General features: G+C 33.3%; 2 protein-coding genes across 9 annotated transcripts in view; both read right to left on the bottom strand.

The window, feature by feature from the left end:
* Positions 1–4484, bottom strand: part of LOC147386814 (uncharacterized) — a 7345-nt gene extending 2861 nt beyond the window's left edge. Inside the window, exons 1-2 of one of the 3 annotated variants that reach the window (XM_086422356.1) lie at positions 4302–4484; positions 2868–3653 (exon numbers count right to left, since the gene is read on the bottom strand). The gene's annotated coding sequence lies outside the window, so the exon portion shown is untranslated. Of the gene's footprint in view, positions 1–2867; positions 3654–4219 lie in introns of all 3 variants that reach the window. The other 2 variants (XM_086422357.1, XM_086422355.1) reach the window with 2 other exon arrangements.
* Positions 4485–30177: 25693 nt separating this feature from the next.
* LOC147386813 (mediator of RNA polymerase II transcription subunit 15a-like) lies at positions 30178–60745 on the bottom strand. Of its 6 annotated transcripts, none has more exons than XM_086423726.1 (12): positions 60564–60745; positions 50811–50913; positions 49548–49671; positions 47139–48080; positions 46036–46100; positions 36669–36743; positions 35604–36095; positions 34009–34656; positions 33186–33530; positions 31597–31797; positions 31414–31502; positions 30178–30794 (listed from the first exon to the last, which is right to left on the bottom strand). In XM_086423726.1, exons 1-12 carry the CDS (start codon positions 60626–60628, stop codon positions 30587–30589), a joined length of 3357 nt encoding a protein of 1118 aa, XP_086279852.1. In that variant the 5' UTR covers positions 60629–60745; the 3' UTR covers positions 30178–30586. The 6 variants fall into 6 exon arrangements, with proteins under 6 accessions (XP_086279852.1, XP_086279854.1, XP_086279855.1 ...); XM_086423728.1 differs by having other exon boundaries at positions 34009–34647; XM_086423729.1 differs by having other exon boundaries at positions 34009–34638.
* Between the last annotated feature and the right edge of the window lie 11344 nt (positions 60746–72089).

The following is a 72089-nucleotide window of genomic DNA, read 5'->3' as shown; positions in this document are numbered from 1 at the left end:
CTTAGCACAGAACACCAAGGAAAAAACATGCATGGTTGCTTATTGACTCTAGCTACTCAGATTCCATGACAAGCAATCGAAGTGAGCATTATTGCAGACATGATTTAAGGCAGCTAGTACATTTTTAATCCATTTAATATGTGCACTAGAGTGATAAATTGACGCTTTCTGTTAGTCAATTGAAAACTTTACCTGGGAATTGTATCATTAATTTTATTTTATTTTTTTATACCCAAAATTTTATCGCCACTTTTGACATAATTAACAATTATTGACAATAAAAAAATCAAATTACCCATGCGACATTTGCAGAAGTTGTAAGGAAGATGCTTGCTTCAAAAGTCAACATCAAAATCTACTTACACAAGAAATATTAAAAACCAACATGGACATTGTAAAACAGACATTATTTCATCCCTCTATAAAGATCTAGTTTCACTAAATAGAGAAGTATCAAAAGATAGAACAGTCTCACCCAGATCTCAAGTAGACCTACAAAGTGACACTACCAGATAAGCACAATAATGCACAACAGCTCACAGAAGTGGGAATCAAAAACCTCTAAGTTCACTAAATAGAGAAGTATCAAAAGATAAAACAGTCTAACCCAGATCTCAAGTAGACCTACAAAGTGACACTACCAGATAAGTACAATCATGCACATCAGCTCACAGAAGTGGGAATCAAAAACCAACAACTAACCCCTTGCAACAAGTCAACAACAAATTCTCATATCTAACATCAAACTCCTCAAAAAGCATGCATTTGAACTCCAACAACATTTTTAACCAAAAAAAAGGTTCCTTTATGGTCCATAATCGCCTCGTTCTCCTCCATAACCTTCAAAGACTCGAGCATTTCTCTCTTTCAGTAAGAAACTCCCTCTATATATAAAAGTATAACAAGACTAACTCACAATAACATCCACCAATGAGGATGGTAAAACCTAAGACATCGAATAATGAATAAATGAGACCAAATTTTTGAAGCATTGGGACAATGAAGAAGTAGGTGATCAATGCTTTTGGCATTACTTTGGCACAGTGTAGTCAAGGTGAGGGCCTTGATGCCCTCAGGAACGCCACAAAGTGGCGCACCAAAGGCATCTTAATACATGGTGAAGCTGTGTAAATAAGGTGCACGCCTTGAGTGCACTTTGGTCAAGGCACAAGGCACACACCTCACAAACAAAAAAAAAGGCACCCGCCTCACTGAAATAAATGTATTTTTTTATAAGAGAATTTTATTAGAAAAATGTATTTTGTTTAAATAAGACAACAATTTCATATTTGAGTGCATAATCTATACATACAAAAAAGTTTTATTTGAAAAGTACAATTTTGTACTATTAAAAATGTTGAACTCTACATTTTGTCATTTTTAATTGGTCCAAGCCGGTTAGGGCTTAATTGATTTACTCCGGTCTAAGGTAGAGGCCACCTCTATAGGACCGAGTTAGGGCTCAACCATGTTGTTGCTGGTCTACTTCTACTTCTTTTACTTCCCTTCTTCTTGTTCTTCTTCCTTAATTTTTTTGCTACTGTTAATTCTTCTTCTTCTTCTTGAAGTGTTGAATACTTCAGCTTATTTACAAAACTCATATTTATATATGTTTCAATCATAAAATATCTAGAATTTGTCCTTCACTATTTTCTTTTATATTTAAAATTTTATTGTGCTTGCTTCACTTGGGCACATGCTACGCCTTGCACAATTGTGCCTCAGACACCAAGAGGCCTTTGCGCTTTTCACCCTTACTACACTGCTTTTGCACATAACATAATTATTCACTACGATTTTCCTAAAAGTGATTAACTGTTCAAAGGTCAAAATTATGTCCAAAGAGACGACCCCAACAACAAAAATCCACTTTTGAAAAAAATTTAGAACCCCAAACCAAATTTCCAGACAATGTCCATAATTTTTGTGATTTAGATAGTTTTAGATAAGTAAAGGGGTTTTAGTGGTTAGCTTGGGTTTTTGTAATTTAGATAGTAATAACTATAAAGAATCTAAGTTAGGTCAGATGAGGCCTATAATTTTCATTATTTTAAACATTGCCAACCCCCAAATTTTTGGGATAAGGCTTTGATGATGATGACCTCCAAAATTTATTTATAACCAGTTAGGTCAATTTGAACTAGAGCTAAACAGAAAATTACATCTAAAGTAGCATTATCCTTGATAGCTATTTTCAAAGTTTGTTACATAAAAGATAATATCTTTTTTCACTATATTTCCATTTTAAATACGACAACCAATAAAAAAGGAAAGAAATATCATTCAACATGAGATTTGTAAACAAAATATCCAAATTTTACAAAAATATAAAGAAAGCAATTCCAATTCACAAATCTTGTAAAGAATATTACTCACCACCACAATTTCCAACAAATAAGAATGGTTGTTTATAACTCACAACCGAGGCCCTTTTGGCTGGCAAAAATTTCCTATTTACAATGGTTAACATTTTAGAGGAACAATCTTGTTTGTTTAACTGACATAAGTAGCATGCTAAGAAGGAACCTTGTTTTTTGCTTACTCGTGAATTCTTTCCTCGTTAGGAAGGAATCACATGGTAAGTGTTTGGTCATGAACAATGAAGTTGATAACCACCTTGATTAGAAAGAACGCACAAGTTGAATGTTCTAAAAGAGTGTGAAGAAGATCACAATTACATGGATTGAAGTAATGGTAGGATAATTATTGATAAATGGCTTATAAGCAACATCGATGTCATTTGTATTATTGCGGATTGTCATCGTTTTATAGAACTTGACTAGGGATATGACTCAAAATAGACATCAAAATAATATAATATGACTCAAAATAGAGTTGATTAGGGAAATAGGATTCATGTTTCTGACCTCCATTTTTGGATAAGATTATGGTGATGATGTTAGAACCTTTGGCTTCCCTTGTATTTTCTACAGAAGTATGTAGGGGAGATTTTATTTGCCAAGAAGTCTGATCAGCATTATCAAAGGCGCAAGAGACACTCTCCTAGGCATAAGGCTTTACAATGCGAGGCAAAATCTCCTTGCCTTCTCTAGGCACTGACATACAACAGCACCAAAAGGCGAGGGCCTAGGCGATGCAAGGCAATGCTTTGATTGCCCCTGCATAGCATGATTGTTTTTCTTCACTTCATTCATTCCTTTCTTCATAGTGTAAGCCATATAAGGCCTAAAAACAAGAAATAAACCCTCATACAACTCCTTTTGAAAATCAAAATACCCTCAAATCATTGATTTTATAAAATAAAATAAAAATTTAAAGAAAAACCAAAACTTCATTCAATGGGGTTAAATAAGGAGGCCAGCCAGTTTTTTTTCCGAACATACGACCAGACGAAGCAAACGTGTGACTAGTTTTACTACTGAGCCAGCCCCCTGGGGGTATATAGCCTCCCATATTAGGCAACAAACAACAAAACACAAAACAATAGAGAAACAACAGACTTCTCAAATTCCACGGTAAATAATTGAGAAACAACTTCGCTCCAACTATCACCATAAGACAGCACTTTCAGGCCAAAATGTGCTGATGAGCCCCACAAGTTGCATTAACCCATTGAACCTACTCAACCAATTTCAAGGACTTGGTACTGAACAAGCATGGCCTGGACAAGGGAATTCCCACGTGGCCAAATCCTACAGAATGAAGAGGTCTAAATTGACGCCAAAAAATCATTTCCCATAAAACAGCATATTTCGTTTTCCGTCAAAGCAAACGATTACCAGTAAACTCTTAAACCAGTCAAATCGTGTCAAGAATTAAGATTTAAGACTGATTCGAAATATATCAAAAATAAACTACAAATCCTAACAAAAATCGAATTTCAGCCACCGACATTTTAATAATTCCAAAACTAACTTTCTATCAAAATTTGATTCTAGACTATACAAGAAAAAAATCGAACTATAAAGAAAAAAAACTAAATTCCAGAAGAAAAAATGACGCTCATATCAACACACAATCAACAGAATCGTCAAACAATCATTAAAAAAACAACAACGCTATCTGAGTCATCAGACATCTGATAGCCGAGATCTCTTAAAATCCAAACAAATGGAGAGATCAAAACATAGAAACCAAAAAATCGGATCCAAATCTCGACTTGTAAACCTCTATTTTCAAAATTTCGATATATATATCAAATCTATAACCGATCTACAGCAGAAACACAAAATCAAGAACAAAATCATGAATTTCTCACCGATTTACGCTAAATCTAACAAATCGAAAAGGGGTAAAACAGGTCGCGAGAGAGACAGTAAATTGAGGATCTAGAAACAGACCTGTATACAGAATAACCTAATCGATTGGCCGAGCTTTTGCTCCAATGGAAATAGCGAGGGTTACAATCAAAACTACAGAATTAGGGTTTTGGGGATTCAATTTCTCTGTCTCTCTCTCTCGCTTTCTTTCTCTCTCTGGTTTCTATTTTTTTCAATTTTTAATGACTCTCTCTCTCTCTCTCTCTCTCTCTACGTGCGCGAGGCTAAAATTATGTCCGAATTAAATGGATTTTGAGGTCCGTCTTTTACCTAAAACAAGAATCAGCCCTTTGGATTCCGCACCGAATGGAAAAGTCACCCGGTAAAAACGTTCAAGTTTCAGTTACGTTGCGGTATAGAACGAATCCCGAGGAATACCAGCGGTTCAGATATAAACAGAACGGTCACCCATCTAACCTAGGGATACGGAGAACATGATACACGTGTTATAACTACAAAACAATTAGTTTGACCAAAAAGTTATCGATTAAGTAAATGCAAAGTAATGAATCTCGAGGAATACCAATGGTATGGATTTAAAGTGAGCAGTCTCCTCATCTAACCTAAGGATACGGAGATGATAGTACACTACAAAATAAGTGGTTGTTGGACCAAAAAGTTGTCAAATTGGTAGGATCTCGGTCGGACCTGATTCAATTTGGTTGGACCAGTTTACATTTATTACAAATATAAATATCTTTTTTTTTCTTAAATTATTTACATTTATTTTTCGTAAAAATGTGACACACAAAAATCGATGGTTCATTGATTGCATCGAAATTGGATTTGGTCAGATCGAAACCCCTGATTCGGTTCAATCTTCAAAAGATTGCTATAAAACTTCTTTGGCCTTAGTGAGACATTCACTCTAGAGCCATTTAATAATATGTTTGATTTCATGAGGGAAATCAAACTTTATAATAAGATTGATGAGATTATAGATGTGTGATTGTAAAGAAAAATCATTTTCTTAAGAAAATCAATTACTAGAAAATGGATTTTCCAAAAAAAAAATGTTTTGACGGTATATAATGAAGAAATTCTCATCTTTCTTTACATTTTGAACCTATAAACTGATGGTACTTATGGGATAATAGAAGAAACTTAGGTCGAAAATAAGAATGGATTTGGATCGATTCAAACTTCAATCAATAGAAAGTATATTTAATCAAAATTTAATATTGTAATATATTCAATTAAGTCCTTATTGATTTTGATCATTATCAATAATGAAATTGAATTAGATTTCAGGTTTTCTATGATCGATTAACATCCCTCGAAACCCCCTTATCACGTACAACATCTATAGATGAACTAAGCTATTCTCTCTCTCTCTCTCTCTCTCTCTCTCTCTCTCTCTCTCTCTCTCTTTCTCTTCTCGTCATAATCTTTATATATGGATTCGATTAACTTAAGATAAAAACACATTATCTCGATCTTATACGTACAAAATCCAATGGTCAAGACTTATCGCTAGGATAATTATCAACGGGTTATGTTTTATCAAGATATGCATAAAATCTTGATTATTGGATTTTGAGCTTTTATGATCAGATGATGTGTTTGTTATTGAGTCAACAAAACCTAACCCATTCGCGGTCAATTTACCAACTTTTCTTGTTTGTTTTTTAACAAAATTAAACAAACTAAAAACTAAAAGTTAAATAAAAAGTAACATATTTCCATCCAAAAAAGCAAAGAAAAATCTAAACTACTAAAATAATTTACTTATAAAAAATAAAAAATAAATATAATAGATGTAAAAAGTGAAGTTTTAAAGAGATTAAGATAAAATATAAAACTAGATCTGTCACCTATTTTTTCAAAGAATGAAAATTGTCGAGCTAGTAATCGCCACATGATGTTGCAAATTAGTAATCAAGCTTTAAAATTATATCGAATATCAAGTTGATTTATTTATGAAATTAGGAAGAATTAATAACAAAAAAAAGAGATAATAAGAGAAAGAGATGTTACTATTTGTAGACTAAAGAGATCTAGAAAGGCGTAATGTAACAAGCGTGAAATCCCCTAGAAGATGAAATTAGGGAGAAAAATGGGGTATTTAAGTATCCATCCAGAGGACACTCCCAGATATCAAAAGATTGGATAAAAATCTATAAAGATTTTCTAGTTGGTTATTTTCCGCTATTTCGAATTAAGTAATAAATGGTTAATAAAGAACAAAAACGTACTTTAGATATTAACAAGCTTACGATAAGATAAAGGAGAGCACGATAATTTTTAAGTGCGCACGCAGTATAATTGTAATCTTGTAGGCGAAGAATCTTACATCATCCTCCTTGTTAAAAAAATTCTTAAAAAAATAATGATACTTTATACCTTAAAAACAACAATTATAATGGAATATTAGTAATTTTTGTAATTTTTTTTTTTTAATACAGGATAAATTATTTGCAAATTTTTTATGAAATCCACTTTACAAATGTTTGATGATGTTTTGAAAAAAAAAATTGCATTACAAATGATTTGCACGAATACAAAAGTTTAATGTCTTTTACAAAATAGTGAATTCGGCAAGATGTTTTTATATAGAATAACAAATGACAAGTCAAGTTTTATTTTTCAAACTCATTCATTGTGTTTTATACTAAAGAGTAAAGAGATTATTTATACTAAAAAAACTTATGTTATGTCAATGTATTTCTTCTCTTTAAAGATACATTCAATCCTCCCATAAACTTCAACTTTTCTTTAGATCAAGTCTACTCTAATGAAGTGGCTACTTGAAAATAATTACTTGGACCAAAAAGTTAAAGAGTTTCAGTTAAGTAGATGCAAAGTAATGAATCCCAAGGAATACCAATGGTATGGATTTAAAGTGAGCGGTCTCCTCATCTAATCTAAGGATACAGAGGTGATGGTACACTACAAAACAAGTGGTTGTTGGACCAAAAAGTTGTTAAATTGGTAGGATCATGGTCGGACTTAGTTCAATTTGGTTGGACCGATTTACATTTATTACAAATATAAATATCTTTTTTTTCTTAAATTATTTACATGTATTTTTCATAAAAAGGTGACACACATGAAAATCGATTGTTCATTGATTGCATCAAAATTGGATTTGGTCAGACCGAAGCTCCTAGTTCAGTTCAATCTTTAAAAGATTGCTATAAAACTTCTTTGGCCTTAGTGAGACATTCACTCTGGGGCCATTTAATAATATGTCTGATTGCATAAGGGGAAATCAAATTTTATAATAAAATTGATGAGAGATTATAGATGTGTGATTGCAAAGAAAAATCATTATCTTAGGAAAATCAATTACTAGGAAATGGGTTTTCTTAAAAAAAAAATATTTTGACGGTAAATTATCATCTTTCTTTACATTTTGAACCTATAAACTGATGGTGCTTACAGGACAAATAGAAGGAACTTAGGTCGAAAATAAGAATGGATTTGGATCGATTCAAACTTCAATCAATAGACAGTATATTTAATCAAAATTTAATATTGTAATATATTCAATCAAGTTCTTATTGATTTCGATCATTATTAATAATGAAAACCTTTTCTCCAATTGGATAAGTTGAATTAGATTTTAGGTTTTCTATGATCGATTGACATCCCTCGAAACCCCCTTATCATGTATAACATCTATAGATGAACTAAGCTACTCTCTCTCTCTCTCTCTCTCTCTCTCTCTCTCTTCTCGTCGTAATCTTTATATATGAATTCGATTAACGTAAGATAAAAACACATTATCTCGATCTTATATGCACAAAATCCAATAGTCGAGACTTATTGCCAAGATAATTATCAACGGGATATTTTTTATCAAAATATGCATAAAATCTTGATTATTGGATTTTGAGATTTTATGATCGGGATGATATGTTTATTATTGAGTCAACAAAATCTAACCCATATATACATATATACTCACTCATTCGTGGTCAGCTTACCAACTTTTCTTATTTGTTTTTTTTTTACAAAATTAAACAAATTAAAAACTAAAAGTGAAATAAAAAATAACATCTTTCCATCTAAAAAAGTAAAGAAAAATCTAAACTACTAAAATAATTTACTTATAAAATATAAAAAATAAAAAATAAATATAATAGATGTAAAAAGTGAAATTTTAAAGAGATTAAGATAAAATACAAGACTAAATCTATCACCTGTTTTTTAAAAAGAAGAATATTGTCGAGTTAGTAATCGCCACATGATGTTAAATCTGCAAATTAGTAGTCAAACTTTAAAATTATATTGAATATCAAGTTGATATATTTATGAAATTAGGAATAATTAAAAATAAAAAAGAGCTAATAAGAGAGAATGTCAAAGAAAGAGATGTTACTGTTTGTAGACTAAAAAAATCTAAAAGAGCATAGATGTAACAAGCATGAACTCCCTAGAAGATGAAATTAGGGAAAAAGATGGTATTTAAGTGCCCACCCAGAGGACACTCCCATATATCAAAAGATCGGATAAAGATCTATAAAGATTTTCTAGTTAGTTATTTTTCGCTATTTCGACTTAGGTAAGAAATGATTAATAAAGAAAGAGAGCATACTTTAGATATTAACAAGCTTACGATAAGATAAAGGAGAGCACGATAATTTCTAAGTGCGCACGTAGTATAGTTATAATCTTGTGGGCGAAGAATCTTACGACATCCTCCTTGTTAAAAAAAATTCTTAAAAAAAATAATGATACTTTATACTTTAAAAACAACAATTGTAATGGAATATTAGTGATTATTATATATATTTTTTTTTGATACATGATAAATTATTTGCAAATGCAAATTTTTTATGAAATCCACTTTACGAATGTTTGGTGATGTTTTGAAAAAAAAATTGCATTGTAAATGATTTGCATGAATACAGAAGTTTAGTGTCTTTTACAAAATAGTGAATTAGGCAAGATGTTTTTGTATAGAATAACAAATGACAAATCAAGTTTTATTTTTCAAACTCATTCATTGTGTTTTATACTAAAGAGTAAAGAGATTATTTATACTAAAAAATTTATGTTATGTCAATATATATATTTTAAATACATTCAATCCCCCATAAACTTTAACTTTTCTTTATATCAAGTCTACTGTAATGAAGTGGCTACTTGAAACTTCATTTTGTTATATTCTAATTTTCATCAAGTGAACATTTTTTTATACGATGTGTGAATATGATATTTGATGATTATAATTTGATTAATAAATGACTTAAATTTTATAAGTCAATAGTTTTAAAATATAATATTTTTAGATATATGTATTTTTAATTTCATTTTTGTTATTCCAATTTATAATATGTTATATTATTATTAAAATTTTATAAATTTTATATTAATAATATGAATCATCTTATTTATGTCTTATTTAAATTTTGTAATATTGTGATTGTACATTTAACTTGCTTTCATTCTTGAATTATGTATTTAAACAAATCAAATTAATGAACTAAAATAATTCGAACTAGTAAATATATGAATTATCTTTTTCTACACCTACTAGCATGATATGTTACATATGATTGAATTATAAATTCGAATTTAAATCGATAAACTATGTAACATAGTTATTCTTAATTTTAGTATTATTAGATTTTCTCAAATTTTCTAAAACTCATAAGAATTCTAAAAATCAAAGTTATATGATTACTTAAAGCCTAAGAAAATTAAAAAAAGTACCACTTGATGTTTACAAAAATCTTATGAATTTTTTTTATGTTTTATAAATTATAAAATGTTCTTATCATTATGTAAGAGAAATTTTTAGAACTATTTATGAATAAAACACAAATTCCTTAATTTGTACAAGAATCGATTAAAACTATCAATTACTTAAAAAAAAATTGTGACCTTTCACAGTTTATAAATTATTTCACAATTTATTAATTTTTTAAATCAAGCAAGTTTAAAATAATTTTATGCATAAAAAAATGTTTAAAAAGTGCACTTTTCTTAACTTTAATATAATTTCCTTCCTTTCACATTTTTGCAAGGCAATGCGTTTAATATTCTGTCATAAGCCTATGATTTTATTGGTAAGTAATCGCCAATCATCATCCATTGTCTTTACCTAATGATATAAACTAATAAATTAATTTATCTTATATATCTCGTATTTACCTCTCATTTTCTATCTTCTTTGTCCATCGCAATCTTTATGGGTTTCATTTTAGAATGGAGTTTCACTTAAAAAATTTACTTAACAAAGAGTCTTTATTATGCTTTTATAAAATTTGTATCAATAGTATGATTAGCTCTTAAAAAACTTTATATTATATTATTCTTAGTTTTACATTTGTTATATATATATATTAAAATGCCTAAACCTTACCAACTAGCTTTTAAAGGTTTAATTTTGCAATCTTAAGTATTGTATTTAGAATTACTAGTTGAAAAGATGATATAATGAATTAATTTATGAAATTAACACAAACATATATTGAAATGTTAGATTGTTAACAATTTGTAGGAAAATTTTATGGAACTTCAATTATTCACTTGAAATCTTATCAGAAGTTTATTATTTATATTTCAAGTCAATTATATGGTCCATCAATATGTAGAAAAAATTGTATGTCATTAAAACTAATCAAACAAATAAGATAAATGGATTAACACTGAATAAGTTAAAAGCTTTAATTTACATAATGTTTATGGATGCCACTTTTTTCCATTTCAATAGACACGTGTCTCCTCGGGATAATAAAAACTATATGAAAAGATCACCTAGGTATAATTTAAGATTGGTATAATCCTAAATATGTAGACATCTGCAATCTATAAAAATACTAGTATGTGTACTCGATCAAAATTAAGAAATAAAGAGCTCAACAAATAATGACCTTGGTATTTCCAGACGATTGAGAATCATAAAAACCTTAAGTTTTGATGCTCATAAAATATCGAAGAAACTAAATTACACATGACTATCTATCGAAAAATACCAATCATATCCCTTAATTTTGAAAATAGTCTTTCAACCCTTCCACCAACTATATCACCTTGGTAGTTTTATAGGTTGAAGAGATTGCTTTAATATGCCTCCTGTATTGTTATAATCTACTCACTTTAATAGAAAATATTGTATACTAACAATTATAAGCTTGATAATATATTAAAAAATTGAATGAGATAAAACATTAAAGATAACATGCCTCCTCATGATCAAATCTATTTACCTTCAAATCAAATCATTAAATAAGATAAAGATGACAATTTATCAAAAGAACAAAGAATGTAACATTTTTATAAAATAATCCACATTTTAAATATATTTAATAATATGTGACCATCGTATCTCAAACTCAAGTGTTTATATTAAAAATGTGTTTGGAAACATTAAGTTACTCAGAGTCAAAATTGGAATTTGAGGGAGTGAAGTTGTTAGAGTTAGCTCTAACTTTAAAAAAAATATACTCTAGTATTTGGTTGAGTGTAAGATTTTGTAAAGAATCATCTACTATTCAAATTTTTGTATAATTTCTTGAAAAAATTATACAAAGCACTTGACCATATATAATTCGTCATCATACAACACATGAATTGATTCTTGTGAAAACATGAGGGTGTAGTTGAATCCTTATACTTTTCTTTGAAGAAGTAATGAGTCCAGTACCACAATATTCTCTTGAAACTTAGATTGTGAAAGACATAGATAGGCATTGATTCAGATTTGCTATTTTTTTCTAGTTACATCTCTTAATATGTTGAGTGTCAGTGACCGATTTATGGATGAGTGCTCTTAAAGTAGTTTTTTTAGTGCTAACTTTATACCCAACAAACGAGGATTGAAAAACTTACGCTTCCAATTAGCGTATTACAACTTTTCAACTCACTCTTTTATAATGAAGTTTCATCCTGTTCTGCCTTAGTGCGTAGGAGCGCACTTATATTTCTAGAATTGTCTCAATGGAATGACTTCTTCTTTACACAACCATATGATTAAGCAACCCTAAAAATTACAAAATACAAACTCATTCATTCTATTAAATAAGAAATTCCATAACATATAATATGAATAGTCCACTACAACAACTCATGAAACTATCAAAACTACCCCATTACCATATCAAAAAAAATATTGTGATGTTCGAAACTCAAATCTTAATTATCAAATCCACCATTAGATCTTCCACAAATGCATTACTAAAATCACTTCAAATCTTTGCCATACAAAATCCCACTTTATTTTGTAAGTAAATATTCATATCCAACTATTCTTTTTTACAACGCTCTATCAAAACCCCTTTGCTATGATTGTCTGTAATTTTTGCTTATGGGATTTGTAATTCTTCTATAATATTTGATAAAGAAATATAGTAAGGTAAAGTTCTCTCATTGAAACACGACCTACAAAATCCTAGAAATACTAAAATTTAAATGGAACCATTTTTTTTTTTTTCACACCTCATGACACAACATTAAGTACCGGTTTAATACAAGTTACAGTCTAAGGTGAAATTTCAAAATAAAGTCATTTTGATATTTAATACTTATATAATAAAACATAACTGTAAGGCCCACTTTTATGGGGAACAAACTTCCATCAAACTACAATTTTTGTGGGGTCCACTTTATTTTTTTCTTCTTCACCCCCTCTAACTTTACTATATTTCCTGTTTTACTCCTTTAACCCATTATATTATTTTTCATCTTTTATCCCTTAAGTTCAATTTTTTTAATAAGGCGTTATAATTTTTCCCCCCATTTTTAGTCTCTTAATCTCAACGAGAATAATCGTGCCATAGGAACAAGCGAACTCTAATATTAATATAAATAATAATTAACTATTTAAATAGTAAAACATTATTTTAAATTATTTTTTCTTATTTTTGAGATACAAAATTTATTAATTGAGTTTTTATTACTTTTAATTTGTATTTAATTATTTATTGTATTTTATTATTGTAGTAACAAATTTATCGATAGAACCTATCAACCTTACACCATGAAGATGAGAGAATAATTGAATGATTGTAAGCTTGGAAATCAGATCTTCTATATTTTTATTCAATAGATTGATTGAAAACCAATACTAGTAACCGTACATCACTAATTCACTAGTTATCTCTACAATAAAATCATGGTACCAAAGATTTATAAAGGAAAAAATTATTCAAAAACTATTTTAATTTGTAAAATCAATCTAATTAAAAAAAGAAAGTAATAATTTAGTAAATAAAAAATATTTTTTAAAATTAAAAAATACAATGAAAAGTATCCTCTTTGTGGCTTGATGCTCCAGATTAAATAAAATCTCTTACTATCTTTTTTAAATATTTTTTATAAAAAATTATAGATTATGAGAAAAGAAAGAAATGAAAAAAGATTTAAGAGAAATGGAGATTTGAGATTTGAGAGCTAGAAAGATGGAGAATTGTATTTGAAATTTCAAAGACATGAGTTAAAAACTTGAAAGGGTTAGTGGAGATCATGTAAAATAGATGTTGTGATAGTTATTATTATTATTATTATTATTATTATTATTATTTTGTATATTTTAACATACAAGGTTTATTTTATTTTATTTTTTTAAGTTTCAAGATATGGTGGGGAAATCTTTCTAGGTGGATTTGAGTTATTTTTCATATACATATATATATATATATATATATATATATATATATTAACTTTAAATTGAAGATGTTAAAACGTGTAGGAATTATAGAGAAAAACAAGGGCGACCTAAAAAATTCACTTGCAGGGGCTGAACTACGTGTATGAAAATAAAATTACAAATATATATTTTTATTATAAAACTTGTATTACATGATTTTACTGTAAAAGAAGAACTAATGTTAATATTATTATAATTTATTTTTAACAATGACAACCCTCCCACCAATTAAATAAAATAGACATATCTCCCACTAATTAATCAAATAAAATATCTTTAATCATAGCATTGGGTGCAGTGGCCAAGGCATCCCTACAAAAAGGGAGAGGTCTTGAGTTCAAGTCCCCTCGATGGCCACCCATAGGGATTTATCCATATTTACCTTTATTTTTTTTATTTTTTGGCTAAGCACATGGATTTATCTCTACTTATTTAATATGTGTGATTTGTGGGTATTGCAAGTATCTGGGGGATTTAGACAAAATATGTTATTCTAAGATGCCAGTTGTCTCGTCCTTACTAGCTAGGCTTACGACACGGGCATCATCTATCTGATTAAGGGGTTAAAAGTGAAAAAATAAAATTAGAGGGGTATTATTATAAAAAAAAATTGATATTAAAAAGACAAAAGATAAAAAATAATAAAGTGGATTAAAGGAGTAAAAGAGATAATATAGTGAAGTTAAGCGAGGTGAAAAATAATTGAAATAAAGTGAGTCTTAAGAAACTATAGCTTGATAAAAGGGGTATTATTAAAAAAATTGATATTAAAAGGTTAAGAGATAATAAGTTATAAAGTAGATTAAAGGGGTAAAAGAGAAAATAAAGTAGAATTAGAAGATGTGGTATCCTCTTTGGGTTAAGGGGGTAAAAGTACAAAAACAATAGAGTTTGAGGGGTATTATTAAAAAAATTGAGATTAAATGGATAAAAGATGAAAAATAATAAAGTAAATTAAAAGGACAGAAGATAAAATATAGTAAAATTAAAGGAGGTAAAGAATAAAAAAAATAAAGTGGATCCCATTAAACTATAGCTTGATGGGAGGTTTAACCCACAAAATTGTTATAAAAAAATTTAAGATTAAGGGGATAAACGATGAAAAATAATAAAGTGGATTAAAGAGGTAAAATAGAAAATATAGTAAAATTAAGGGAGGTGAAAAATAAATGAAATAAAGTGGGTGAAAAATTAAGGGGGGTGAAAAATAAATGAAATAAAGTAGGTGCCAAGAAACTATATATTGATGGAAGGGATATTATTAAAAAATGAGATTAAAAGGGCAAGAGATAAAAAATAATAAAGTGAATTAAAAGAATAAAAAAGAAAATAGAGTGAAATCAGAAGGGGAGATCCTCATTCGGGTTAAGAGGGGAAAATTAGAAACTAATAAAGTGGATTAAAGGGGTAGAAGAGAAAATATAGCAGAATTAGAAGATGTAAAGACTAAAATAAATAAAGTGGGGCCCATGATACTATAACTTGATGGGAGTTTTAACTCACAAAATTGTTATAAAAAATTTGAGATTAAATGGATAAAGGATAAAAAATAATAATGTGGATTAAAGGTGTAAAAGAGAAAATATAGTAAAGTTAACAGGGGCACTATTTTCTGGTTAATGGGTTAAAAGGAAAAAAAAATAAAATTAAAAGGTTATTATTAAAAACATTGAGATTAAAAAAATAAAAGATGAAAAATAATAAAGTGGATTACAAGGGTAAAAGAGAAAATATAACAAAATTAGAGGAGGTGAAAAATAAAGGAAATAAAGTGGGTCCCATGACGTTATAGTTTGATGGGAGAACCCAAAAAATTGTAGATGATGAGAGATTTATCCTATTTGAATTTATCTCCTACAACATAGTAGTTGATTGGAATTTTGTGTAATACACAACTGTTTCAACACAATTGTGTTTTATTGTATACTGGAGTTCACTAGTGCCTACGACATAGACATCTTCTATCGGGTTAAGGTGGTAAAAGCGAAATAAATAACTTTGGAAGGGTATTATTAAAAAAAATTGAAATTGAAAAGGTTAAAGATGAAAATACTAAAGTGGATTAAAGGGATAAAAGATGAAATATAGCAAAGTTAGGGGAGGGAAAGATTAAATGAAATAAAATATGTCCAAATAAATTATAATTTGATGGAAGGGTATTATTAACAAATATTGAGATTATAGGGGTAAGAGATGAAAAATAATAAAGTAAATTAAATGGGTAAAAGAGAAAATATAGTAAAGTTAAAGGGGACATCCTCTTTTGGGTTTAAGGGTAAAAGTGAAAAAATAGAATTAGAGGGGTATTATTAAAAAATTGAGATTAAAGTAGGAAAAAATGAAAAATAATAGTGGATTAAATGGGTAGAAGAGAAAATATAGTAAACTAGAGGAGGTGAAGAATAAAAGAAATAAAGTGGGTCCAATGACACTATAACTTAATGGGAGGTTTAACGCATAGAATTGTAGATGATGAGAGACTTGCCCTACTTGTATTTATCTCCCACAGCTGTGACGCTCCGCCAAACGCTAACACAAATCCCAAGGCCGCCTCGAGGCACTAGGTGGCGCCTCAAAATTTCGACATGGACTCCTCTGTTTATGTTAGCGTTTCACGGAATTCAAACCTGATAAACCAACTCCAACAATCCTGTATACAGTAATATATCCATAATGAGTATGAAACGGAAGACAGAATAATTTATGAACAACAAAAGCAAGGTCAGAGTTGCGCAAAAAGGGATAGAGTTATACAGGATTACAAAGTTTTATCCTCACTCTAACATAACCCTATCACTCGATCCAAAATATTATGTACAACTCCTATGACGAACTAACTCCTAGGAGAAATAATCCCAATGCTCACCGGGTAATGGGCACTGGTCGTCGATTTGACCAACCAGATGCTCCTCGACAGATAGCTCAACACTCGTCTCTCCAAGCACAGGATCTGCAACTAAAAAAAATGGAAGGAAAGGGTGAGTAACAATGGTTACCCAGTAGGTCCACAAACAATTCCCACTAATAACCTCACCTAACTTGATCGAATAATCATACTGCATTATTTCAAAAATGCAAGTTTTACAATTGAAACTACGGTTAACTGGTATATATAGTCAGGGATGAGCAATTAAACAGTTTAAAGTTACACATAGCATCAACTATCCATACTCATTATACAATTACAGTTGGCAACATTGAAATAATAAACATATTTTTCAGTTTATAGTTCGAAATATAACAACAGATACATAATACAAGTGGTGGAGTAATGGAATTTGAGCGTTGGGATTCATGACTGAATCGCTCCCAGTCGGGACATGATGTTACAACATAATCTGGCTTTTAGTTCCTGATTTTGTGGCCGATCGCTGCACTTACCACACGGGTGACCATTTATCCGGCTCAGGTTGGCCGTTTGACGTGATCGTAAGCAATGGGTCTCTTTTCGATGTGTCAGAACGTTCGACTACTACTAAATTGTTAGTGATCACTGACCAATCATCTTCGTCTATGCCTATCAGGTGTGCATGTGATTCCCAAATGACACTTCACTCGTATACGACCACCTTTACAATACACGTTCACTGGTAAAGATAAGAAAGAAATGGACCCGAATTCCAGTTGTGACTCCACTCTTATACGCGTCCCATACCACATATGAGCTTGGTGGTCCCTACCGTACATCCTAGGATAGTGCACCCATCCGGATGATGTGACGCACTATCCCTTCAGGCATTCACAAACTCTTTAACAGCTCACAAAATAGCTACGTATATATATGATTTTTCATTTAAAACAAAAGAGAAATTAACAGAACAGGGTTGAGAATGGATATCCAGTTCCTACCATGCAATCGTGACCACCCGGCCTAAAAATAAACAACAGTACTCAACACACGCGCTAACATAATCGGAAATAAACATGCAACCCTTTCATTAATAACCTGGATATCCTTTCACCAACCTATACACAACATACAATGTAAAATGCAGATATCACCCCTCGGGTGTGATTCTGACATTTTACCGTTCATTCCCTTTTCCCATTCTCTCGACATTCTCACTTTTCATCCTTTCAAATCAACCATCCATTTCCAATCTTTCAAAGTCATTCTTTTGGTCTCTCCATTGAAAACCATCAAAGTTTATTAAAAAACAAGGTCCCGGCGATGCACGGGTCCAAAGCTGTTAAAAAACAAAGAAAACTGGTGAAAATTTGGCTAAGTGTCGGAAACTCAATTTTTCAAAGTTCTTGAAATCGAAAACGGGTTTTTCGAAATGAAAGTCTCGATCACGAGATTCGACACCATATAGTTTTTGTAATCTAATTCAAAGTAATGCGAAAGTTATTACATTTTGAAAACTTATCGAAAACGTCGAAAACTACGTTTTGTTCTTGAAACCAAAATTTGGATTTCGATCCTTTGAGATTCGGATCTCGAAACCATTCCCATTGTTCCGAAATGGGGGGTAAAACCTTAATTTTATTAAAGAACTTAAAATAAATGGAAAGTAAAAATTAAAGAGGACATTTATTTTAATGTTTTTAATGAAATAAATGGTGAAAAATAGTGTATAGGCAATGGGGAAGTCAAGGCAAAAGTCAGAACACAGTTCTGAAGAGAACTATTTCTGTCGGTGGCAGAACCATTGTTCTGTCGGTGGAATCGACAGAATACTCATCGGCAGGTGTCAGTGGGACCGACGGCATCGGCCGACAGAACAAGATTTTTGACGACTTCTTGGTTTCGTCGGTGGCAGAAGCTCCATTCTGTTGGTAGGACCGACAGAATGCTTTCGACAGGTGCCGGTGGCACCGACCCTTCCCGCCTACAGCCTGAACCTCACTCGCGATTTTTGGGTTTTTCGATCCCTTCTTTGGATTTTTGTTCCGTTCTTCAAATCCCTCAATCCACCCACGAATTCAACATTTAAAACATAGATTAAACACATCAAATCCTTATTTCTGACATGAATTTCAATTCAAACAAAGATTTCTACGATTCAAAACAACTAATAAGTTTTGTTAAAACAACCTAAATGCATATTTTTAGAAATCTAAAGTTACCAATAGGAATTGGAAGTCCCCTACTTGTTTGTGGACGCTGAAAGTGATGAACTCGTACAAGGATCAGAGTTGGTGGTGAAAGAGTTGGTGTTGAGCTGAGTTTGATACAAAGAGGATGAGGGTTTGAAACTCCTTTGACAACGGCACTCTCCTCCACTTCTACCCTAGAAGACAAACATCCACTAATAAGGTGAAGCTCCGAGTATGACGATACCCTATGCTACTCGCTGATTTCTGATGGAAGGTGAGGAAACGGACATGAATAGGCTAACAAAGAGGGTGAGGTTGTGGCTCTCGTCGTAGCCGACAACTTTGTCTTTTTCGTCGGGGTTCAACGGTCCTTCCTTCTCAATGAATCTTGAGGTGAAGAGAAGAAACCCTAGGTTGAGAAAAGGGCTGAGGTTTGTTTTCTTTAGAGAGAATGAAAACAAGTGAGAATAAAAGAAAGTTTGCTTTCTTTTATAAAAAGCTGATGGCATACTTGTAATTTCTTTCCTATTTCTAGTTTCGACCGTAACTTAACTATTCGGACTCGAAAAATGACAAACGAGTATATCGTTTCGAATAATTTTTCGTTGCGGACCTAATGGTGTCATCAAATTTTCCTGATTCTCGCTCTAACGAAACTTTACTATTTTGGATCCCACTTAACGCAAAATTTGAGGATTTGTTAACTTTTTCATCAGAACTAGAATTCAAACTTGCTTACAGGCTAAAGTATATATTTTGATCATTTTGAAACTAATGGCGAAGTCGATTTTCGACAAAAATGATCATAGCATAATCCGAGCACTTTACTCTAAGTTATCTTTTCAGAATATTCCTCGAATTAACACTATCTGATTTTTTCGAGATACGAGTTAAAAACACGGGATGTTACAACAGCACTGTAGTTGACTGAACACTTGTATCATAAACAATTATTCTAATTCAATTGTGCTTTATTGTACATTAGAGTTCATTCGTGCTTATGGCATATACATTTTCTCTTAGGTTAAGGTTGTAAATTGAAAAAAATAAAATAAAGTTAGAGTAAGTGGTGGCAATTTTAACATAACTCGTGAATACGACACGCAATTAGTAGGTTTGTGATATTATTGAAAAAATTTAAGGGTAAAAATATAAAAGATGAAAAATAATAAAGTGGATTAAAGGGTAAAAGAGAAAATATAATGAAATTATAGGGAGTGAAGTATAAAAGAAATAACGTGGATCCCACAAAATTATAGTTTAATAAGAGGGTTGAAAGCATAAAAGTGAAAAAAAGAAAGTTGGAAAGGTATTATTAAAGAATTTTGAGCTTAAAAGGGTAAAATTTGAAAAATAATAAAATAGATTAAAATGAGTTAAAGAGAAAATATAATAAAGTTAGAAGAGTAAAAATAAAGTTGAGGAGGTAAGGAGAAAAAACAAATAAAGTGGACACCATACAAAGTTTTGTGTCTCACAATTGTATCAACTAAGTTGTGATTTAATATTTACATATGAGTTGTGATTTTTCAGATGCCCCCTTTAACACACACCCCCCCTGACGTGGCATGATCTAGAACCATAGATTTTTCTCTTAGGATAGACATCTGTACATCTTCATAAATATGAATAGTTGAGTATCTTGAGGAAATAATCTATTATTTTAGTACGTGCCACGTCAAGGGGTGTCAAAAAATCATTATTCATATATATATATATATATATAGTTATAAGTAGCGTTCTTTTGACAAAATCCTAGCCAACATTCTAGACAAAGTTTTGTCTTATATGGATAAAATGTTTCAGAATGGAATGTTTTTTTGTGAGGATGATCTCTATAGTCAGTAGATCATCCTCACAAAAAATCAGCCCATTCTGAAATTTTTAGCCTATATAAGACAAAATGCTTTGTCTAGAATGATATCTAGGATTTTGTCAAAAGAACACCATCCTATATGTATATAGTTACCAAAATTTGTATTTCACAAATGCTCCACCTTTACATTTAACATTTAAACAGGGTCAATTTGGTAAAAAATCAAGAAAATTGCAATAACACAACTTTGTGATAGGTTCTTTAGTTTTCAAAATTTTAAAAATAACAATTTAACTATGTATTCTTAAAACCCCTTTAATTAATATTTTAAATTAAAAGCAAACCCCTTCGATACATGTATGTTTGCACATCCACCTTTTAAGTGTATATAAGAGTAAGTCTAATCTTTTTAACTTGAGCAAGATTCCAAATATTACAAAGGGTTCTTGAGCTCATCTTGTGGCATCCAAAAACATAATATATTGTCACTGGATGTAGAAGACGAAGTTCATAATTCTATAAACTTCTAAAAAAAGATTTGAAACAAGTTATTATTCACTATAGCTGTAACACCCTAGATTTTCAACTCATATCTCAAAGAAATTAAATGGTGAGATTTGGAGGAAAGTATTGCAGAAGAGACTTAGAGTAAAATACTCAAATATTGTTATGATTAATTTCAAGGAAAATCGACTTCGTCATTAGATTCAAAAGGATCGAAATATAGACATTAGCCTGTAAGTAAGTTCGAATTCGAGTTCGAATGAAAAAATTATAAAATCCTCGAATTTCGCGTTAAGTGGGGCCTAAAATAGTGGAATTTCGTTAGAGCGAGAATCGAAAAGATTTGATGATACCGTTAGGTCCGCAACGAAAAATTATTCGAAATGGTATACTCACTTGTCAATTTCCAAGTCTGAATAGTTAAGTTACGATTGAAACTAGAAATGATGAAAATATTACAAGTAGGCTCTCAGATTTGTTATAAAAGAAATCTGATTTTCTTTTATGACATTCATTTCTCTTCTTCTCTAAGAAACCCCAAACGACAACCACTTTTCAACCAAGGGTTTCAACCCATTTCCATCAAGTTCTAGCGCGAATGAAGCCGAGTTGAACCTCGACGAAGAAGGCAATATTGTCGGCGTTGTCGAGCTCTACGTCCTCACCCCATGCAACCTCCATTTGCTTTCCTTTTCTCTTGGTCTCCCACAAGAATCAGCAAGTGGGTTTGTTTATAATCACTTGGAACCTCATCCAAATCGTAGGCGGGTCGTTGTTGGTCATTAAAAAGGGGAAGAACACCTTCAAAGAGGGTTTCACAACCAACCACACCGTTGGCACCCGAGTTCAACCACTTTCGGAACTTCGAGCCGCCAAATATCAATCCTTAGTGTTGATTCATCACCATTGACAACCACAAACAAGTAGGGGACTTTCGATTCCTATTAGTAATTTTAGATTTCTGAAAATGTGCATTTAGGTTTTGAAACAAAACTTATTGTTTGCATTTAAATCGTAGAAAGTTGTGCTTCGATTTCAAATTCATGGTAGAAGTAGATGTTTTGATTGTGTTTTATCAAGTTTTAACTATAAACTCATGGGTGGGTTGAATGATTCGAAGAACGGAAGAAAAATCTGAAAAAGGGATCGAAAACTCGAAAGTTCGAGTGATGATTCAGTGCGGTCGGTGCCACCGGCACCTACAGAAGGTATTCTGTCGGTCCCGCCGACAGAATCAAGGTTCTGCCACCGATGAACCCAAAGCTCGCGTGAAATTTTATACTGTCGGCAGGAGGCTTAGATCCTATCGACATCTGCCGAAGGCATCCTGTCGGTCTTACCGACAGAACTATGGTTTTGCCACCGACCATCCACCAACAGAAACAAATGTTTTTTATTTTTATTTTTATTAGGAATTAAATGTTTTTTATTTTTATTTTTATTTTTTATGATAAATTATTAAAAGAGGGTAAAATATTTTAATATTTAAAAAAAAAATCTATTTAAAAAAATACCAAAAAATGAATTAAGTCATTGGATAGCTCAACTTTTTAGTAACTTGCTCGACTGTCCAACATTTTAAATGGAGACTAAATTGTATGGGTGTTAAAAACAAGATTAAAACGTTAGATAGTCCAGCGTTTTAATCATCTAGATGACATTTTTGGTAAAACAATATAATTTAACGTTGGACAATCTAACGAGTTACTAAAATGCTGGAATCTAAAATTTTCAATATCAATCCTTAGTGTTGATTCATCACCATTGACAACCACAAACAAGTAGGGGACTTTCGTTTTTAGTAATTTTTGAAAAAATAGATTTAAAAAAAAAATATTTAACTCTCTTTCAGTAATTTTTTCTTTTTTTAAGAGATATTCTATTGCTACACCAACTTTTGCTAAGATCACCTCAATTCATACGAATCCATCAAAGAGTTTGTATACATCTTGGGATGGTCTTAGTAAAAGATGGTGTGGCAATAGAAAGTCTCTTTTCTAAAAACTAATCTGCACCACAAACTTTAGAGGCCCGCCACAGTCAAATGAACTCCCTTCTTATTTAAAAAATGAAAAATATATTTTTTAATAAATTTAAATTTATTTGACTCACTCAACACAAGATGATTTGGCTAAGTCAACTCGGTTCTTGGAAGGCAGCTGAGACGAGATACCTGATTTCAATATAGAGCTTCACCCCAACTTTTACTTATTACACCTAAATAATAAATAAATAAATAAAACTAATTCAATGATTGAGAATAAGTAAAAGTTGGGGTGCCAATAGAAGTTCTCTTTCTCTCTTTTTTTTGTTTTTTGTTTCAAGATTTTATATGAGTTACTCGTTACAATGAAATTGTTTGAACAAGTGTTATAATGTTTTGTAATGTTAGGGATTATAATTTCAGTCAAACCTTTGTTAGGTTCGCAAAGTGTGTTTTAAATTAAGAAATTGAGGTGTAATAAGTAAAGGTTGGGTGACAATAGTAGCACTCTTTCACCAGTTTGAAAACTCAGGGATGTATCTCAAATATTCACCAAAAGCTAGAGAGGTATGTCTAAATACCCCATTATTAATCATAAAAGCTAATCAAAAGAAACGATCGAAGTTCGAAAGACAGAAAACTTTTCTAAAAGTTAAATTATTATTAACTCTAAAATTCCGAACCATCTGAGATTTTACAAACAAATCATAACCGTCGGATTAAATTACCATGAAAAAAGTCAACAAGTTTTGACCACAACAGAAGTCGAACCTTCGATCTCTGTCTTCTTCTTCTTCTTCTCTCCTTCTTTGTTGTCTTCTTCTCCAAACCCTAACGAGGTTGAAATTGGATCACTCAACACTTCTTCCTCCTTCGGTGGTGATGTTTCTATAGATTTCGATACCAACAACCCTAAATCTCCCATCAAATTGAACGATCCGAACTTTGGTGTGGACTCGGGAGGACCAACACCAGGGATCTTCGTATCGAACGAGAACGAAGATGCTCGATTCAACGGCTCAGATTCTTCCAATTTCTCCAAAGCAACTGGACACTTTTTTCTCCTTTTGGACTCCCGATTCGTCTCCAATTCTTCTTCTCTCGCCGGTTTTTCTTTGGTTGTCAGAGATTCCACCGGATCTTTGACGTAATCTGACTTCTCGTCGGAAATTAGGGATGGTAGCTCTGGGGTTTCTTCCTCTCTCTTCTCAGCCATTTAGAGAGAGAGAGAGAAAGAGAAAAATGAGTGAGCCTCTTCAATGGCACTGTGTTCGTCCATTTATAATGGTAAATTACGTAATACTCCTTATTTTCACTCAATTTGACAAAACCCTCCCAATATTTTTCTTTTCTTTTCGGTGGGGAATATCCTTGCATTATGCTTAAATTTCCCTTGGTCGAATGGTAAACTTTAGGGGAATATGTCACGATATTTTGATTGGTTGTGTAGACACCCTAATTTGAACGGCCGCACTTGAAAAGGGTTCAAAAATGCATATTTTTACTAAAAAATGTTAACGGGTCTAAGAGTTAAAATTTTCAAAATTCGATATTTTTATTCAAATCAAAGGCTCTAAGACTCTCAATAATCCCATGAATTCACAATAAGACCTACCTAATTTTTAAACTCCGTCATCTTTACAAAAAGTCTATCAAAATCTTAAGCCCATCAAACCCAAATCCAAATCTTATCTTGATCTTGCCTTCATTCAAATTCAATCCCTAATATAAACCCCTCAAAACTTAAATCCCCGAAATCTACTCTACAATCCAAGTCCATGTCCATTGTCATATTCATAATCCCAATCAATCAAGATCCATACAATCTATGATCATCAAGGTGGACACTTGTCACCACTATAATTCAACTTTCACAATCATTATACTCAACCTCATCATCACACCTAAAACCTACACAACCCATATCACAACGCACACCATATGTCATCATCCAACATCATCAAATCACTATTACAAGTTATCCTCACATCCATTCTCCTTAATCAACTCACCTAACTTACTTACCCTATACCATTGGACATATGTCACTACTAAACCCACCCTTTCAAAACCTAACCCCCTAATCCCTTACACAAGTCATTCTTTTAATCGAACACCAACACCTCTTCAATCTTAACCAATACTCAACCTAGGAATGAGTCGCATAACCAACTCAATTAGATTTTATCAATGGATTTGGCTCAAAAGTAACTCATCCACCCTTTTTTACTAAATTAGCCCTCCCTAACTTCAAAATGACAAATATCTCATGCTTAAAACTTATGTCATTTCCCCTCAATTTTTACCTTTGCCCCATTCTTCCCCTAAAAGTCTTCTAAAAAACCTATAAAAATCCACCTCTCTCACACAAAATTGCTTAGGTTTTGAACTCTCCCTCACTCTTTCTCAAGTCTCATCTCTCCTAACTTCTAAAGAAATCTCTCAATTCACCTAACTCTTAACCTAAAAGCCCATCAACCTTCAAACTCTATACTACAAGCCACTTAACTCAAGATCAAGAAATACTTCTATCGATCATAAATTTTAACAAATCTACCTCGAGATTTCGTGAAATAAGATCACCAATGATTTTATTAATTTGATGAAAATGAGAGTACAAATCTCAATGTTTCCCTATGATTAATAGTCAAGTACACAAAGATGATGTATTTAGCTTTTCTTTTTCTAGACTTCACGTTTTATCGACTGAGAAAGTTGTTTTAACGGTGATTTTGTTTGTGTTTAATTTTCTGTAGAGATTTATGTAGATTTTTCTTTCTCTAAGCTTCACGCTTTATCAGCTAAGAAGGGTTCCTTGACTTTTGAGCTTGCTCTTCTATATAGGTTTGTGTAGATTTTCTTATATTTAGGTTTCGAGCTTTATTAGTTGAAAAGGATTTGTTGACTTTTGAAGAAGGACTTTTGAGCTTGATCTTTTGTATAGGTTTGTATAGATTTTCTTCTCTTCGAGTTTCGCGTTTTATCTGTTAAGAAGGATTTGTTGACTTTTGAGTTTGATCTTATGTATAGGTTTATGTATATTTTCTTTTCTTCGAACTTCACGTTTTATCAACTGAGAAAGTTTTTTTAGCTTCTAGAGAATGACTTTATGCTTGATCTTCTCTTTAATCGAAGTCTAGATCTTTGAAGAACTTTACTTTGTATTTGGAAGAGGGTTTGAGAGCTCCTTCTTTTCTAGAGGGAGAGCATCTATATTTTGAAAGAAAGTGATCCAACCCCCCTCTTCAATGAGAGAAACTTTTGTATTTATAGACTTAAAAGATAATTTAACTTTCCAATTATACCCCAACTTAAAAAGATTTGATTGATTTGTTTAAAGGCTAAACTTGTCCAAATCAAATTTTAAGAATTTTATGGATTGTTATTAGGCTAAACTCATTCATTTGGGTGTAAGGCCTAGTATTTAATATGGATCGCTTGAATTTGTTGAATCATGGGCTTTATCTGTAAAAGTCCAAATTCAGAAATTTGTAGGAGGCACGTTTCCAATTAATAGATTCAATTTGGATGCGAGGCCCATTTATAACTTTAGGGACTTCATTTTATTTATAAAATTTGTAAATGCCTCCTCAACATTTTGACGCCTACAACTTCAAAAAAAAAAAAAATCAAAGAAGAACTAACAAGACAAGGTAGAGTAAGGACAAAGTGACATAAAAGAAAATCTCCCTTTTTTTCCCTCCCATTTCTCCCTTTTACTTCTTCTCTCTTTTCTTTATTCTTATTTTTAAATTAATCCTAGGATGTAGTAGACACCCTCATCTACACTCGTTAGATTGAGTTTCAGTTTGATCAAAAGGGTAGGGGTTGAAGACATTTTCAAAAGAAATTTTTTACAAAATCCCTATCCATTTGCACCCATCACAAAACAATTTCGAGATTTAGGCATTGGGCTTTTGATCGATAAGTCCACAATTTTCAAAAAAATGTGTTCAAAGCATGGTTTTAAAACTCGGTTTTGCGTCTCGTCTCGTCTAGGCCCGATACCGAGTCGTTTTGGACGAGTTTTCCGATACGTTTGAGACGTCTCGTTCAAAAAAATCAAAAAATTGAACGTGAGTCCTAAATTTCTGGTCAAAAAAGTGACTTTGTGACTTGGTCTCATTCAGCTTCGATACTGAGTTAACTCAGGTGAAACATCTCGGTCTCGGACAAGTTTTAAAATCATGGTTCAAAGGTATGGATCATAATAGGACTCATTCCTTAACGTTTTTTTTTATCTATACGAGAGTTACTAGGAATAAAAAACGATTTTTAAAATTATTTTTCGGGTGTCCATTCACACCATTTTCTAAAAAAGAATGTTGGCGACTCCAAATCCAAGTAGTAGTGATCTTCAAAATTATGATTATATCGCTTAACATTTTTTTATTTATCGTCAGAATAAATAAAAAATTATATCTAAATCTTCAAAGAAATTACCCTTGATTTTGAGTAGTTTCAAGTTGACGCTCGATTTCTTACAAAAACACTTCGCCACTCAAGTTAGAACTCAATTTAACAGAGTAATTGTTAGAAAAATTATGTACTTTGATCTTGGTTGAGCATCTATTTATTGATTATTCCCTTTTAATCCATGCTAATCTGGTTTTAGTCTCATTCGATGTTACTCAATTTGTTTCTACTAGCCTGAACCATGAATCGATATGTAGCGAACCAATTCGTACTGGGTTCATAAAATCAAGTGAACCACGAATCCACCAAATTTTGGTTGGGTTCAGTGAACAAAACATTAAGTTCGATGACTTGTATAATTTTGTTTCATTGTTCATATTTAAAATTTGGGTTATTTTATTAATTTATTTCTATTTAAATTATATTTTTGTTAACATTATAATTATACTTATAACTTATATACTTGAATTACATATATGCACAAGCGAACCAAGCTAGCGAATCAATCTAGGAAACCAAAGCGAACCAAGAAACAAATTAGAGACCTACCCCTACGAACCGGGTTCCTTCTAGAGTGGCGAAACACAAATCTTGAACCAAAATTCGAACTGATGAACTAGGTAACATAGGTCTCACTTGTAGTTGGAAGTTTCTTATTTGGGATTCTTTACCTAATGAAGCGAGATTTGGAGTTATCTTCATGCAACATGGACGGCAACCCTTTAAACATGCCTTTAAGCTGTCAAATATTTTTGCTTAGGTTCATATGTTTGACGGGTGGGATTCCTTCTTTAATTTTCTCACGACCTCTTGCTTGGACCCGAGGTGTCTGGATTACTCACGTAATTTTATATCCTAACCTTATAGTATGGAATATTATTCTTTGTTTAACTCCAAGTGATTGGCCTAGTGGCAAGCCGAGCCTTGATAAACTTCTCATGCAGGATAGGTCAAGTATTTGAAACCCCATGAAGCAATGAATTCCTTGGGGCCAACCTCGAGCGTCCAATTGACCCTTGACCCAATCAATTGCACATACGACTTTCTGAGGGGGCGGTGCATGTGACCGTGGGATTAGTCCCATTCAAAGGGTAGGGATACCCACGATAGACCTAAATAAATTATTCTTTTTATTGTTAATCATTGTCATAAATAATTGGAATGAATCACACTTGTCCATTGAAAAAATGTTAGGTAAATTAAACAAATTGAGAAAAGATATTTTGGATACTTTAAGACCTTTTTAGGGTGATAAGAAAGGAAAAAAAATTAAAAAAGTTGTTTATGAAGTTGGCGTCCAAAAAGTTAGGGATAATATAGGTAAAAATTTCTATTTAGGGTCTAACATGTAATTTTACCTAGATAAATGGACTCCTCTTCAAACGGAATATGAGGAGTGAGTGCACAGTTATGTAAAAACGAACTAAAAACATGTATCGTCTTTCTTTGTTTTGTCATCGTAATTTTCCGTAGAGTAATGATTTCCGGACGCCTCTCTCTCTTTCTCTACCACACACGCCCCCCTACACCTTATCTCAGAATTATAGATCATTTGCCTCGGGATACGTATAATCATACACGTATCTGGAGACAGTTGATCAACGGTTCTGTGATGGGAGCGTAGGAGTGGCGTTTGTCAGAGGGTGCGTCATTTATCACGAATCTTTTCTGTGGCACCTTATGTAGAAGGAAACGCTTTACAGCCGTAATGATTTGGAAGTTGACGAAAACTGGTCTGTTACCACATTATCATGACACGTGTTACGTACGGTTAAAAACCTGACTACCCTTTGGGTCCCACGTGGATGCATCAAATAAAAATATATATTAAAGGGAAAATTACACTTTCAACCCCTATGGTCCCATTAAGTTTTGACAATTGTTCTTACCCTCCCCTATAGTTATGTAACCAGACACATTTTCCTCCTTTCTGTCTATTTTCTGTCAATTAAATAGTCAAAATGTGATTTTTATAAATTATTTGTAAAGACTATTTTAACCTTTTTACAATTTCATTGTCATTAACAAAAATATTTATTTTAAAAAAAATTGGATTCATATGTTAGAGTGAGAATTTTTTTTTTTTTTGTAAAAAAAAAATTCAATGAAAGAAAGAAGGAAAAGATAGGTCATCGAAGTTGGCATAATTCATAAGGGAGGTAAATGCAATTATTAAATCTTTAGGGGGTCAACATAGAATTATGCCAAACTATAGGGGTAAAAGTGTAATTTACCCCATATTAAACTTCAAAATTATTTTTTCATTGACTTGGCCAAGTTAACGAGTTTATTCCATGATTCATGATTGGTTGAGGGTCGAGTCACTTATAATCCAATCAAGTCGATTCAGCCAAGTTATGAGTCTACTCAGTCGTATTTCAAGTCAACTCAACCCAACAAATATTTAATAAAACCATGGTAGTACTAGTATCACAAAGTGGGATACTAAAAATGACAAACGCACCATCCTTGAAACCAATTCAATGGATTATTATCTATCAAATGGTTGTAAACTTGATGATTGGCATAGCCTCAAGTCAGTCAGAATCCAATCAAGTCAACTTGGCCAAGTTTCAAGTTTACTCAGCCAAGTCTCGAATCTAACTCAACAAATTTTAAAAATATTAGTACAAGAATCTGGCAACATCCTTGAAACCATTACAATGGAATTATTTTCTATCAAATGGGCTCTCAATATAGTAGAGTATAGAATGCTTCTCTTTGTCCAGTTCGTTCGCCCCATGTTTATGTACTTTAAACAACCTACATAGGGTATCATATGGTGGTGTTCAACTATACAGTTTCAGATCCTCAACTAGATTGATAAGCTTCATATAATATAGGGTGGTGTGTCAGAAAGGTTTTCAATCAGCTTTCAATTGAAAACAATTCTTGTCACGGGCACATAAAAGTTTATTTACCTCTGATTATGTTGGCATGCAAGATGATTAAGCAGCACTTGAGCAACTCTCCCATGTGCCGTGTCTCAAGCTGAAGCATCCACCGCCACTCTTCTGTGCATAATCTGTTACAACCGCACGGGCACAAACATCCCAAGTCATCACCATCTCTCCAAGTGACATGGGCTGTGAAAGGCTGCGGAGTGATATCATGAACCTTGACCGTACCTTAACTGAGAGATCTTCACACTCCTTACTGTCACAGCCGCATATAAGCACTAATTTTTTGTCAGGAAAAATAAAAATGAAATTTTCTTCATTGTGACATAGTAAAAGGGAAAAAAAAGGAGCACCAAAATAGATGTCTACATCCACTAAATTGGATATTGAGATCTTCACAGCAGAGTTGCTGCTTGAACAATTTTATTTATTTATTTTAGAGATGCTATTGGTGCCCCAACTTTTACTTATTACACTCCAATTAAAAATAAAGAAAACAAGTGAATGTTTAAGAATAAAGAAAAAGTTGGGGTGCCAATTGAAGTGTTCTTGTTTTTTTTTTGTTCTAAATTTCTATCTTTTGCGTTTAGGATTTGATTTCTAGTTTTTGGGTTTACGATTTTATATGAGCCTAATCATAATTGTAAACTACTGTAATTGTTTGAACGAGTGCTATAATGTTGAGATTATAATTTGATCCAGACCTTTGTAATGTTTGAAGAGTGTGTTTTAAATCTTTAATTGGGGTGTGGTAAATAATTTAAGAAATTGGTGTGTAATAAGTAAAAGTTGAGGTGCCAATAGCAATTTTTTTCCTTTGAAAATTTTGGCAAAGAAGCAAACAGTAGTTCAACCAGAATGCCCCATTCTCTCACCTTAGTTCAACTGGAAACTTTTCTAAGAGTATAGGAGAGCAATTTGGATAATTTGTTGGAATGAGCAACTGCAAAGGCAGAATTTGTGACTGCAAAAAACACATAAAATAAACAAACAAGTATAAAAGAACAATCAACATGCAATGATCACACCAAATTTATAGAATTTTTTTACAAACCCACCATTTGTGCTGAAGCATACTGTGATTTCAAGTTTGGACACAAAGCCACAGCATTGAAGGAACACTTCACAATGGTTCCTTCACCACCTTCGGTTGCAGCCATAGCCGCTGTTGGATCAAAATCCTCGTCACTGATATCCACCATGGTGTCAATCAGCCGCTGATTAATACCCCTGATTTCCTTTAACAAGTCTTGGCTGGCCTGCAACAGAAACATCCATTATTTCCCTATTAATGTAGAAGGAGACACTTAAAGGAACATTTTTCTTGCCTCACCATTCATTTCAAGTCAATATAGCTGATTCCGAGTTCATTGAAGAGAAGTTCAAACTAGACCATCCTTAAATGTTAATTCAAATTTATGGAAACTTAATGCATAGCACTGTGCTTGCCATCCAAATTTAAGGCACAAAATTATTATTTGATTATAAATTATGAAAGCTGCTATTGGCACCTCAACTTTTACTTATTACACCCCAATTTAAAATAAAGAAAATAAGTGAATGGTTCAGAATAAGTAAAAGTTGGGGTGCAAATAGAAGCACTCTCGTTTTTTTGCTAGATTTCTATTTTTGGGTTTAGGATTTTATATGAGCCTCATCATAATTGTAAACAACTACTGAAAATTGTTTGAATGAATGCTATAGTGTTTGTAATGTTGAGATTATAATTTGAGCCAAACCATTGTAATGTTTGAAGAGTGTATTTTAATCTTTAATTGGGGTGTAATATATAATTTAAGAAATTAGGGTGTCATAAGTAAAAGTCGGGGTGCAAATAGCAGCTCTCTAAATTATATATTCAAAACATTTTCAAGACAACCCATCAAGAACCACAATCATCTACAAATCATGTTTTTTGGCTAGTTGAGAATATGTCAGACTTTCTTATAGAATTGACCATATTAGTGAGCCTTAAGAGGTTGGGTTATGGTCATCTCTAACACATCTAGAGGAGACAAAGCGTTGGCGATTCCCTTGCTAAAACTGTTTATAGAGATTCAGTGCAAGTTGGGAATGTGTTTCCCTAAATTCATAATTTTCTTTGAAAATCACTTTCTTTACCAACCTAGTAAGATTTTAAGCCTTACTAAGGGTCGTTTTGCTCAAACGGATTACCACATTAGCAATCCAACCCCACATCCCCCTAGATTTCATGGAAAAATTAACTCAAATAAAAAAACTCAAATAATAAAAATAAAATTGGGCTTGATCCAAGGTTTTGAAAATGGATGGTTACTGAACTTCCACCTAACTCCCATATTTAAAATTAATATTCAGTGGTGAAAAATAAATTTTTTTGGATTTTTTTTATTATAAAAGTTGATAGAATTTCATCCTCTACAACCCTGAAGCATCGGATCATGATTTTGGATGCCATGAGGTGAGCCCAAGGACCCTTAGTAAGGGTGGAATCCTAAATAGCTTAGTAAGGCTAATTGGATTAATCTTCTTTTTATTATTTCCATTACACAACTGCCATTATCTATCAAAATGAAATAACTTATATCACTACTTAAAACCACAATGGGACTATTTTCACACAATAGCTTCAAATGATTTTGAAGAAAACAGAGAGCAAATTTCATACCTCAACTCTAAGCCTCTTGATCCTAGAAGTTGCAGTTGACTTCAAATCAGACGTCTGAGAACTATTTAATTGCTTGAAACTATCATTTACACTGCCAGCTGATGACACATCATTCAAAGGCACCCCACCTGTGTAAGGCCTCATTCTCTTTGTAGCAGAACTGCCATCGTGGGTGGTGAAGCTCCCTGTTTGGACACGACGCTTTGTTATAGCCACCAGATCCTCACCAATGGCAGCTCTAGATCCATTACCAGGTACTGATCCAGCTGTGTCATCAATCATGCTGATGACTGACCCAATGTCACTCATAGAAGCCTTTAATGATTTAGTTGACATTGATTTTACCTGAAAAAATAAAACAAAATGAGACATGGTTTTCATAGTAACAAATTTAACTTCAAACAACTCCAAAACAAGAGAGCTGCTATTGGAACCCCAAATTTTACTTATTGCACCCTATTTCTTAAATTATTATCACACCCCAGTTAAAGATTAAAACAAACTTTTCAAACATTGCAAAGGTTTGGCTCAAATTATAATCTCAATATTATAATACTTGGTTCAAACAATTTCAGTAGTTGTTTACGATTATGATTAAGCTCATAAAATCCTAACCACCCCCACAAATAAAAAAAAAAAAAAAAAAAAAAAAAAAAATGAGATAACTTCTAGTGGCACCCCATGTTTTACTTATTCTCTTTATTTTTAATCGGGGAATAATAAGTAAAAGTTGGGGTGCCAATAGCGGTTCTAAAAAAAAATGTATGGTGTATCATGCATTAGAACAAATCCAACAAAGAGGAAGGAAGTTAAATCAACTAACCACATTAATTAACCGTTCCAAAGGTTGCTCTGCAATGTTTGACTTCTTAGAAATAATTGTGGATGCGGTACCGTGATTGCCTTCTGGACTAGTGAACTCCGCAAGCAAGGGTGAGGCTGATATCCCAGGTGTGCCAACAGCAAGGGATTGGGTTTGAGTCTGTCCAACATTTCCTATATTTGAGAGGGAAGAAACTCCAGAAGCCTGTTTGTCGGGATCCCCCATTATCGGGGATGGAGCAGCCAAGGGAGTCGAAGGAGAAGGTACAATGAAGGGTGAGTTTACAGATTGCAAAGGTGTTCCAGCTCTCTCTCGAGGTGTTAATAGATTTTGTGGGTCGAGATGTGGGGACGAATGCTGAGAAATTTGAGGGGATGCAACTTGAAGGAGTTGGGGAGAAGAAACAAGAAATTGTGGAGTTGCTTTCAGCTGTTGATGGGTATATGTTGAGGGTTGTCCTGAGTGAAGTTGCTGAGTCATGCCTTGTGTAATACCCATGGCAAGTCTCAACTTCATGTCTTCACTCATTTGATGAAGTTGTGGCATTTGTTGCTGTTGTTTTTTTGGTTGGTGTAACTGCTGCTGCTTCTGTTGCTGATGCATCTGTTGCGACTGTAATATTTGTTGCTCCTGTTGTTGCTTCAGATGCTGATGAATGTTAGAATTTAACTAAAGAAGTCTATTGTTAGGTTGTAACCCATTCACACTGCTTTGTAAAGAAGGCCATGCTTGGTACACTACAAATCATTTGCACCGCAAATATTTCACAATGTTTTTTATTGATATTTGCAATGCAAAATTTTTTGCAGTAACAAGATAAAATATGGAAATGATTTTAACTTACTTGACATCATCAAAGAATTTATTCAAATTACAAAAATACCATCAATACTTGTTGCATTAACATATGCATGAATTTAAAAAACAATTCCTTATCAAAGGTATAGTTACCTACATATTGAAATTACAGAAAATATCTATCATTAGAGAAACTATTCAAATTACAAAATTACCTTCAGTGTTTGTTACAATAACATGCATATGAATTTACAAAAATACCCTCATGATGAGGGATATTTTGTAATAAAATTGATAAGGGCTACTTTTGTAATTTTGTATGCAAGTATATGTATTTTGATGAAATGTATTTTTGTGAATTCATATTGTATAGCAAGTACTAGAGGGCCAATTTTGTAATTTAAAAATTCTTTGATGAGGGTTATTTTGTAATTTCAATATGTAATTTAATGTTATCTTTGATCAGGGGTATTCTTGCAAATTTGAGTATGTATTACTATAACAAGTACTAAGGGTATGTTTGCAATTTGATTAATTTCTTTGAAAATGGGTATTTTAGTAATTTTGATATGCATAGATTGGACTCGAATAATTTTGCAAATGATTTGTGGTACTTCTTGTGCTGCAAATCATTTGCTGAATTTTCTTAAGAATTTAGGCGATCTATGCAAATAATTTGCATATTGTAACCAAGTACCCATAAAATCGATTTCAGAAAATTGTTTGCATTTGCAAATGATTTGCAGATACCAAGCAGGGCCGAAGTGTGAAATGTTTTCCTGTTGGGGCACACTCACAATATTTTGTTGTATCAATCCCGCATTGCCCTGCTGTAATGAACTCTGTGCATTTCCTTGTCCTGGCTCCAACGTGGACCTGGGCTGCAATAAATTCATCTTGTTTGCTTGTGTGGTTGGAATCCTCAAATGGGTTGTCAAAGAAGGTATTGAAGCATGTTGAATTCTTGTCAAAGAAGTTGGATGCATTGATGTTACGGAATTTTGTAAGTTCATTGATTGCATTTGGTTGTCATGTTGCGGCAACTGAGGAATTTGAGATTGTGACTGAAGTTGTTGCTGTCCATGTTGATGTGAAGTGAAAGGCTTCTTCGACATATGAGTAGTAACAAAATTAGGGATGAACTTTTCAAATGGACCTAGTTTCTCTCTATGACTAGGTGTGATATTACTTTTTGGCAAATGTAAGAATATTATCAGGCTCTCCACCATCTTCTTAAATGATTTGAGCTTGTCAACTTGTTCTTTTGGCAACTGCGGAGAAGACTCGGCCTGCCAAACACAAAAGAAATTAACCCAATAATATAAAGAATGGTATCATGGTTTTAAATCTTGCCGGAGTCATCTCGGTATTGTCCATAGATATGGAGTCTCACATGTGAAAAATCTAGCGAGACAATGACTCAAACAATATATTGAGATCTTGTTCGAGTAAGTAAAACTCATACGAGTCAACTTGGGTTTTGTATATTTATTTAAAATAATTAATTTTTTTAATTTTAAGTATTTATTATCTACATATAATATGATTTTTTGACTAAATATCTTCTAATATACCTTATTTTATAAAAAACAATTATAATTATTTTCATATAAATATATATGAATAAATAATAGTAAAATGAGTTAAATGGTTAAACTCTTCTGAGACGAGTTGTCTTGTACAAGACAACTTGGTCTCGTCCATGAATGAGACGAGATGTCAAACCGAGATATGAAACCATGAATGGTATACATTGAGGTGAAGATTTGCTACTTTGTTGTGTATTTCATTACTATTTAACAAGTTGGAATCCATGCAATAAATTACAAGAGAATGAGAACTTTAGAAAAGATAAATACTACCTGTCGGCATTTAAAAACGATCTTTTGGTAAATTTCATTCAGATCTGGGAGGTACATTTCCTTCATAGATTTAATCTGCAAAGTAAAATCAGCAATCAATGAAAGAAGGTTTTAAATCTTAAGGTGCTAGTCCAAAAAGGGTCTGAAATAATCATAATAGCTGTTGCTAAAAGTGTGCACTATAATAAAATGGAATAGAGTAGGACTAGCCTTACTAACTTAGTAAGGAAAAAAAGGCCTTACTAAGGTTCATCCACCGTCAAAACAAAACCTCGAGATCCATAAAAAATCTTGAGGATTTGTTTCTATGGCGGATGAGTCCTAGTAAGGCCTTTTTTCCTTGCTAAGTTAGGCAGGAAAGTGTTTTTGAATGGAATATGGTTCATGCAGCATGGGATACACGATAGAAAAGGTAGCATATGGTTCTTAGATAAAGCTCAATCCCTGACCACACTATCTCAAGAAGGCAGGGATAAATTTTTATTGACTTAGAAAATGTTTGAGTATCTACAAAACTGAAGTGGTTGACTGAGGAAGAAAGATCCAATACAACATCATGCCAGCAAATGAAGTCACTACTATTCATGGAGAGCGATATGGTAGCTATGTATCAAGAACACAGTAACTCAAGGATTTTTTGCATCATCGGATACATATCGATTCACAATCACCATGACATGAATCCCAAGTCCTAATGCGTATCACAATGTCAGCCTTTATTTTATTAATTTATATAGAAATTAACTTCTGAAAGATGTATGTTTAACTTATCATCCATACAAATAATTTGTTAAGGTTTTTTTTTTATTTTTTTGTATTATGTAGTTAAAAAAAAAAATGAAACAGTAGCCAAGATGGTCATCTTACAAGAAGCAAAACATGAACAAAACAAAAAAAAAAGAAGCCACTCAAGCATCACAAACAAGATCCCACTTGAAAATGAAATCTTCGGAAAAAAAAAACCTTTAAATTCTTTAAATATCTTGCTCCAAGAAATAGTAATCCATGATATACAAAATAACATGCGAAGAGTGATCTTTCCCTTCGAAGATTCTGTTATTTCCCTCCAACCAAATACCCCAACACACAGCAAGTTGGGTTCTAAAGACCAAGGAATCCTTTTCTTAAGAAGGAAGACGTTGAGAATACAACTTTGGAATAAACCTAAAGGAGAAAAAAGAGAACACCGAGGCACATGGAAAACAGACAGAAAATGAGCACACACCTCATTTGTGAAAGAACAATGAAAGAAGATGTGGTTGATTGATTCACCCTTCAATTTACACAATAAGCAGAAGTTAGCCGAATGAATACCCGTTTTCATTTTGTTGTCCACTGTAAGAATTTTTCCAAAGACACTGACCAAATGAAGGACATCTTGGATGGGACTTTTGGAACTCAAACGGTGTATCAGGAAAGAGACTCATACAATCAGGAATCAAGGATTTATAAAAATATTTCACCGAATTTTTTCTATCCTTGCTAGACTCCTAAATATTACTGTCCTCCACCTAAGGATTGATCCATAATTGAAAAACGCTATAAAAAAGACTAGAGACCTCTTGAATCTCCCAATCATTAATGCTTCTTCTAAAACCAAAATCCCAAGAAAATTGATCCCGAAATTGTTCATAAAGTCTTTAACAAGAGATTATTTCTTGTGTGATAAGGAAAACATATTAGGGAACTTGAATCTAAGGGGAAGAAATCTTAATCTAGATCGCTTTAAAAAGACCATGGCTTGATATTGGAGACCAGTTTCAAAATACCATTCCACTTCAAAATGTTTAGTAGTAAATTGTCAGTATTTGAGATACCGGAATAAAACAATCAAGTGTCTCTGTTGTCTTATAACACATCAAGATATATACTGGCACAATCAGAATTTATTCCATCGTTTTTCAAGAAAGATCCTATTACGACTGCCAAGAAGTGTCCAAGCTATGCCTAGTCCGTGCCTACAATTCCGTCAGACCATGACAAGTATAATCAAAACACATTTTAATTGCTTGAAACAAAATATTCTATTTTTTTATTTATGCATAAAAATACTTTTCAAAAAATACATAAAATGTTTTGCCACAATTTGAAATGTTTCAATATATCTAGGTTTTGTTCCAGAATTTCAGTTGACCAAGACAACAAAACAATACATGAAAGGAAAAAAAAATTCAGTTAAACATAGCTAAAACAGTATGTTATATTGAATATGCATGGACAAGTCAACAGTTTTGTCTTCTCAAAGGCAATATTTTTTTTAAACGCTAAGGTGTGGGGCATAAGACCCACGAACATGCACTTTTAAATGATTAAGTAATGCAGTATAAAATAGATAAGTAGAAACAAAAGACAAGTTGCTGATTTAAAAAAAATTTGATGATTCACAATTTCGTATTCCAAATCCAAACTTTGAACTCATCGAAATCCAACAACTTCCATAACGTCTTTCAGCTTTCCAAGTTTTAATACCTAAAAAAAAAAGCAAAACTTTGTGTAAGGTAAGAAGTGTTAGCTCTGAGTAAGAAATCTATCAAGCCAGGGAGGGGTATGTGGGAAGGAAGAAGAATTAAGGATATGGTTTTGCAATAGTGTTATCGGACCTAAGACTTAATTGTTATGTTGGGGCTGAATGAACTAAGAACATAATTTCTTAGGCAGCTAATTAATTCCTAGTGGTTAACAAGGCATGCTCTATTTTGCAAAACAAGGTGTTGACCAAATGATAGAAAGTATAAGGATCTAGCAACGACTAGATGGAGAAACCAAATTTAGGAAGTGATGGAGAAGTGGATGGGGAAGTTTTATAGTGGGTTAATTCATGGGCATTGCTGGGATTATGGAAATACTGTGTAAAGGGAATGAGAAGTCAGGCAAAGGTACTAAGCCAATGAGAGAAGTAATGCCAACCGTGCTAAGTATGATGAGGGGAGACGAGTTAGGTATGTGTTGTGACAATAACTGAGCATTGAGGGAGTGGGATTATCAACGGGAGGAGAGAAAGGGAGAGGCATGTGATGTCATTCAAGAAGATGAGATAGGGGGAATGCTCCGCTACACCTTCTGTGCGACAAAAATGAGAAAGTTGGCGAGAGTAATGGATGTGCATGAGGGGTGTAGATATGACACCAAAATTAGTTAGGGAGGAGATGGAGTTGATGAGCCATATAAATTATGAAGGGAGATTGTTAGTTTTATTTGCATGATCCTAGGAGGGGTGACCAACCATGGAAGCTTAACTAAAGGGGGAAGTTTCCACACAACTCTTGGATGTGCCCTATTGGGGCAATGTGATCTTTATTTAAAGGTTTTAATTGTTATGGCTTCATCAATTATCAAAAAAGGATCACCATATTGGCCTTGGAGAGTAGGGACCATGTTCCAACAAAAGAACAACTTCTATAGAGGATCTTATTGTGAAACTTGGGGACTGAAATTGATGGTTAAAGATTTAATATCAAAAGGCAGATGATATTTGATTCTAGAAGTTGAAGAACTATTTAGTATGGATGGATACTGTTAGAGTTCTTATTTAATGTTGCGTGCGCCCAACACTTAAGCCCACATGACCAACCACATGTTTTTAATATAAAAGAGAGGCCAAACTCTATTGGGGGTAACTGACTCATACTTTTATCTATTTTCCAATTTCTTCCTTAACCCTAATCTTCTAACATGGTATCAAAGTACTTCTACCATTAGATCTGTTTGATTTCTCTTATTTTCTTCCCTTTTCTTAATCCCTTTCTTTTCCCTCTTCAATCCGGTACTTCCAAACCGTAAGACCTTGGTTCCAAAAAGGGATTAAGTGTTTGAGGTTTGTTTGTTTGCACCTAAATAAATATCTAAGGCTTTGTTTGTTTTTGGTTAAGGGGTTAATGAATGATTTGGGAATTGGTGGACAATTTTGAAGCCACAAAATTCAGCTTAAAAAAAAAAATCGGTGAATAGTGTCGTATGAATAGTACTCGTGAACAGTGTTTTCTGCATGAATAATATTTCATTAATAATGTTTTTTGTGTAAAACAATGATTTGTGAATAGTGTTTTTAACGTGAACAGTGCTTTGTGAATGGTGTTTTTGCAATAAAAGAATTTGATTTCTTCAGCTTCTCAATCAATAGTTTGAAATTTTGCACATATCTCAATTTTTTTTTTTTTTTTTAAGTGTGTTTGGATTTTGTAATTTTATTTCGATCGATGTTTCATCGACCTCTTAACCCTAGCCGCATATCATAGAATATCCCAAGGGATACTTTATATTTTTTTGAGATTTTTTTAATCTTTTTGCGGGTTTTTAGTTTACTTCTTGGATGGCAAATTTGGGAATTTCTAATGGTCTTGGTAGAGGAAGTTGTGGTGGCCGTGGTGGTGATTTTAAGTGTACCTATTGTGGCTACACTGGCCACACTGAGTAATTTTATTGGGATAAATGGGATAAACCTCAGGTTAATCAGGCTCAAGAGAAGCCTCCTCAAAATTTCACTGATTCCACTTCTCAAATTGTGTCTGCATTTTTCGATCTTACTACATAGTTGGGAGAGATTCTTCAAAAGTTGATTACCTTGACTGTAGGACCTACTCCACGCACAACTACTTCAGGTAATCTCACATTTATGGTTGCTAAGTCTCCCTCATCTTGGATTATAAATTTAGAAGCTAGTGCCCACATGTCTGTTATATCTCGTCTCTTTTCTAATTTCCATTCTCTTAATTCTCATATTATACTAACCAATGGGTCCACTCGTAATGTAGTTGGGAAAAGTGATGTTTTTCCAAACTCTTTTCTTCCCTTATTTTCTACTCTTTTGGTCATTGATTTAACTTTTAATCTACTTTCTATTAGTCAGCTTACAAAATCACTGCAGTGGTCTGTATCCTTCTTCCCTTCTAATTGTCTTTCAAGATTTCAAGACGAGGAAGATGATTGGTTTGGGGTATGAGGAAGATAGATTATACTATTTAATGTGTGATGCGCTTGTTTCTTCCTTGAGTGCTTTAGTTTCACCCTTTCAGTAGCACTATCGATTTAGTCATGTGTCTTTATCTAATTTACGTCGTTTTATTCCTAAGTTGAGTTCAGTGTCAATTTTAGAATGTGAGACTTGCCAATTGGGCAAACATCACCATAGTTCTTGTCCTAGTCGTATAAAGAGTCCTCAATCTAGTCTTTTTGAACTAATTTATACGGATATTTGGGATCTGTCAAGAATAAAAAGTTTATCTGATTTTTATTACTTTGTAGTATTTGTAGATGATTATTCTCGTATGACATAACTCTTCTTATTGAAAGATCGTACTAAATTACCTCGAGTTTTGCTTATTTTTTATAAAGAAATTTTAGTGAAATTTGGCAAACTTGTAAAAATTATCCATTCTGATAATGCCTTAGAATACGTGTAATCTTCTATTCAGTCTTTTTGTTCAAATAATGACATTATTCATTAGACTAGATCTGTTAATACTTCTCAATAGAATGATATTGCTGAACGAAAACATCGTCATTTACTTTATGTTGCTTGCACCATTATGTTTCAAATGCATATACCTAAGCCTTATTAGGGTGATGTTGTCATCATAGCTTGTCATCTTATTAATTGCATGCCATCATCAATTTTAAATGGTCAATTACCTTTCTCTCTGGTTTATCTTCGAGGTCATCATTTTAATGTTACTCCTAGAATTTTTGGTTGTTTGTGCTTTGTTCACTCATTTGAGCTTGAGTTGGATAAACTTTCCCTAAGATCCATCAAATGTGTCTTTCTGGGTGGTGCACAAAAAGGGTATAGGTGTTATTGTCATGTCACTCAACGCTACTATGTAAATATTGATATGACATTCTTTGAGTCTACAACCTCTTTTTCTTTTGTTGGTGCTTCATTTAACTTGGATCTCGTGTTTTCTCGTTAGGGGGAGTTATCTCCTATAGTTTCCTCCTCTCCTGTGCTTCCAATTCTTCCTACAGGTGATCTGTCCACTGTGCCTTTTCAAGTATATCAACGCACTCATTTCCGAGCACCTTCATCTTCTCTGCCAGTCCCATATTCTTCATCAGCTTCACTTGAGGTTCCTCCACATCCACCATCTACTTCTACCTCTAGTGATCTTCCTATTGCTTTAAGGAAATGCACTAAAACTTTCACTAAGCACCCAATTGCTGATTTTGTGTCTTTTCATCGAATGTCACCTTCATTTCGCCAGTTTGCACTGTCCTTGTCTGCTATTTCTGTTTCTACTTCCTATATGCAGGCATTATCCTCCTATGGGTGGAAACTGGCTATGGATGAGAAGATTGCAACCCTTCATCATAATCATACTTGGCACCAACTTCCGCTTCCACCTGGGAAGTAGGCTGTGGGGTGTAGATGGGTGTATACAACCAAGTATCTTCCTGATGGATTTGTTGAGAGGTTGAAGGCTTGTCATGCCGCCAAGGGTTACACACAGATTTATGGGGTTGATTATAGTGAGACTTTTTCTCCAGTGGCTTGCTTGAACTCTATTAGAGTTCTTATTTCTGTTGTAGTGTGTTATGCTTCGCCCCTGTATCAGTTGGATATTAAAAATACTTTTCTACATGGAGACTTGAAAGAGGAGGTATATATAGAACAACCACCTAGATATGTTGACTCTGGTAAGACTGAACAAGTGTGTCGCTTACGGAAGGCAATCTATGAGTTGAAACAGTTGCCTAGAGCTTGGTTTGATAAATTTAGCTCAGTTGTTTTTGCCTATGGATTTGCTAGATCTATTTCTGATCCTTCAGTGTTTGTGAGACACTCTTCTAGTGGAATTATTGTGTTGATAGTTTATGTGAATGATATCATCACTGAAAGTGATCCTAAAGATTTGAGTCTTCTTTGCTACTTCTTAGGTATTGAAGGAGCTCGCTTCAAAGAAGGTATTAGTTTGTCTCAGAGGAAGTATGTTCTAGATTTGTTATCTGAGATTGATACTTTGGGTTCTAAACCAGCTAATACTCCTATGGATCCCACTACTAAGCTTGATGCTGAACATGGGAGGGGGGATTTATTCTGATGCAGAGCGTTAACATAGGTTAGTTGACAAAGTAATCCACCAAACTGTTACTTGCCCAGATATTACCTTTGTTGTGGGAGTAGTTAGCCAATTTATGCATGCTCGACGACAGATTCATTGGGATGCTGTATTTAGGATATTGAGATATCTACAGGGGTCACAAGGCAAATGATTATTATACAAACCTTCACCTCTTATATCTATTACTGACTTCTCCGATGTTGATTGGGCAGAGAGGAAGATTGATCATAGATCTACTTCTAGGTATTGTACTTTCGTGGGAGGTAATTTGGTGACTTGGCGCAGTAAAAAACAGCAAGTTGTAGCTCGTTCTAGTGTTGAAGTAAAATACAGGGCAATGACACATACTGCATGTGAGATGTTTAGGGTTCAGAGTCTTCTAGAGTAGATGGGGATTGAAGTTCCTACTCCTATGTCTATGTATTGTAATAATCAGACTGCTAGCTTTATAGCTAGTAATCCAGTATTCCACGAGAGAACCAAGCACATTGAGGTTAATTGCCACTTTATTCGTGATACGGCGATGGCTAAGAAGATATCTACTCCTTATATCAAGTCAGAAAATCAGTTAAGAGATGTTCTCACAAAATCATTGTTTAGGAGTTCCTTTATTACTTTTTGTACCAAGTTGGGCATGTCAGATTTGTATGCTCCAGCTTGAGGGGGAGTGTTAGAGTTCTTATTTAAAGTCGTGTGGGCCCAATACTTAAGCCCATATGACCAACCATATGTTTTTTATATAAAAGAGAGGCCAAACCCTATTGGGGGTGACCAACTCATTCTCTTCTCTATTTTCCAACGTCTCTCCATAACCCTAATCTTCTACCAGATACCATTAATTGGGAGTTCCCCTAAGCATATGGCATGGTAGGGAGTATTTAGTAGATACCATTGATTGGGAGTTTCCCCTAACCAGAATAGTAAACAAATTGATTCTACCGTAAGTGCTTTCTTGACATATTGCATTAAGAAAGGACTAAAAATAGGTCACTCTAGTGTCCTCATGAAAGAGGGGATTCGAGAGTTTTTACGAACATATTGATAAGCAAATGAATAGTTCAAAAAGAAAGGCAAACATCTAGTAACTTCAAAAGGGAAGAGCATTCACAATTTAATATATAAAATGGAAGAAAAAACAAAAGGGTATCGAAACAAGTAACAAATATAGACACACATGCAAAAACGATGAGGATAAAATTAGGTTATGACCCAGTTTTCCTACAAAATAATAAATCCCTCTAAATACAAAAAAATGAGCTTGAAAGGTATTAATTTAAGAACAATGACCTCGGAGGCTGAGAAAAGATTGGTTAGCCCATCTTTTGCTGGACTCAAACACCACAAAATTTCCAGATTGGTGATTTCTCAAATTAGAATTGAGCAATTTTTGTATGGGGCTTGAAACCCAATGTTGTTCTACACATGATCCTGGTTTATAACAAAAAATGCTCGAATCCAATGGCTGGAAACCTTCAATCATGCTGAGCTCTAGTGTGTAGGTCATTGATATTCACTGGTACCATTTGGTATTATTGGATGTAGTAATCACAACAAAGAGTGGTTGTAAAATTTTTGGATCGGATGATGGCACTTCTTGAATGTCATATGGGTGCAGTGTGTGAAAAGGCATCAGTAACTTGGAGTCCTCTTAGGGCATTAGATTATAGGTGCTGAAGGTAGATAGAATATTTTTTGATAAGTAAGGTACATAGAATTCACCTTCTGGAAGGCAGATGTGGTGAGTTTCCTCTCAAAGAAGTGTACCGAAATGTTACATTCTCTCCCCGACATAAAAGGGTATCCAGTGTATCAGTATATTGAGTCAAACAGGAAAGATCTTTCTTGGAAAAGATTGATTACATATCTACCATCCTCTCTAGTATTTATGGCTTATTCAACGTTTCCTTTAATGAAGATGGGAGATAAAGGATTTGGTGCCTCCCTGGAATGAAGTTTATATGAAAACTTGTATACCTCTTGTTTCCCATTTGGAGTATTTGAAAAGAAAAGAAAAAATCGAAGAGTGTTCAAGAGTACATAGGAGCACATCCAATGTACAGTCATGTACATAAAATCTTTGTTGTGTAAGTGGTTAGTTTTTAAGAGAATGTATGGGGTGGTTCTTCTTCGACTTTGTATTTAGATGGGATTTCAATATGTCGAGTGGGAGGCAGGTTGATTTGCTTTTTTCCTTTTTTTTTTGTTGCTAGTAGGTTATTTTAGGAAGTCACCTTGATTTTCTAGGATGTCTGATCCTTATAACTTGCTTTTTGGATCTATAATAAAATTATACTTTCCAAAAGAGAAATCACCTTTTGAAAAACCTCTTCTTGCCAATCAACTGTTTGAGCTGTGGAATCCATAGATGCTGCAAAGACTCAAGACCCAAAAAGATGGTAAGCATAAGTCCATTAAAAACAAAAGGAGAAAAAACACAATTACGTGCAAAATTGATAAAACATTCTTGCCAAAGGGAAGTAAAAATTATATGCACAGCCCTGGTATTGCATCAACATCAAAGCCTATCCATAGAGGCAAAGGAGGAACTTCATAAGCACAAACAATAATTCATGAAGGAATACAATACTACAATAACATAGAAAAGGTGATTTCTATAGATCAGGAGGAAACTTCATAAGCACAAACAACACTTAACATATTAGGTTGATCTTCACTTCATTTGAAAGGTTACTCAATTACTTATCTAAAGAGCCCAAAATTTTGCAATTCTGTTGAGTTTTGAGAAAATTGTGGCCAAAATACTAATAATGTATCAGATTGACATGAGATTGGTTTATTAAGGTCAAATGTGTCAATATTTGAGTCATGTTAGGATTAGGGTTTTGAGTCTAATATGTGAGATAACTATTGTAATTGATTCTCAATAGTTTATGAAATACTTTTTTTTTAACAATTCTCTTCTTGAGATTTGATAAAGTGTGAGGCCATATTTTCCACAAGAATTTACTTTTTGATATTTTTATAAATTTTATCAGAAATTTTGAAAATTATTCTAAATAGAATATTTTGGTCACATTTTAGGGTTTATAAAACTATTTCCACCTAAATCCGGCACTTCTATGAATGAAATTCGTTATTCCAGTCAAAATCCATCAAGATATCAAGCAAAATGAGTTGTCATTTTCACTGAAATGTATACAAAAAGAAACTGTTGGTTAAACTTTTGTTGAGCATTGTGAAAATGAAAATATTTTGATATATTTTGCAGAAATATGTCAAAAAAATCTTTTTCGTTTAAAATAAATATCAGACCAGATAAATTGAAAACATAATGCCATTTGTAGGATTTGAAACTAACCCAAAGATGCAATACATCCCGACAGATAGAAGTATATATAAAAAGATAAAAGCAATAGAAACATCATTAGAAAACCGTTCAAATGTAATGCCATACTTGATGAGGCCTCCGCAAGTGTTCTGTGTGACTGAAATAATTGCTTCTGCTCCATTACATTCTGAGATTGATGCAAAGAACCCGACTCCTGAAGCCTTTGTTGCATATCATGTAGTAATGGATTTGGTTGCTGTTGCAATTGTGCACGCTGTGATTGGAGCTGAGACATTGTTTGCTGATGTATTGGTTGTGATTGTTGCGACTGTTTCCCTTGCATTTGCATCAAACCAGATGATGCATCTGAGGGCTGCCCTGACACGGTCATCGGCTGCTGCAGGATTTGCATCGACTGCTGATGTGGTGAGCCCAACTGCTGCTGTTGTTGCTGCCTGACAGATGACGTCAAGTGTTGAGCGGAAGGCTGTTGGTTCCGTTGAAGGCCACTGAAGTGTGGAGTTGATTGCATCACAGAAGGTTGCATCCGTTGAAGAATAGGCTGCAATAGGTTCTGTTGCTGCTGCTGCTGCTGCTGCTGTTGGATGGGAGATTGTGTGGCTGAGGGAAGATTATTCCCCTGATGAAGCTTTTGCTTCAAAAGCTGATGTTGTACCTGTGGTTGCTGATACATATACTGCTGTGGATTTGGTGACTTCTGTTGGTGCTGTTGTGGATGTTGCCCTCCTTGCATCGGCTTCTGTGAATTGGCTAGAATATTTGATGGTATGCCTTGACTCACTGAGTTACTGACTGAGTTACCCACTGAGTTATGCAAAATTCCAGAAATATTCTGCTGGTCTGAACTCTGTCCAACAGCATTTAACATGTTGGTCTGAGCAAGAGATGGTAGTGCAGACACCAAACTGGTAGAACTTTGAACTCCAGAAGAGGGAATGGTATTTTGAATGTCTTGGGATAACAGCTGTTGTCGTGCTTGAGACTGATTAGGGAAGGGATTCGGCAGTTGCCCTTGGTTGTGAAATTGGGACTGCATACCATGAGATGCTATTTTGGGAAAAGTTAATAAAACAAACAATAAGGTCACTTGAATGAAAATTTAGAAAGGATATAGTATAATTTGAGTAAATAGTAAATTGAATATTGCAATTGAAGAACAAAAATCATCAGAGAAGGAGCTGGTGGGAGCTAGTCCCGACATAATATGCGTTTAATTGCAAAGGAATATTGCATTTCTTAGTGCTCAACTAATAGGAAGTATGGCAATGTTTTTCAAATTGACAAGCTTCACAATGAGGAGTAAATAAATAAATAAATTAGGAACCAACATAATTACTGATAGGAAAAATAACCAAGCCTGTAATGCTAACACATTAGTTGATCTTTATTAATACTACTAGAATGGTGGAATACATAGATAGGCAAAGAATCTTCAAGGAGATATAAACCATTAGTTTCATGACCACTACTATTAATCCTCTTTGTGCTACAATGGATAAGAAAGAAACATTATAATCCAGATTCTTTGTAAGGAAACTGAAAGAGAATAAATTAGGTGATAAAGTAGGAACGTGGAGAACAAAGTGTAAGGGAATTGTTACGAAAAACCTCAACCTCCGATTTTCTATAAATGAAGGATAAGGATCCATCAACAATTCTAAGTGTTTCACTATGTGAACGTATATGATATGATATGATATGAAGAAAATAAGGACATACTCATCATGTGATAGAAAGCACCTGAATCACTAATCCAGGATGGCAAGGAGGAATGACGATGTGCCTATTGAGACTACTCTAGGTAATACAAGCAATTCAACTTTACAGTTGTAATATGAGAACTAAGGTTGTCTGGACAACCCTGTCATAAGAGACGGACAACCATAGGACATGGAAGTATTCACAACTTCATCTGTACAATTATCCTAGAAGATGTTTGATCACCGCGAACCAATGTCACTCCACCTGATTTCCACAAATCAGCCTCAACTAGCCCTCAGAGGTATGCAACTAACCTAATAAGGTCGTAGCACTTTCTCATAAAAACCCCAGGAATCGACACATGGACAAAAACTAGAGGAAAAAAAATAGAACAAAATACTAAAATACCAAGACAACTTGGTCTCGTCCATGAATGACATAAACCAGGGAAATAACAAGTATGCCCTTTTTCCAACAGCAAGTACCAAAGTATTGGATGGCAATTAAATCAAAAAAAGAAAGCCAGCATGCCTTTCAGATATTGTAGCTGTCGTCAAACAAATAATATTCATAAATTGTGAAAGCCAAATAGTCAATAGTTTTAAGGTAAATAAAAAAAATTCAGATGTGCAGTGTAGCAAAATCTATAAATAATAGATAAAAAGATAAACTATGGTTTCATCATCTTTACCAAGCATGTTTGTCACAACATGAGTATATTTCAAGAACATGAGTATATTTAAATCAGTTAGAGGCACCTAGCCCTTCAAAAAAAAAAAAAAAAAGAGGTACTAGCTTCTTTCATGTTTTTACCTGGATCTGTGGGATTCTGATTGCTAACAGAAGAATTTGGTAGTGAGGAATTAGCCACACCAGCATTCTGAAATTTTGGATCCACTGACATTATCTTCACTGAGATTTTCTGTAGATATTCCTTCTGAAAAGTAGAAATTTATACTAATTATCTCCCCCTGATTACTGCAAGCTACAATTAAAAGGCCTAAAGAAGATAAAATGATAATTACTAATTTACTGCAAACACTATCTATATAATAAAACACAATTGAGAAACTCACCTTTGCTACAGTTTTGTGAGGGAGAAATGTCCAATGTTGCGAGGTCCACCCTACTCACTTTATTGCCTTTCTTTTTCACCCCTTCAACCTTATTGTTTTTCCTCTCCTCCCTACACCTTTTTTTCAATAATATCCCTCCAATTTTACTATATTTCCTCTTTTACTCCCTTTTCAACAATACCCCCCTAACTTTACTATCTTTCCTCTTTTACCCATTTAATCCAGTTTATTGTCTTTCCTCATCCCCCCCTTTCTTAATAGTACATCTCTAACTTTATTATTTTTCATCTTTTACCCTTTTAACCTTAAAGATTTTTAATAATATCCATCCAACTTTATTATTTTTCTGCTTTTACCCCCGTAACCCCAAAGAGGATGCCTGTGCTTATGGCACGGGCAAACTCTAGTATACATCAACATCTAAATCCAACAGTGCATGGGTCAATTTGAATCACATCAGGATCCAATTCAGGTCGACTATTGTAAGGTGGTTTGTTTGTTAACTTTTGGGATGGTCATCCCAACCTCCCTTCCATTTTTTTAATAAAAATATTTTACTTATCAAAAAAACTTCAGGTCGACTATAACCAAATCTGAATTATTATCCAAATTCAACCCATGGACACATAAAGGTTAAATCAGGAGAGATTACAGGAAGTCACTTACTTATAAGTAGTTTAGGATGCAATCAAATCCTAGGCCTGAATCCGGATCCAACCCATGAATCCAGCAATTGAAATATATAATCCATGCCTGACTGGGATCGATTTCAAGGCACACTACTAGATCTATGTTTAAATGGATCATAACTTAAGGATCTAATCTGCTAAATATGGGTCTCGATTGGGTGGTAGATGTCACATCAGAATTCATTCCAGTTAATATTCTATGTTCGTTCTTAGAAATCACAGGAACAAGAAATTCATAGGGACAAACCAAACAATGTGTGAACCAAACAGGACGTAAAAAAGAGAAAAGACCATCTGGCTGACAGAGGTACCTGGCTTGTGGCAGCAGTGTAAATTCTTTCCTCAAATGATCCAGCAATTTTCTTAAGTTGATGCAAGTCGGGATTTGCAATGCGCGTCTTTAAAGAATCAATTCTATGCATGTGAAACAATAGGTTTTAATAAGTTACAAAGAAGGGTGGCACATAGAAGGCTAACGGCCACTAATACTAAACAAAATTCTTAAAGAGAGCTGCTATTGCCACACCAACTTTTGCTAATGCCATCCCAGGATGTGTGCTAATCTTTGGTAATTTTATATATGAATTGGGGTGAGGTTGGCAAAAGTTGGCGTGGCAATAGAATCTCTCTTCTTAAAAGGTAAACCTGAGATAAAGTGTCAATTCACAATAACAGTCTGAAGTAAATTGCAGTTTACAAGGAACTCTAGTGATTAGATCAAATCACGAATAGTTCTTAAACAGAAATTATTGTCACAAAGTATACTAAACATCTTAGATCTACAAACAAGAAATTCCGATAGCATACAAGCATAAATGCCCCCTTCTAGACCAAGGCTCAGAGTTCCGATCATACACACTTAATGTCATAATACGGAAAACACTTAAAGCCATGAGAAGAATTACAAGAGTTCTGATGAGTGTCACAGTAACTAATTTAATCTAGCCCAAGAAAATGGTTTTTAATTCTTGAGATCATCCATTCAAAAATTAAGAGAGCTCCAATTGGCACCCCAACTTTTACTAATTATACCTGAATTAAAACAGAAAAGGAGAACTCAATGGCTGAGAATAAGTAAAAAAATTGGGGTGCCAATATAAATTCTCTCTTTTTTGTGTTTAGATTTCTATTAGTTAGATTTAGGATTTTATATGAGCCTAATCCTAATTGTAAACAACTGTTGAATTTGTTTGAATGTGTCATAGTAGTGCTTTGTAATGTTGAGGTAATAACTTGAACCAAACTTTTGTAATCTTTGAATGGTGTGTTTTAATCTTTATTAGGGTGTGATAAATAATTTAAGAAATTAGTGTGTAATAAGTAAAACTTGGGGTGCGAAAAGCAGCTCTCGAAATTAAAAACAAAATACTCAAGATTAAAAAATGCAAATAATATGTCAGCTATGGCATCAACAATGTATCTTGTTTATTTATTTATTTATTTATTTTTGATAAGTATAAACAATGTATTTACAAGTATTATTTTATGTAAACATAAGAATTGACTTACACATACATATTTTTAGCCAAGTGCAAAACATTTGAGTGCCTCAAAACTGGAATTATACATATACATGACACATTTGTTGCTGGTCCATAATACATGGGGCACACCATTGCCCATTAACTGAGTGACTGTTGTTTAGCCCACCCCTTGTTGAACTAACACACCAAAAATCAGCTTGATAGACAATTCCTAGCTGTTTGATTTGACCCTTTTGAAACAAACGACCTTAGAACAGGCCTATGTGCAAAAACATTGGATCCCAAGCCCATGACAAAAAATGAAACAGTTCGAGTTGTGTCTTCAGCTAATAGAGTAACATCATAAGAGAGGCTTCTAAAAGGCTGACATACGGGCAGCGAAACGCTAGTTTACAATCCGTTGAGCAATGGGCTGGTAGGGAGTCTGAGAGGCCTTAAAGCCTAAAAAAATGACCATACATGCCATTTAGCTGTTATGAAGGTAATGCAATTACCAGAATATGTGTGTAAGCCCACCCCCCCTATAGGCGTAGTCTCGAAAGGAGCTTGCTGGGCTTACTGCTAGATAGTTGAGTGCAGACATGTTCTTGTTATGGCCATTTCTTGCTGCTGGGCCTAGGCCTAGCCTACTGATAGAAAGTGTAGTTCTGCCAGGGCCTACTAAATAGATAGATTACTCTCATAGTCAGCGTCGTTTGTCCATGAGGCAAAGAGAGAAAAGGAAGCCACTTTAATGAAAGTGAAGGAGAGAAGGAACAAAGCCAGTCAGCTATGCTACTTATGAGTGGGGCCCGTAGAGGCCCTATCTTACATACCATGGGCAGATGGTGACAGTACTTTAAGAAATGAAACTATAAAAAAGTGGATTAGGCCCAGCAAATGAAGGAAAAGCCTGATGTAGCGGAAGCGTGTGAAGCAAGAGATTCAATAAGAATTAAGAGACTGTGTTCAATGGGACACAAAATCAATTTGAATCAATAGCTTGAAGAAGATAAAGCATAAAGCTAAAAAGTAATTAAGAGAGAAAAGATAATTAAATTGATATATTTTTGGAATTCATTGAATTTCGTTTTTGGAGCTCCTAATATAGATAACTCCATCACAATTTAGAAACTTTCAAAAACACTAAAAAGTAACTTTCATAGCCTATCTATAATATAATAGCAACTATCTAAACCTATTATAACTCAATTTGGATACTTTTATACACTTCTAATTTCATTCTAAATAATAAAAACGAATTTAAAAAAGAAATTAGAAACTAAGAAGGAATTGTACTCCTAACATAACAATGAAATAGAAATCTTACTAGAACTAAAAATATAAATCCTACTAAAACTAGAAAATATAAATCCTACTAGAATTAAGAACCACTAAGACTCTAACTAGGATTGTAGATGTCCTACATCAAAGCCACTTTACCGAAAGTTCAATGTAGACTCACCATGGGAAGGGAAAACATACATGGGATCATTGGGTACAAAAAAGTATTATGTGGTGCTATTAGCATGACAAATACAAAAAAAAAGTATTAATCATCAAATCCTAAGGTCCTTCTTTGTATTAATTTTCTACTGTAAATGAATCGGTTCCTAGTTTAATTGCCAATGAATGCATCAATTCCAGGTCAACGTCAGAAAATCCAAGGTGGTTTGTAAAATTGACCTTGAAAATCCATATGACCATATCAGTTGGAATTGCATGAGGTATTTGCCTGGTCAGATGGGTTTCGTCCATAAATGGATCGATTAGGTTATGAAGCGTGTCACCTCACTATAATTCTTAATTTTAGTTAACGAAATTCCAAGTGATTTCTTCAGGATTTCTCAAGACCTTAGATAGTGAGACACATTATCTATGTTTCCCTTCAACATTGTTTTAGAAGCTTTGGGCAACATGTTGGCTAGGAAATGTCCAATGCTGACTTTTAGGGCGTTGTTGTTGGGTAGGAAAACTAAGTGGTGTCTCATCTCCATTTCTTAGATGACATTTTCTTGTTCCTCGAAGCATGAGATGCTCAGTTGAGATTCTTGAGGGGCCTGTTGTGCTATTTCAGGCAATGAGTGGATTGGCAATCACTCACCATCAAATAAGGATTTTTTTGTTGGAAATATGCGTCATCTTAATGGTTTGGCAGGATGTGTGGGTTGCTAAGTGATTTCTTCCCTTATTTTCTTGGACCACCATTGGGGGTGGCATACAACAGCAAAGCCATTTAGGATCCGATTCTAACAAGAGTGGGTAGAAGACTACGATCATGGAAAGTAAGGCATCTTTCAAAGGGAGGTAATTTACTTGACATTTGAATTTATTTTCTATCTTTGTTCACCCAGATATCAATCTTGATAAGCTTTTATGGCATGAAATTTAAAGGAAGTTCCACCTCATCAACTGGAAGCACATTTGTTTATCGGAAAAAAGGAAAAAAATAGAGGACATGGATTTAGAAGGTTGAAAATTATGAACTTATCACTTTTGGAAAATGGTTTGTGGCAATTTGGCATTGATCAAAATAGTTTGTGGAGGAGACTTATCAAAACTATTTTTTCCAAGAAGGTTTTCAGGTAGGAAAGTGGAATAATGCATTTTTTTTTTCTAATTGTAGGGTTCAGAAATGCATCTAAAGTCCTCACTACAATCGCTAAGAAAATTATCTAAAATATTGGGAGACTAATTGTTTGAAATACTGAGAACAACAGTAAGCAGTGCCCCTCATGAAACAGTTTCCTACTTTGATTGCATTGTCAAACTACAGACAATGGCAATTGCCACCTTTATGGTGTGGTCGGGTTCATAAATGTCTTGGGATTTCTGCTTTAGAAGTGCTTTTAAAGAATGGGTGGTTTATTTTTTATTGAATCATTGATTCAAAGATCAATGGGCCAGACAGGGACAAAATCGGGCCAAAAGACCACTTAAGGATTTTGGTTTGATTTAGTAAATATGACCCAGTTTGATTTAGTAAATAGAACTTCACAAAATATTTTAGGATTTGATCCCCCCTACCAAGCCACAAGTCCCTCCAAGCTTGAGTTTGTTAGGCTCTAAGACACTTGGCTCTCCCAAGTAGGGGTACCCATGGTTAGGATTGGTTCGGATTTGTGGCAAAATCGGAATCGAACCAAACATGATCAATTCTACAAATTTGGAACCGAACCAATCCAAACCAACCTTGGTTCGAATTGGTTCGGATCAGTTCTCAGTTCTCATACTTATTATTTTCAATAGTAAAATTAAAATAGTTAAAACTAAAACTAAGCAAAATAAATATTAAACAAAGCATTACGCATAACACATAACACATATAAACAAAGCATCAACATACTTATTATTTCAACATAAACAAAACATAACACATTAAATGGGTAGATCCATTTGAGAGATGAGAGAGAGATTTGTGTACATTTTTGATGAGTTTTTGTTAGAAAAAAATAGAGGAAATGAAGTTTGTAAGAGAGATGATGAGTACATGCAAGGGCAAGAGAAAGAATTACCTCTTCGTAACACACTAACATAGTTGAGAGAGAGAGAGAGAGAGAGAGAGAGAGAGAGAGAGAGAGAGAGAGAGAGAGAGAGAGAGAGAGAGAGAGAGAGAGAGAGAAGGGTTACCTCTTCGTTTCCTGATGAGGCGGCAAGGTGGCAAGGTGAGGGAGATGAATGGCTAGGTTTTCTTCAAAGAACTTGAAGAAGAGAGAATAGATGAAAGAAACTAAGAAAGGGGTTTGAGAATTTGAGTATTATTTGAATGTTTTTACCTTTTGTCTTTAAAGATTATATTTTATTTTTAAATAAATAAATAAATAAATAAATATATATATATATATATATATATATATATATATATAAAAATATAAAAATTGGTTCGGTTCTATTATACCCCTAATCTGGAATTGAACCAAATCAATCGGTTTTTTTTTTTTTTTACAATCCATACCCGAACCAAACCATGCTCAATCCGAACCAATCCAATCCAAAAGGCTTCAGATTGGTTCGGTTATTGGATTTACCCTATCTAGTGTGTGACCGAAGATAGTTAACAAGAGAGGACCAGGCAATTGATATTGAAATTCAAGATTCAAAATTCCCGACTTTCCTTCGCCAATCAAGCGCAGAACGTACTACCCCTACTCCCAAGTCACGTCACCCGAAGCTTGAGTTTGTTAGGCTCTAGGATACTTGACTCTCTCCTATTCATTCAAACTCAAATAATCAAAATATTTTAGAAGTAAATTTACCACCTTAACCCTTTGGTATTTCTGGTTCCCAATATACCCAAGCACATAGATTGTAAAATTACTCAACTACCCCCAATTTTAATAAAATGATGTTGCACATTTCAAAATTCTTAAGGTAATTAAATTAGAAGATATATAATAGGATATTTACGTCCCTAAGTTTAGGCTAATTTAGGAACTTGATTTGATTGGATTCATGTGCTTGCAAAGCATTTCTAGATGATTCTTAGGGGTAAATTACCACCTAACTCTTAGTTTCTTAAAGAACATAGGGTGGTAAATTACCACCAAGACCTCTCAATTAAGGATAAATCCATATCATCGTCAAGGTATTCTTGCAATTCTTCAAACTTGTAGGGCATGGACCTTTCTCCCTTCCAAAGATTTTTCAAATGGGAGACTCCCAACCTTGGATCAGTTAATTTGAATGTTATTTGTGTTGCCAAGCTTCTGTTATTTGTGTAAAAAAGACAAGGAAACAACGGATCATATCCTTTTCCACTGCTCAATGACAAGTGATGAGTGGGATAATTTTCTCTCTCTATTTGGAGTAATGGGCTACTTACCTTCTTCTGTGAGCATGTTGTTCGATTTTTGGCTTCAGTGGGGTGCTTCTTTTAGGAAGTCAAAACTCTCTTTGGAGGATTCTTCCTTTTGCTATTTGTTGGTCCATTTGGAAGGAGAGGAACAACCACATCTTTGAAGGAAAAGAGTTGGGGACAAAAGATTTAATTCTCCCCATCTTGGTGATGTTGTTCTTTTGGTCTAAAATGTTTAAGGTGTTTAAAGGAATTTTCTTGTAAGGTGGGACAGAATCTGTAATATAGCGAGGAGTAGGTCTTGTTGTCGAGGTATGTTGTTGTATTCTTGTAAGGATGGTCACCTCAAGCTTCATTTCTTGTTTTCTTAATTAAAACTACATTTTCCTATAAAAAAAGATTTTTCTAGAAATCAATCTTTAGGGTAACTTATTACTTTATCCCTTGATGATCATGATTGACAGGAGACATAAAGTAGTAAATTACAATCTAGACTCTATTGCTCAATGCTAAATGAAGTCCACTCTCATAGTATTTTTGCAAATAAACCCCTTTTGAAAATTTGGACAATTATATCTGAAGAATTTCCAAAAAATTTATAAATAAAGGGGAGTCTCAAAGCTTCCATCATCAAATTCTTAGCCTAGGAACTCTAACCAAATCCCACTTCACCTCATCTCTCTCTCAAACACTCTTTCTTAGTCTAGACCTCTTTTCTAGGGATTTCTCTGTCTAATCCTCTCTTTTTTTCCCATGTCTTTTTTTAATAAGCAAAAGAAATTTATTAATATGTGGTCAAGATGACCAACAGAAAAGGAAAACGTGACACAAAAATGAAAAGCTAAAAAAGACACGACTACGAGACAATGATTCTAAAAATCCACTCCCATTTACCAATAAATTCATAAAAGAAGACAGCCCTATATTTTTTGAAGACCTTGCACCAAAGGAACGTACAATAGAGAATAGACAAAAACAACTCGGACACTGTGTATAAAACAGCCCCCCAACTCCATCGAAAACAACTAGTAAAGCCATATTTGGGGAATGCCTCTAGTAAGAACCCATAAGTGGATTGGAGGAGAGAAACACTATATCTAAAACCTATTTTCATTAAAATCATGCATAAGAGGGCATGATAAACATATTGGAGGGGCTCTCTTTAGAGTCAAGCCCTTTGTCCTTACCTAAATCAAAATCCCTTTCTAAGAAAAACTTGTATTCATGTAATGCAATTCTTAATAAAACAAAATTAGGCAGGAGGTTCTTGCATGGGATTACCTTCATCTTCCTTATACCAAATCAAAGTCTTCTTGAAAGACACGATTCATGCATCATTCCATAAATTTCCATTTGTTGAACTATTTCTCAAATCAATGGGACAATGCTTCTAAAACAATGGTAGAGCTGAACATTTGGGCTGAGTTAGGCCAGATGGTTCTCCCAAACCAGAATGGCTTTTAGGGTGATTTCAATTGGAAGTGAACTATTTTATAGTCAACTTTATATCCACCAAAAAACTCAGATCTTCTGATCTGTTTGGCAGTTATAGCACAAGGAAGCCACAGATGTCGTTTTTGACAGCAAGGTGGGGACAACAGCTTCCCAGGGTTATATCTCTCAAACAAGAGAACCAAATGGGTAGATTCTTTTTTCTATAGGACCATAATAAAATATATAATCTGCATGTAAAAAATCTCCTCAATCGGAATTAATTCAATAGAGGTTTGGTGAAGATTTCTACCCATGAATCCAAATTGTAGATTGCTGAAATTTCATTCCATGGAGGTTCCAACACATGAATTTTTCATTTGCATTGCAAACACTATTTTCTACATTTTTAGTAATAATTTAGAATGAATTGGACTTGTTCAAGGATTTTCCACACTAATTAGATCATCTTAATTCTTAGATCCAAAATCGGGAAGATTTTTAATCTAGAACCTTCATTTTCTCTTATTTTGTCTCTACACACAATTTCAAGTTTTCAAAATTTTCCTAAATGGCCAATTTCACTAGGTAACCATCTTAGTGATGGGGAGAATGAGGTGCCTAACACCTTCCTCACTCTTCAATCAAATCTCTTGTTTTTTTGAAAAGCAAAGAACTTTATTTAAAAGAGGATAAAGAGTCCTAAAGAGATAGGTACAAGGACGCGAGAGCCAAGGAGGCAACAAAAACAAGAAAGAAGAAAACAAAGAAAAACAAGAATCAAACAAACAGGTACAGATGGGTCACCCTATACAACAAGATCCTACCTAGACAAAAACTCTTCAAAAAAGAAAACCCTGAACTTTGTGAATTGCGTACACTAATAAAACGGAAGACCCACAATACAAAAAAAGATCTCCTGCAAAGAATGCTCATTTCCTTGGAAAGTTTGCTCATTCTTTCTTTCCGTAAGCCCCAACCAATAACATGGGAATGAAATCCCAAAGAATCCTCTCCCTCCCCCCAAAAAACTGTGGACTTCCAACGATCAAACAACAAACTAATCGGGTGAGGAGCACAACAAGAGACATTGAACAAAGAAAGAAAAATAAGACCTAACCCAAATCTTTTTGGTTTGACCATGGGAGTCACTTCCTTTAAAAAAAGATTTTCAAAAGAAAATCTGTTTTGGATGACCATTTTAAACCCTAAAATTAATGAATCGTGGCGACTCCAAATGTTAAAGTAGCATGGGATTTCCCTTGTGGAAAACCACATAGCTACATCGAGGATGACCAATTATATTTTTCTAGCATAGTTTCATTCGAATGAGGATGACCAGTGGTAATGGAATGGCAGCAGGAATGGGATTTCCCCACTAAGATCATTTTATAATTTGTTATGTATTAGAGTATGTCAGCATTTGTTTCTTTCTTCCATAGTTTGGGATACCAAAATTCCTTCAAAAGTCTCTTTCTCATTTTGGGAGGCTACTTTGAATAGAATTCTCGTTGGATAATATCATCCGCCGTGGCTTCATTCCCTATGTCAAGTCGATGGGGAGTTGTTTAACCATGTTCATAGTATGTATAGGCTTGTTGCCCAACCTTTTGGCACAAGTTGTTATCCCTATTTGTATTTTGGTTGCTTGTTTTATAGTTGTGCCGGGGAAGTCATCTAAGCCCCCTGCCTTCTTTTTAATTTTTTTTTTTTTTTTACTTCTAAGAAAATCGATACAATGTATAAAGAAAACAAAAACAAAAATAAAAAATAAAGATAACAAGGGTGGACATTGGTGGATACTAAAAATTGAAAACTTAAAGCTGTTTATCTATTTTATCATCACTAAAATTTAGATCTTGTTGTGTCTAATGTGTCATCGGAGAATTTCTTAGTTAAACATAATGTAAAAAATTTGAGGCACAAATTATAAGGGAGGCTGCGATATTTCTACAAACCCACACGAATACCACTGAAATTCTGCTTCTGTTAATTTTCCAACCATTCAATACTTCTTTTTCTTGTTTCTAATATTTCCTTGTTAAGAACAAATTATAGTTCTTCTCAAAGAGCAGCCCATAATTGGACATTTATAACTTATTCTTAACAAATTAATTCTCGAATCTCAACCATTGTTTTAACTCTAAAAAACAATCAATATTCTTTCCTCCAATCTGTAAATCAAACGCAGTTAAATCTCCTATATTTCATCCAAAATAATTGAAATCATCTCGATTCTTAATAACTTTACACAACAAAAACAATAAAAAAATTGATGAAATTTATAGAATAAATTGATCAAAATGTAAATCAATGACTTGAAATCACACATTTTTCATAGAATTATGAAAGAAAATTCAGTAGAAATAACTTACAACATTTTAACAACTTTTTGCCTGGTTTCAGGTTTTAGCTTTGTTCTCCAATCTGTGGCATCCATGACAGGTTCCGCTTGAGCCCTGTTTCCAAGATTAAATCAGAACAATGGATCAACAATTAGAGATTGAAATTTCACAGAGCGAGAGAGAGAGAGAGCGCGTTAAAGAGACGGCCGGAGAAAATCAGGAATAACGCAAGAAATTTCAGCATAATTTAAAGGAACCCATTTTGTGTTGAGTTAACCGATTCGGATCGGATTAAACGAGTCAAACTCACGAACTGTTCAACAACAATTAAAATCTGAGAACTGCTATTGGCACACCAAATTTTACTTATCACACTCCAATTTCTTAAAATATTTATCGCAACCTAATTTGAAATTAGATTAAAAAACACTCTCCAAACATTACAAATGTTTGGCTAAAATTCTAATTTCAACATTACAAAACATTATAACACACTTGCAGATTGTCCCAAGTTTGTGATGGTCTTTTCTTTTTATACATCTTTTTTTGGTCACCTTAACTAACTTTAATGCAATTGCATTTACCTATTAAAAAACAAAATTCTCTTTCAAACAATTTTAGTAGAGATATTTTTCAAAACGTGCGCAACTTATGTCAAAATTTCGATTATGGTACATTATATATTCATTTTAATTTTGAAAATATTTTTTTCCAGCTAATTTGTCACTTTTATAATCAACGAATTTGTTGATAACTTACCAACGACATCTCCAATATGGAAAAATCGCTAGTTTTTTATTTGTGAATTCGTTGGTTATAGAATTAGTGAATCAGTGAATTCGTTGATTAGAATTGACTGGAAAAACATATTTTGGGAATTAAAATGAACAATGTATTAGACTTGGAATTTTGTTAAATACATCGCACGAAATGGAGATTCACCCATTTTAGTAATTGGGATGTAAATAAAAAAAAATTGGGGTGCTAATAGTAATTCTCTTAAAATTTGTAGGGAAAATTAATTTAGTTGTATCCACGGCAAAATATTCTAAACTTTGATAGAAAACAAGGTTTTAGTTTTTGAGGCTTGAGAGGGTTTTGGGAGGCTTGGGGGGACCTTCTCTCAAGGTTATAAATGGTCTTAGACCCATGATTAGGTTGAGTTGGAATAAGAGTGAACTTGAACCTTAGATTTGCATTGTAAACGTGTTTAATTTAGAGTTTGATTGCATTTAGAACATATGTTTTGGGCATAAGTTGGCCTAGAATAATTATGGATGGTTTTAGGGGTTCTGAAAATGTTTGAAAGTAGTCATGAAAGAGAAGATTTTCCAAATCAAAGGTTGTACAAGTATTGAGATATTTCTCGGTTGGAATAGGGGTATGTCTCAAAATTAGGGTCTTTAGCTTATTTGTATGAAATGAAAGATTTTTAGTCCTAAATTGATGTTTTGAGGTTGAAAATATTTCTTAATTAGCGATTGGTGGGATTGACTCTAGAAGTATTAACAAGATCTCAAAAATTATTACTCAAAAAAATAAAAATAAAAATAATAATAATAATAATCACGATGAGATTACCACTTAACAAGTCAAGTAGGTGTAAAATAGAATGTTTACAATTTTTTTTTTTTTAAACCAAGGTATTTGGGCATCTTAGAGCATCGACTAATCTTAGGGGTATGTGTAGTCCCCTCCCAACGCACACACCAAGTAATTTTTAGGATAAATCCTTGAGGGTGGCCCCTAAGAGGGGATGTGAAGCCAAGACCTCCACTTCTTGAGGTGTAATCTAGCCATCTCACAAACCCTAAGATGGTTAATGTTTACAATAGTACCATGAGCTGATAATAGATATGAGAAATTATTGTTTTATTTTATTTTATTTTTGTTTGTTTTATTTTTAGAAACAAAATTAGTCTAAATGGCAAATGTCACAAAATGTCTATTTTTGTTTTGTACTACACTCATCCTGTATTCAAAAGTTTGGCAAGAATGTGGCCAAGATATCTCCACAAACAATCTTGTAAAATTAGAACACACGCGTTTTATTTAGGCAGATTTACCAAAACATGCACAACATTTCGAATATTTACCAAAACGGTACATTGTAGCAATTATTTCCAAAAATGGTAAATTTACCGTTTTCGGAATTAATTTTTTTTTACCAAAACGGTAAAAACAGTAAAATGTATTTTTTTTTATACCGAAAATGCCATTTTTTAGTTTTTGACTGAAATTACGAAATAAAATTGATTTCGGTAAAAAAAAAAAAATTATAAATACATATGATTGTTGGATTACCGAAAGAGAGTGAATCTTTTTAGTTGGATTTTCATTTTTTTAAGGTTAAAATTGTAAATATATATGTAAAACAAAAAAGGGTATTTTCGGTAAAAAAAATATATTTTACTGTTTTTACCGTTTTGGTAAAAAATATTAATTCCGAAAACGGTAAATTTACCGTTTTCGGAATTAATTGCTGCAGTGTACCATTTTCGGAATTAATTTCGAAAACTCTACCGTTTTGGTAAATTATTCTTTTATTTATCTTCTCTTGTGGAAGATGAATAATTTGTATCTTGTATATATCTATATATATTACAATTTTAACAAGAATAGAAGATTTGAATAAATCTTCTAGATATGGAAAATAAAGATTCCAAATAATTAACACTAGATTTCTAACTAAAAATAAGGAATTACAATAGAAAAAGGAATAACTAAAAGGATCCATTTCTCAACTAAATGGAGGATTTATAGGGGCCGAACTTTGCTCAACAAATTGGTGGATTTGTAGACGTCGAGTTGGCTCAGTGAGTTGTGTACAAATCCTGATACCCCCTTTCAAGTTGGAGTGAGGTTGGTGATGTCAATCACACCTAACTTGCTAATGAGTCGTTGAAACGTATAGACATCTTATTTTTACATATGTCTCATTCAATAATTCGTCACTCGATTGTTATGAATTCCTAATGATGAATGTAGAATATGTGAAAAGTTGAAAGTTTGTGAGAGGCCTTTTCCAATTTTCTCCACGCTCTTTCTAGTCTTCATGATTTCATCTTTATCTTTCTTGGAATGTCCGACGTAAAAATTATATGCGCTTAGGATTGTCACACTTTACGCTCGATTTAACAAGTATGTACGCCTAGGTTTGCTAAGTATTTTGATGACTTAGAGACCTCACTACACTAAGAAAATGAGGCCTTGAGACTTAGAAATAATTACATTGGGACATAGGAGCCACATATCGAAATTCGAAAAATTGAGAAAATGACTAAAATACCTCTTGTGGGTCCCACATCTCTGACATATTTTGAAAGTACTTTCATTACTCTTCGAATATGATTTCAAGTTTAATAAGACTAAAATCGGTGAAACGAAGAAGTTTACGAAGAATTGCTAAAATGATTAAATTGCCCTTGATGTTTGACTTTTAATTAGAAACCTTGATTCCTAAGAAAAAGTGATTGAAAATAAACTTTCGATAATATTTACGTATATCAAGAAAATTTTAAAACCTCGCACACTTAAAAAAAATAAAAAAATTTCATATGAAATAACCAAAATTTTCACATAAAATGATGATTTTTATTACATGAAATAACACCAATCGATCGTGATAAGACAATAAAATTGAAATTTTAATTTTAATCAAGGAATTGGATATTGGACCCCCATCGATTTAAATTCAAAATTTTTACTTAATACACCCCAATGCAAAAATAGAATATTAAATTAATTAAATGTAGGGTGCCAATAATTGATTTAAATTAGATCGTAGGATTCGTTATCCCCTAATCATAGATTCACAATCATTTTTTGATAGAAAATTCAAATTTATCTTAAACCGATTAATTTCAAATTTAAAACCAATCATCAACCTTAAAATCAATTAGCCGATCGCAAATCAAACCAATCAAATTAATTGAATCACCCGTCAAAACCAAATTAAGCCAATCACCAATTCTAATAAATTGCTTGTTGATCCATCGATCAAATTTTCAACCAAAACTCAATGAATCTAATTTAACTTTTAATCTATCTCAAAGGTAGAACCAATCAATGCAAAGTCATCAAATTTAATCAATTAAATTGTCTCTGATTTAATAACAAGTTTCGACTAATAAAGTTAAGTAAATCATTCCACCAAACAATTAATCCCCAGCCGACCAATTGAACCGATCGATGTTTGAACCCACTAATGAGCTAAAAATTGAACCATGATCTCGACCAATCTAAATTGATGAAGGGGTATTACAAAATTGGTGAGATCCATAAGATCAATGCCTAAGAAATAAATGAAAAAAAAAAAAAAAAGTCCCACAAAGTGAATTGCTTCTAGGTCGGCCAAGTGAAAAAAGCACCAAAAAAAAAAAAAAAAAATTGGAAAGAAAAATATATAGGAAACCTCTCACTTTAATTCACCAAAGAATCCAATAGTGAAACAAAAAAAGATAAAAGATAAAGGATCAGGATTTGTAAATTCTCTAAGGATTTGGAGAATTTCCTTACCAAGTTGGAAGGAGAAAAGGGAGGATTGGTTTTAAGGCACATAGTTGATTTAATTGGTTTTATTTCTCAAAGTTAGTGAGTCAATTCACTAACTTCTTTGGTGATTAATATATCGGTTGTATTGAAGGTTATTTTGAGCAACGAGTTTATCAATTTAAATCATCTACTTGGAGAGAGAAAAATGATTTTCTTTAATAATGATGCACATTGATTCTTAGTCTGATGCCTGTAAGACTTACAACATTGTTTGGAAACTAAAGCTATTTCCTAAGATTCCATAACATACAAAATTTGGGAGGATTTACATGGTAAAATTTAATTGTTGAAGGATCATAGTCATGGGATTTAGCCAACTTGATATAAAATTAACGATGATTTACCCTAGTCTTCTTCTCTTGACCACAAGATAGTTCGGATCGTAGTAGAGATCGACCATCTTGATCGGGCGGGTTCAGTGCCTAACACCTTCTAAAATTGTAATCCACCTTGCCCTTTTCTCTTACTTGTGGACCGACCCAAGTCCTCTTAGAGTCAATTTTTGATTCCTAAGCCTAAATTAGGTGGCGACTCCCTTTTCCCAAAAATCCCCTAATTTATCACCAGAACACTTTTTATTTAATCCGTAAAAAATGTCAAGGCACTTTCATAATGCCTCTACACCAAATGGTTTTGTGAACAAATCTGCAAGTTGATCATGAGACCGAATGAAACGAGGCCGAATGATATTTGTAGTGATATTCTCTTGAACAAAGTGGCAGTTAATTTCGACGTGCTTAGTTTGTTCATGGAAAAACAGGTTTTCTACGATATGTATGGCGGCTTGGTTGTCGTAGATTACAGAGATAAGTGCTGGATGAGAAATACCATCCATTCTTGTAGGATGTATTTAAGCCATTGTCTACTTTAGCAGAAGAGCATGAGGAGATCATCCACACCAGAAATCAACCCATTCCAAAACTTTCAACCCCATGTTTACAAGTTGAAAAATTATGGACCGCCCATTTTTTGTAAACCATTTGTGATGGGGTTAGAAGTTTTGGAATGGACTGATTTTTGGTGAGGATGATCTCCTCACCATAGAGATCATCATCATAAAAAATCAGCCCATTCCAAAACTTCTAACCCATGTAGGACAAAACATGTTGGGCAAATTGTTGGACAAAATGTTGGGTGTTGAACATTTCCCTATATATATATGGACAGTGAGTCGATTCCTTCAGGTATCACCCGAAAGCTTATGAGCATACGTTGCTGAGAGACGAGGATAGTGAGATGGAGGTGAAAGGCTATTGCGGTGAAGTTGTCGAAGGTTGGCTGGGCAGCAGAGATGCGAAGAGGATGACGTTAGTAAGGACTGGGACATTACAGTGCTGTGAATGCTGTAATGGCGTTGGAGACAGCAAGGATGTGAGAGAAAAGGTGCAGTAATGGTGAAGAGGGCAATGGCTGAGAGAGAGGTGATGTAAGGATGTTGTAAGAGAGAAAGATGAGAGTGTGCTGCCGAGAGAGAAGGTGTTGTGGTCATGGAGAAGTAAAGAGGATGGGGAGGTGCAGAAGACGTGACAGAGAGGGCTGAGAATAATGTGAGAGAGATGAGTGTTGTGGTCCTCTCTAAAACGTGGTTGGATTGTAGAGACATGAGTTGAGAATGAAGAAGAAGGGCTGTTGGAAGAGAACGCCCCAACTCTGATGTTGTTGAAGAAGATACCAAGAGAAGATGAGCAAGGAGAGATGGACGTGCCTCAAAAAGAATCGAGAGAGCCCAGGGACATTAGAGAAGAACCCGAAGAAGACGATGATGGCTCTTTATATACAAACTTTGTTTCTAAAAAAAATTCTTTATTTCTTTTTTTCTTCACACATCTCTTTTACTTTCCTTCTTTCTTTTAGAGAATGGGGGGCGATCTCACGATACTCGTACCACGGTAGTTTCTTGTTGATGAATTGTCATTAGTCGATATTGGTTGATTAATTTTTGTTTTGGGTTTGGTTAAAAAATTTTAAATTGATTTTAATTTTTAATTTTGAGTTTTAATTGGTTGATTGATTTATATTTAGATTTGATACTTAAAATTTTCCTTTTAATTTAAAATTGAATTTGCGTTTTATTTCGGATTTTGATTATTCAATTAATATTTAATTTCAATTTGATTTGATCGACTGAATTCAATTTTGAATTTTAAATTAGGTTTCGATAAAATTTGAATTTGATTTTGCATTTTAATTGGTTGAGTGATTTTTAATTTGATCTTGATTTTAATTAGTTGAGTGATTTTTAATTTGATTTTGATTAAATTTGATCGCTTGATTAAATTTTAATTGTTTGATTTTAATTTTATTTGTTTGATTTTTAATTTGAGTTTTATTTTCACTATATTGGATTTTTAATTAGATTTCGATTTGATTTTTTTATATTATGTTTTCCTAGGGATCGGGGCTCTAGGTCGAATTTGGATGTTGAGGGGCATTTATGTCATTTTTATGATTTTTTCTAAATTTTTTTGTTTTCGTCAATTTGGGTCCCGTTAGATTCGAAATCATATTCTGAATGCAATGGAGGTACTTCGAGATTTTTCGGAGATCCAAAATTTATGAGGGGTATTTTCGTCATTTTGTCGATTTTTGCAGATTTTTACGAATTTTAGCGTGAGGTTTCTTTCAGTCCCAACGTGATTATTTTTAAACTTCAAAGCCATATTTTCCTAGTGTAGTGAGGTCTCTAGGTTATCAAACTGTGTAGCGAACCTAAGCGTACATACTTGCTAAATCAGGTGTAAGGTGTAGCGATCCTAAGCGTGCATAAATTTCTATGTCGAGTCGTAACAAGTAAGGGAGATGAAAATATTGGAAATGGGAGGAATCAATGATAGTACTTACAAACTTTCGAGTTCCTTGCAATCATCATTAGGAATTCACGGTAACCGGGTGACGAATTGTCGAATTAAACAGATGCAAAAATGGGGTGTCTAAAGGTTGTTATAAACTTGTCATCGTATTTATATTAATTATTGGAGTCAAATTTTGGCGCCAAGACTAGATACGATGATAGTTTCTTCTTAAACTCTCACCTTATGTTTTGAATATAAGGTGACGGTTTGTATAAAAAATGTCATCATTAGTCTACAAGAACCTTAGATGATGAACTTTTTGAGAACTATCATTAAAAGTTTAGACCTTAGATGATGACTTTTTTAAAATGTCATCTCATTTTCTTAAAAACCGTTATCTATTTCATTTTTGCAATAGTCATGGGGAATTGTTTAGATAAACTTTGCTAATGTCTTGCATAATTATGTCTTAAAGTTGTACTTTTAGGCTTTGATCACGCCTTAAACCTAAATTTTGCTAGTCCCAAGCATAAATAAAGTTCAAGCCGCTTTTGTAGGCTTAGTCAACTGCATTTAGCAAATGTAACATGCCCTTACATCCCTAGGTTTTCCCCCGTGGATGAATTTGACTCCTTAGAGTTTGTAGAGAATATATGAACAAAATTCAAAACAAATTTGAAGTAAAATGATCAAAATATAAACTTATAACGAAAAACACAGGTTAATTATGATTTACTAGTCTTCTTGATGTAACCCCGATATAAATTCACAACTCTTATTTCTCTATGAATAAACTTAGACTTAAATTGACTCTTGAGAAGTGGTATTTCTAACTTAAAAACTTTAGAGATTTGATTTCCTATAGTGAGTTCTAACCTAAGCTCTTGGTAATCTTATTAGAAGTAGTCGAAACTTAAGGTAACTTTAATCTAATATTTGCCTAAGAGAAACACTAATTGGAACTCTAGATCGAAGCTTTCAACCAAAGATTGAATTAATATTTTAACCAAATGCTTAAAGATACAAGCTAAGATCTTGAATATAATACAACAAAGTTAGTAAGAAAAAATTCTTTGAAAATTTTCGAACTTTAATATTTTTTTGGAATAGAAAAGAAATTATATAAATTAGGCAGAAATCCGGCCCAACACCCCCAAACTTAAACATAATATTGTCCTCAGTATTTTAGCAAGTAAAAGCACATGTTGTTACCACCACAATATCTCCTAAAATGAGACAACACACCATTCATCACTGTCACAACGTCGATTGTATCTATTGTATTAATCGTGATCACTTTGTATTACACTAGAAGCACCATGAAAACTACAGTGCCCATAACTTGGGTAAATGATTCCTAGGATATCGGCTAAATACACATTAGTAGTTTCAACCTACATTGTGTACAATAGCGACAAGACGAAATAACCACAAACAAAAAAAGATAACTTGCGTCCTAGTAGCGCTAAGTTTTACATATTCACTCTTTGTTCCTTGTGAAGACAAGGTTTGCTGTTCTAGTTGGTGTTCTAGTTGTAATTCTAACTTTCTTAAAGTTGGGGTTGTAACATGATTGATGTCTATTTGGGCTTCAATGGGAAGTGGGTCATCAATTATAGATGGGCGATCATTGAGTTACTCATGGAATTGGCATTGGTAACTAAAGGTATATTTGAAAAGTGGCTAATTTTCTAGTATTGGGATATCCTAATTTTCAATATGATCAAACTTCCCTTTTTCTAAGGATGACGTTAGGTGATTTAACTAAATCCCTATGCTTGTTATGATTTGAGCAATCTCTATCATCATGGACTCTAACACAAAATATGGATTTGGAGTTGGAGCTCGATAATTATATATTTGTTCACGCTCCACAAATGGTTGAAAGGCTGAGTAGGATTGTTGAGGGATCGTGGTCTGGTATGGTAATGGAGTGTTTCATCTATGGATACCTAGATAACAATCCCTTGTGAATTCATTCTACCTATATTCATAAGAAATTTGAGGGGCCCAATTTTTCTAATGATATGGTTCACTAAACGTGTTATGTGTCGACATCCAACAAGAATTGTACTCATGGAAAGTTTTTGATTCCCTATTTCACATGATGGATGCGTTTGGGCAACAATCATCTTCGTGATCATAACCAATGCACCACACTCAGAAAGATTGTTCCTCTTTCTATTCCTATGGCATAATCATACTTATAGATTGGGTTGTAATTCGCCGGATTTGTAAAAGCAATTATCCTTTCATTTAGGCTATTCATCTCACTCAATAGATTTGATATGCCACAGTCACAATTGTTCCCCGTTTGAGAGATCAAGATGCTATACTACTACACTCCTCAAATATCTATTACGCACTCAAAAACACAGTTGATTCAAACAACAATTTTTAAAAAAAGACTTGACCTAGATAGGGTTGCCTAATTCTAAACATCTACTAATTGGGTAGAAGCATCACTCAAACCTTCCAACTTGGTCTTTTGAAATAAAGAATGGCATGTTTGGTCTCCAAAGCGGGGGCAGTGACGGTTGTGTGAGAAAGGGCACTATTATATCACCCCTCCATCTCGAATAGACATAGTCTTTTTCTCTCATATCATCAGGACACAACCGTGCTTAGGTACCAATCAAAGTCAAAGAGCGCAACTGGGGCAACTTAAATGGACTAATCTTATTAAGGTCGTAAGCCCTAACGTCCAGTCTAATTATTTTTAGAATTATTTGGACTGTCTATATGAACTAATTATCCTGCAAGGTAAGAATTCAGTGATGAAATCCAAATCCTATCTTTAAAGTGCCATCCCCATAGTAGTGTCTTGATTACTAATGTGAGATTGTAGAGTTAAGTCACACAAAAGCAATACAAGAACCCACTTGTAATGGATTCGTAGGTGGACAAGTCTTACCTACCCATTCAAGATGGGGGATGAGTGAAATCGGGTCACTCACTCTGAACTCATTGTTTGAATCTGAGGGTTTAAGACAGTTTCATCCCACTGTCATCCTTTTCTAAATCTATTACACTCTGAGCTTTCCTGAAAAATGAAAAATTTAATTACAAGTTGCCAAATACAGTTTGATCTAATTTTTTTTTATAAATCAATTGTTCATTTAAATTGTCCAACTAAAAAATAAAATTTTGTTCTTCCAATCTATTGACAGATCTTTTAAAGTTTCTTCTCTTTTGTAACTTTGCTTCAAATTTTCAGAACCGCAAAACTTTTACAATTTCTCTGATTGATGTGGCAAGATTCATGTTTGCATATCCGTCTCCGAAATTCGAAAACTTGCAAACAAAAATCAGAAACCTAAAAAGTAGTCTAGAATTTTAGAAAAATAGGATAAAAACATAAAAGGGATCATTGTGAGACATTTCCTCAAATATGGACTTTTGATTCCTTGAAAGTGCAGCGGCAATGGTAATCCTACCAGTGGTGCCGTCTTTTTAGGAAGAAAAAGCTCTAAACGTTTTAAAGATTTTTCTGAAAAGTTGATTGTAATTATGGTCTCACAGAGATCAGAAAAAAAAAAATATTAAACAAAACAAATTGTTACAAAAATCAAGAAAAAGAAATACTCTCGAAATCCGAAATTTGTGACACGTTCCCTGATAGCGGCGCCATTTTGATGAAGGTCTATTTGTGTTGCCTTTAGAATTATTAAAAAAAATTATATTAACTTACTTAGCCAAGGCAAGGAAGGGTCAAACACAAGGGAAGGCGTGTGAGTTAATGAAATCAAGAAAAATATTTATCTTATTTTTGAAATCAAATAGTGGATTAAAAGCGATTGGCAAATCTTTTTGTGAGATTAAAATATAACGTAAAAAAGAAATTTTGAAAAAGAAAATCATTAAAGTATTAGCCATGATGATTTCACCCTTAAGAAGAGATATTATAATTAAAACACCAAATTAATTCTTGATTTTTTTCTCGATCCAATTAACAATCAAATGCACATGGATCAAAAAATATTACTTTTAGAATTTGTGATTATTTGAATCTTTCAGGAATATTTCATCAAGTAAATAAACTCTAATAATCATACCTATATTATGCATAATCCATCTTGAATGTATCTAAGTGGATTATCACTGTTAGGGTTAATTTATCACTAAGTTTTATTCCTTGGTGAAATAATTAAACATTAAAACCAAGTGCTGTAAATAGATGCAATGATAACAAAATCATCTTACTATTTGA

Source organism: Akebia trifoliata, chromosome 14, assembly GCF_017979445.1.
Source record: "Akebia trifoliata isolate Shusen 1 chromosome 14, ASM1797944v1, whole genome shotgun sequence".
Taxonomy (NCBI): domain Eukaryota; kingdom Viridiplantae; phylum Streptophyta; class Magnoliopsida; order Ranunculales; family Lardizabalaceae; genus Akebia; species Akebia trifoliata.
Note: the sequence above shows the minus strand (reverse complement) of the source record. Positions and strands in the feature narration are given on the sequence as shown.

Coding starts and splice junctions, on each gene's coding strand:
- LOC147386813 (XM_086423726.1), bottom strand. CDS start 60,628: ATGGATGCCACAGATTGGAGAACAAAGCTAAAACCTGAAACCAGGCAA. Junction 50,914..60,563: donor CAAAAAGTTGTTAAAATGTT/GTAAGTTATTTC, acceptor TCACATGCATAG/AATTGATTCTTTAAAGACGC. Junction 31,798..33,185: donor TCAAGAGGCTTAGAGTTGAG/GTATGAAATTTG, acceptor TTTCTGTTGCAG/GCCAGCCAAGACTTGTTAAA.